Below are 72,089 nucleotides of genomic sequence, written 5' to 3' on the forward strand. Positions count from 1 at the left end.
TGAATATTAGATAATGTATATGCTTGGTTTGCAAAAGATGTGTAATCTTTGTATTCAACAAATAATATTTGAGTGAATAACTATTACACAAAGATTAATATCACAAACACAAATATCTGCTCACAAGTATATAAATCACACAAGATATTTTAGTAAGTTTTGAAAATGTTTTGCAACCCAAAAACCAAATACAAACTTCCTAAGTTATTGCAATGAAAATGCAACACTTAGAAGCTTAGGCTAGTCTTCTTAGGATAGACTTATGAACAAAGCCCCCTAAGAGAACTTAGGTTTAGCTCTCGTTAAAATCATTTCAATCAAACAAACAAGGAGAGCAAACCTTATAGAACAACAACACTTAAATTACACTTACGGAAGATATTTGAGTGGTAAGATCTGGTAAGAATAAGTGTTGGAGACTCAAAAAGGAGTATTATAAATTTTGGAATTTCAGAGTATTTCTCCTAATTAATATGTCTAATCTATTACCAATTTTCCCAAATGAAAGGGTATATATAGGCTCCCCGAGAATTATAACTGTTGGGGACAAGATTTAGATTATTAGAAGAGATTAATGATGATTTTATTATTTTAACTTTGTTTTAAAAAATTAACCACGGTAAAAAAATTCAAGGCAACCCGAGAGACCCGTTCGACCAAAAGACTTTCGGTCGACCGAAGTTCATATGGCTTAGTCGACTGGGCCAGTTTTGAACTTCAGGGTCGGTCAACTGAGAGAGACGATTTTCCTAATTAGCGCGGTTCGGTCGACCAGAGACATTTGAACTTTATGATTCGGTCGACCAGATCGTTGGGACATCTCCCCAGGACCCTCGGTCGACTAGAGTGTTGGAGTACATTTTGGGTTCGATTGACCAGGCAATCAAAAAGTTGACTCCTAGGAAGTTTAGTCGACCTAGTGTATTTAAACTATACTAATTCGGTCGATCGCATTGTGGTCAACTGGTTGACCCAGATCGGGTTCGGTCGACCGGGTTGTGGTTAATTGGTTGACCCAGACCGGGTTCGGTCGACTAGGGGCAGAATGAACTGCATGTGCCGGTTGATCGAAAGTGCACAAAGTGTGCATTTTGGTCCAATTTTAATTCACAAAAACCCTATTCAAGTGCCTAACATGTATGAGTGCAAAGGTGAGTGTCTAGGATCTTTTTTAGGTCCAATTTTAGCTATTATTGAATTCTGAACTTACCTATTAGACCATGCATATGGGGTGTGTGATTATTAGAGGTAAAGTCCCCTAATTTACTATTACCGACCAATTTTGAAAATGAAATATATATTACAACACAATTTGGTCTTCAATCTTCACTTGCTTTGTGTGCCTCTTGATCTTGACAATTTTAGATTCCTGCACAAAGTCTCAAACGCTTATTAGATACAATGAGTATTTGTCATAATCAAAACTGGGCATGACCTATAAAGTCAACATTCTCTCCCTTTTTGATGATGACAAATACGATCAACAAAAATATAGATTTAAGCCTAAAAAGGCTCCCCCTATCAATATGCATCTACTTTATTTTAACTAAGTTATTTTACCCATTATTTTTGCCCTCCTTTTCATCTCCCCCTTTTTTCAACAGCAACAAGGGCCATATGAGTTAACACTTTAGGCAATGGGTAAGTATTATAGTTATACATGAAAAATTTTGGAAAGATTTAGAAAAATTTTGGCAGAGTGCCGTTTGTAAATCGAACTTTCCAAAATGGATCTTGTATAAGAATAACCTGTTTAAGTTTAAATATTTCCTAACAGTTTATCCACAACTACTCAAACAATTCAGTAATGTCCAACAAGAAAATAAAATTTTAATATGATCATGAAGTGAACAAGAAGTTGTGAATCACACGGAGTAGTCATTATTAATTGCCTCAATACGATCATGCTATAGATATATGTAGGACATGTGCACACATGGAATAAGAATTTTACTAAGTCTAATCCAATGAGAAATACCAACAATTTAGTGTAGTTAGACTTGTAAATTTTACTCAAGACTTCTTAAAAATTTGATGATTATATGAAGATAAGGTTTAGTTTTCATTTGGTTTTCGCTCATCCTCTCAAAAAGATTTTAAGGGTAATTTTATCATAATCATTTTTGATATCCCAAAACACGCATGTATTTGCTTTCGGTATAGTATAATGAGAGCATGTCGGCATAATACCAAGTGTTACAAATACACGGTGAAGAATACATATTTGTTTCTCAAGAGCTAATGATTGTAATATTAAGCAACTCCCTTTAAAAAGGTGTAGAGGTTAAAAAAAATTCAATCATTTGGGAAAATGTCTATAGAAAATTCGGCAGCTAGTCGACTATAAACAGAACATTTCCCAAAATTTACCTGCACAAAACGATTCTCAAACAAGCAGTATCTCAAAAGTAAGGCATGCGAGAACCTATAATCTACCAGCAAGCAATTCTCATCAACTGCATTCGCCATGCAGGAGCTTTCTATACTAAGCATGCAATTCAACAGAATAGTCATTTAAGCACAAACATATGCAAATCAAAGTACTATAGATATATATCATAATCAAAAGCACAATCACCATATCATAGTATCTACATGTGTGTGGTGAATGTGATTGTCATGATAAAACAAGACAAAAATAAAAGTTGTTTTATATATATGTACAGACCAAATGATATAAAATAAAATGGATCAAAACTACAAAATATGATCTGCAGGCTGCTCTCTTAAATCTAGAACTCCCTTCCATCATCACCACCATCGCCACCGTCACCAGCATTGAAATCAAAATCCATGGTCATGCGGTCTCTCTCATCCTATATCTCCTAAATACAATTGTTCAGCTCACTGAAGCTGACTGCTATAGACCTCTCTAAATATGTGAATTGACTAGCAGTAGAGATGGAGAATTGCTAGAACTCGTCATGAAGGGCAGTGGATGACGATGCCAAATCTCGCAGGTCTAACTGAACTGATCCTCGAAACTGTCCAAATGAGTCAAAAAAAATTGATGATGGCAGCCATAAGATCCATGTTCGATGGCTGCGCAGGCTATGGTGGTTCCTGTGGGGCCTCTCCCTGTGCGGCAACACCCCTAGAAGGCAACCAGATGTTGGCAACTAGCTCATACCCCATAAGTCTCAGGGTGACGCCAGAGAATATATCAGTAGGTCGTCTTCTCTTCAGTGAAGCCACATTTTTGCGTGTGACTCCAATGGATCCAAACAACTCGTTCAGAATTCCCCCGTACGACATTATAATTCTATGGCTAATCGTTTTGGCCATCATCCATCGGATCATTAAGTTGGGCAGATCTAACTTCTTTCAGGAAAATAAACACCACATAATAAAACAATCTAGGAAAGATATGTGCACAACCTGCTTTGGCAAAACATTATAAGTGATCAAATGGTGCACAACTTTGGCTTCTAATGTAAACTGCCTATACTGTGGGGGATGGTTTTGGCTGGCAGTACCTGGACTAGATAAGGTTAGGTTTTCAAATGTGGCAATCGTAAATTCCTATTCATGAATCCAAGAATTTCTGGGCACTCAAAATCTCCACAATATATATCAAGGACATCTGAAAGATGCTGAGCATCAAAGCGAACATCTATCCTTAGTACTCTAGAGAAGTACCCATTTTCATCATTATCCAAATTTGCATAAAATAGCCTAACGTACGTTGAGTAGTGACCCCCAGACTGATAGGAAATGAAAGTTTTCCAACCTTGATTTTCAAACATATTTATTACATTCCCAAAATACTGATTCATGAACTTCAAATCTAAGAACTTACCCAATATTGCCTCCTTAGGACGAAACTCTCGTATATATCTAACTTTGCATCATTCTAATAAGAAGTATTCATCCTTAGTGTGTGCTAAATCGTGGGCTTCAAGACGATCCATAAGTGCTAGATGATGGGGGTTAGGCACTAGTCTAAGTTTGCTTGGTAATGTTTGGAGGAATGGTGAAAGAGCTCTCAAGATTTTTCGTGCAAATGAGCTTTGAATGTGGGAAAAGTATATATATATATATATATATCGCAGTTCGGTCAACCAAGAGCAGATACGGTTGATCGACGGTTCAAATTCTTCACGAACTGACACTATTCTGGCAACTAGAGAGAATTTGAACTAAGATGGGTGGTCGACCGAGATGGAGCATTGTGCCTATATTCAGTTGACCAAGGGAAAACCGACATGTTTGGTCGACCAGGGTTGAGAGGTTCGTTGAAGTTCGGTCGACCATAAGGTCAAAGTCAAGGGGTATTCGGTCGACCGGGAGATTTTACTCAGTCAATGCTCGGTTGAAAGAGCATAGTGAATTTCTATGATTGGCTTCATTTTGATCCAAAGCTCTCCCTTGGGTTTAGATTTGATATGCTATATGTATTTTCACATTGACATGATTCTTAGGGATTCTTGGTGAAGAAATATTACACAATTGAAGCATGTACCAAGATTCGACATATTGAGCGTAGATTACTTCCCAATTTTGCAATTACTTTGACTGTAATTTTCTTTGAGTCCTAACTATTTTGGCAATGAGCACCAAGGAGTATGTGACTTTTCTTGAACAATGTTCTTTGGTGATTGGAGAGTATCCTTCAAAAATGATGACATAGAGAAGCAAGGATACATTTCAAGGAATGAGTGAAACCTCACCGAATGTGATTATGGTTTGGTAAGGATTTCTTATGGATGAGATAAACCAAGACTAAAGGTTTTACAATTTAAACTCAAAGGGACCAATCCCCTAGTGGATGCCTCTTATTTGGTTATATCTTTGAGAAGTACTCAGTATATATATTAGTCATTTGTGATCAATAGTTCTTTAAGCCTAGGGTGATGACTTGATTTTGATTTAGGCTTTTCATATTCAAAAGTGAGTTTAGGGTATAGTGAAATATGATATAAAATGGAACCCTAGCACTCAATTTTGTGCAATGGACAACAGTTGCTTAACTTTGTGATTTTCATGTTGGCATGGGTTAAGCATTTAGAGATATTTATCTAACAAAGATGCATAGTCCATTTTGGAGTGAAGTTTATTCAATTTCTTAGTATGGAAAAAGTGTATAATGAGTACATATACTAAGAATTTTCATTTTAAGCACATGCCACTTCCTAAGTCTACAGTCATCAGAGCCTCCTAAACCTAAGTCTAGGATCTAAGGAAACATTTAATAAAGTAATATTAATTTAAATCCATTTTTCCTTAGGACCTACGAGATTTGCTTTGCTAATTATCCATTTCATTTTCTTTTCTAAGCCTCCGATACTTCTAAATAAGCAATTAAACCATATGTGCCCTTTTCTTTTAAGTTGTAAGCAAGTTTTTAATTTTCGTGAAAGGCTATGCTTACTAATCTTATGTTCACTCAATGAGGCATAAAAGTTTGTATGAGATTCATTAAGTGATTTTGAACCCTTTTTGAAAATATTTTTCTTTTTACAACCCGAGGATTCATTATCTCCCATTTCTTCCTCTATCATATTATTTTCAATATTTTCTTCATGCTTTTCTTCTCTAAGGTAGCATGATAATCTTTTATTTCCTTTAATTGTTTAGCCAACCTTTTGTTTTGAATTTTCAGAAACATTTTATGATAAGACATTCCAACTAGAGACTTATGAATTTTGAATGAATGCTTTTCTAGTTACCTGTTCAATAACATGCTTTCATCATAGAACTCATAGCATGATTTAGCATAAGATTTATCTCTATAACTATCATATGAATCAATGCATACAATATCATTATCAGAAATAGTCGATGACTCATTATAAGATATATCATAAGTTTCAGTATAAGAATCATCACATGCTTTATTACTTAAATCAGTAAATGAGATAGGGTAATATTCATATACCTCATCATCTACTAATGTAACCTGCTTATTATTAGCCACTACCTGATCATCGTTTGGAGTGGCAACTTCCTTTTCTTGGGTCTCTCCATATCTCTTTTCTAGCTTGTTGACTCTATGAGTCCAATTCGGTTTTGATAATGACAAATCACTTGGTATTTGATCTGTGCATTGAGTTTGTGAATAGGAGCCATATTAAGCATGCACGGAAAGATAATGAGTCATGGAAGCCATAAAGTAAAGCTAACACATCTTGACAAGATCCATGGAACTCAAAGAGTACGAGAATCAAGATGCAAGCTGCAAAGTTCAAGAACATCTTGGGAATGGGTATTTAGAACTTATGTACTTACATTTTCATATAATTTAATTTAAGGCTCAACATAACTTAGAATTTCTTTAGGATTCATGCATTTCATGTATATTATTAGGGTACTTTCATGGACTTAGAAATGTTTTTAAAATCATGAAAAGCATGTTTTATAAAAGACCCAAGAAAAAGAGCAAAGCATATTTTAAATTAGAAAAAGCAAATTGAGAAAAAGGGGACTTCAGTAGCCTAAACTCACCCTCAGTAGCCTGAAGAATTTCTTCAAGAGTCTGAGGAATTTCTTCAGGAGCCTGAAGATTAAGTTCGGTAGCCTGAAGAATTAATGGGAAAACACAGCAAGTTGGCCGAAGAACTTCGATCGCCTGACCCTGGAACCTCAGAAGCTTGAACCACTTCAGGAGCCTGAACTTCCCTTTTTAGGCGCCTGACCTTGCATTCCAACTTGATTTTTCAAAGGCTTAAGGATCTTCGGTTGCCTGAGCTTTCACCCTCAGGCGCCTGAACCTGCAGGAAATTTAAAATTGTGATTTTTATTAAACGAACTCGCGAGCTATTTCCTTGATCCAACGGTTGAGATCAATCCTAAGGGTAAGACACTATATATACTGAATATCTAAACCCTAGAATGAAGCTAAGACACACAACAAAAGAAGAACACACCTTATTGCAAGAATATAGAGAAACTTGAGCTAATTGTCTGCACTTCATTCTACTTTCATCTTCTTTGGGCATGTCTACTCCGAAAATCAAAGGGCATTCATTCATTTAACTGTATTTCAATCTAGTATTGAGGTTTGATCATTCAAGTTATTATTCTCAAGAACTTCTCATCTCATTACGTGTTCTTGATTATCATTAGAAAAGTTTGATCTTGAGTGTGCACATATATATAAGAATTGTTTTTTGAAAAGATCTTTACTTGAAAAGGTTGTTTAGCTTGGTTGATTGGTTTTTGATTCAAGAGTATATAAATATACATATATATTGTTCATAGAGCTTATTATTGAAAAATCTATTTTGATTAAAAGGTTGATCTTGAAAGTGCCTATACATATACATAGTTATTATAAACAAGATCATTACTTGATTAATGTTGTGTGGTTGATTGAAAGGTTTGATTCAAGTGTGTTTTCAGTTAATGGATTCATAATTTAGATTTTTTAAAACACTTGAATATATATATCCTTGGTATTCATAAATATTTATCTTATTGAGGGATACTTTGTTTGGTAAACCTTATACTCAGTATTTTAATCTTTGAATTACATATCATATATCTATTTACATATTACAAAGATCGGGTTGTGATTAAATATTTTGAAAGAAAGCTTTTTGATATATATTGATAAAACATTCAAGATAAGACTTTTAACAAGTTCACAATAGACATATTTGTGCTTCTTTACAAAGTGAACTAGAACCCTAATATACTCCAAAGCATTTTAAATATATCATTACGTGGGAGTTTTGGTTAAATAGAGTTTGTGTGTTGAAGCATATTATACATAAAACGATTGTATCGTTTTCATACATTCATGAGCTTCAAGTTTGTACTCACACGCTTTTGTTAAAAGCATTTTTGAATGTTATTTTTCAGATTCTATTATAGACACAGTTCGGTGTGTGAACCGGTGTGTGAGGAGAGGGCTGTATCTCTTGTAAGCAGTGGAGTAGGAGGGAGCTGTGCCTTTTGTAAGCAACAAATTGTAAGGGAAGCTCCATCCCAATTTAAGGAGTAGGGAATTAGTGAAATCCTTGAGTGGTTGTTCAAGGTGAGGACGTAGGCCAAGTCGGCTAAACCTCGTAAAAATCATGTTTGTCTTCTTTCTTCCCTTTACTCTTTATTTTCAACACTGCATTTAAATTGTGTATATTGCATGTATAGGTTGGATAGCCTTACACATAAGTAATTGAGTAACAAGAATTCATTGGTAAATATATAAGAAGGGTTTAAGCGGTAAATAAGTGTCAAAGAATTTTTTAAATACCCAATTCACTCCCCCCCCCCCCCTCTTTGGATTACACCAGATTCAACATAGCTCAACCCAGATCTCCTGTGCACTACTACAAACCATAATCTCATGAAGAATATCAGTAGCTAAAGCACAGTAGAATAAATTCATGGTATATGAATTAATCATGTTAAAATCATTTTCATTTATTTGTGCACATTTTCCTTTAGCAGTCACAAGTCAGACCCTCTAGTCCATAGATTTTAAAAATATGTTCATCCTAATTTTCTAGGTGGTGTAATTGACACCACAAAATAATGGCGGACTAATATGTGACTGTCCCTCACCGAATGAGAATACACCAAATTGAGCCATTGCAATCTTTTTGCAAAATCATTTAAGTCTAGTGCAACGAGGCTCTGATACCAATTGTTAGAATTGATGTATTCCCAAAGGGGGGGGTGAATTGGAATTTTAAACTTTTCTCCTATGTTAAGTCAGAAGTCAAAATGTTTTGGTAACCTAGGGTCTTTCTATATAATTCCAAATATGCTGATAAATAAAATATGCAAAGTTTAAATCATGCACATAATTCATATCGTAACATACACGTGCGGTAAATATAAAGTGCGGAAATATAAACAGACACATGATATGTTATTGGGGTTCAGCCAACAGTGCCTACGTCCCTGCCTCTAACTCGCAAGGCTGAAGATTCCACTAAAGGCTCACTTAAGGGTGGAGTGGCACTGATTACAACTAGGTCAATTAGCACAAGGCTGACCTCAACCTTTACAACCAGGTCAATTCAAGGGGCTAACCTCAACCAATACGCCTTAACAGAATGACGTACCTAACTTTCCTAACCGGATCCAAGCCAATCCGGAACTATTTCAATGAGCTAGTCTCCCTCTTCAGGTCCGTGTCTGGAATACAACAGTTTTGCTCAATAAATGAAACGGTACTGTGATTATACTTTCAAGTAAAGCAGATATGTACCCAGTTACGCGCAATCACATACACAACAATATGATTTAATATGTAAGCTCAGTGTGGTCTAATATTTCAACTCTCAAAATATTTGCTATCATTGTAATGAATGCATGAGAGTGTCAACAAGAAATCTTTGTTTCTCAAGATATTAAATTAATTGTGTTCACACAAAGATGTCAAGCAAGCCTCAAGGATATCAATCAATTGGATATCTCAATCACTGAATATTAGATAATGTATATGCTTGGTTTGCAAAAGATGTGTAATCTTTGTATTCAGCAAATAATATGTGAGTGAATAACTATTACACAAAGATTAATATCACAAACACAAATATCTTCTCACAAGTATAAAAATCACACAAGATATTTGAGTAAGTTCTGAAAACATTTTGCAACCCAAAAACCAAATACAAACTTCCTAAGTTATTGCAACGAAAATGCAACACTCAGAAGCTTAGGCTAGTCTTCTTAGGATAGACCTATGAACAAAGCCCCCTAAGAGAACTTAGGTTTAGCTCTCGTTAAAATCATTTCAATCAAACAAATAAGGCGAGCAAACCTTATAAAACAACAACACTTAAATTACACTTATAGAAGATATTTGAGTGGTAAAATCTGGTAAGAATAAGTGTTGAAGACTCAAAAAGGAGTATTATAAATTTTGGACTTTCAGAATATTTTTCCTAATGTATATGTCTAATTTGTTACCAATTTTCCCAAATGAAAGGGTATATATAGACTCCCCAAGAATTATAACCGTTGGGGACAAGATTGGGATTATTAGAAAATATGAATGATGCTTTTATTATTTTAACCTTTTTCTAAAAAATTAACCACGGTAAAAACCTTCAGGGCAACCTGAGAGACCTGGTCGACCAGAAGACTTTCGGTCGACCAAAGTTCATATGGCTCGGTCGACCGGGCCAATTTTGAACTTCAAGGTCGGTCGACCAAGAGAGGCGATTTTCCCTACTAGCGCGGTTCGGTCGACCAAGGATATTTCGACTTCATGATTCGGTTGACCAGACCGTTGGGACATCTCTTGAGGACCCTTAGTCGACTAGAGCATTGGAGTACATTTTGGGCTTGGTCGACCAGGCAGTCAAAAAGTTGACTCCTAGGAGGTTCGGTCGACCGGGTGTATTTGAACTATGCTAATATGGTCGACCGAACTGTGGTCAACTAGTTGACCCAGACCGGGTTCGGTCGACCAGGGGTAGAATGAACTGTATGTGCCGGTCGACTGAAAGTGCACAAAGTGTGCATTTCAGTCGAATTTTAATTCACAAACACCCTATTCAAGTGCCTAACATGTATGAGTGCAAAGGTGAGTGTCCTAAGGTCTTTTGTAGGTTTAATTTTAGTTATTATTGAATTCTAAGCTTTCCTATTAGACCATGCACGTGGGGTGTGTGATTATTATAGGTAAAGTCCCCTAATTTACTATTACAGACCAATTTTGCAAATGAAATATATATTACAACACAATTTGGTCTTCAATCTTCACATGCTTTATATGCGTCTTGATCTTGATAATTTTAGATTCCTGCACAAATTCTCAAACACTCATTAGATACAATGAATATTTGTCATAATCAAAATCGGGCGTGACCTATAAGGTCAATAATATTGATCATAACTGTTTCATATTTCAGAGTAAAACATGATATGGTAATATTTTCTTGAATCTTGACATAACATGCATAATTACAACATTTTATGTCATCATATCATAACGTAAAAATCATAACACCGGCGCCGGCATAACATGACGTACTTGTACATGAAAATCTTGCACTTGTAAATGTAATATTCTCAAAACCATATTTTTGTACTGTTTTTATGATTTTCCTGAAAACTGCTATAAAATGCTTGTCTTGGAAAAATCATAATATTTCAATATAACATAATTTTCATGGAAATATTATACTCATGTCACACAAATGTAAGTAGCCTCATAAACTCATAATTTGTTTTGAAATCATATTTTCTTATAAAATGTGTTAAAATCATTTCCATATTCAACATAGTATTCCCAAACATAATTCTATATCATACATATTTTCTTAAAAATAAATGTTATTTAATTCATAATAATTTCATGAAAAAGGCTGACTTAATTTATCCCCTTACCTGACTTACTGAGAAGTCCACAATTTAAACCAAGCCTACACCTATGTGTTCCCCAACTCAATACCCTGAAATTACATTTTCCCCAACAAAACTTCAGTATTATTCTATCTAAAGCATTTTCCTCATTTTAGAAACACCAAATGCCTTATAAAACTTAAAATAATCAACTTACCCAAATTTTGGGATGGTGCCCAAGTTGGCCTAACCAACGAACTACTCTAGTAGACTTGAAGAGAATCTTCCCAAAAGTAGCGTAGCGGCTTCCGATCATCGAATCAGAAATGGATGGAGCCAGAAATCTAAAGAGAAGGTGGGGGAGACATTTTTAGAGAGACAAACCCTTGCATGAAATTTTCCTTCGCTGAAACTCGAGTTTGACATATTTATAAAACATGGATTCGTCAATGAGACACGCCACCTTGTCAACAAGTAAATGAAGGGAGTTCATCGACGAACACTTACTCCTTGTCGACGAATTTTAGGCCTTGAAATTAGCCCTCTCGGTAATGTCTTGTCGATGAGATACTCGTCCACATCAACGAGCCCAAAAATCCTATTCATCGATGAGCACTCTGCACTCGTCGACGAGACCCTACTGAAACCCCTTTTTGAAAAATCATTTTCTCTTTTTTTTTAATTACTTAATTTTTATAATTCTTCGGGTCTCTACATTGGAACACCATGTGATCATACTATTTCTAGAATATATAATTCTGCCAGTCTGCCCATGGAGTAGTTGACTTTGATGGGGATAAAGTGAGCGGTCTTCGTCAATCGATCTACAACCACCCAAATAGCATTCTGTCCCTACCGCGCCAGCGGTAAACTCATCACAAAATCCATAGAAATGTGATCCCACTTCCATTTTGAGATGTAAAGTGGCTGCAACTATCCTGCCAACCTCTGTTGCTAAGCCTTAACGTGCTGGCACGTCAAACATTACTGCAGAAACACAGCAATCTCCTTCTTCATGCCGCTCCACGAGAAAGACTTTCGCAGATCCCTATACATTTTAGTGCTGCTTGGATGAACCGTGTACAAGGATCTGTGAGCCTCCCCAAGGATCATCCTTCTGATATCCACATCTGGAGGCATGCACAGCCTGGTACGGAACCTCATAGCTCCGTCATCAGAAATACTAAACTCCTCTCCCTGTCCGTCCTACACTTTAGCTATCAACTCTGCTAATTCTGCATCATCTTTTTTAATAGCTTTAATCCTTTCCTATAGGGTAGGCTGCATCACCAGGTTGGCAAAAAATGCCTGGTGATCACTCTCTACTAGCTCCACACCAAGTCTCTCTAAGTCCATCTGGATCGGGTGCTGAATTTCTACTGTTGACAATGCTGTCATCATGAAATTTCGGCTCAGCGCATTAGCCACCACATTTGCTTTACCTAGATGGTAAATAACGGTGTAGTCATAATCCTTAATAAGCTCTAACCATCTTCTTTGCCGCATATTCAAATCCTTCTGCATAAAAAAGTACTTTAAACTTTTACGGTCTGAAAATATTTCACATCTCTCTCCGTACAGATAATGCCTCCAAATTTTTAGTGCATGAACCATTGCAGCCAATTCTAGATCATGAGTGGGATAATTCTTTTCATATTCTTTCAATTCTTTATAGGCATATGCTACCACTCTGCCTTACTGCATCAATACACATCCGAGCCCCCTTGAATGTGCATCACAGTAGATCACATAACCATCACCTCTTGATGGAATAGCCAATAATGGTGTTGTGCCAAGCCTCTACTTCAATTCCTGGAAGCTCTACTCACAACCGTCATCCTATTCAAACCTAGCATTCTTTTTGGTTAGTCGTGTCAGAGGTCCTAATAATGCTGAGAATCCCTCTACAAACCGACAGTAATATCCCGCCAGTCCTAAGAAATTCCTGATTTCTTGAACGTTTCTTGGCCTAACTCAATTCACCACTGCCTCTATCTTGCTAGGATCTACTAAAATTTCATTCCTTAATATAACATGCCCCAGAAACTCAACTTTCTCTAACCATAATTCACATTTGCTAAACTAGGCATACAATTTCTTTTCCCTAAGCATCTGAAGTACCAGCCTTAGGTGCATCTCATGCTCCTTAAAACTCCTCGAGTAGACAAGTATATCATCGATAAAAACCACAACGAACTAGTCTAAATACTGGTGAAAAATTTGATTCATCAAATCCATGAACATAGTAAGAGCATTCGTCAGACCAAATGGCATAACTAGAAATTCATAATGCCCATACCTGGTCCTGAAAGTTGCCTTTGAGATGTCTTCAGTTTTAACTTTCACCTGATGATAGCCTCACCTGAGGTCGATCTTGGAATAGACCTGGGTCCCTTGGAGTTGATCAAATAAATCATCTATATGGGGTAGAGGATACCTGTTCTTAATTGTTACTTTATTTATTTCTCTGTAATCTATGCACATCCTTATAGACCCGTCCTTCTTTTTCACAAATAAAACTGGAGCTCTCCAGGGCAATACCCTAGGTCTGATAAACCCTTTATTCAATAAATCCTACAAATGATCCTTTAATTCTTCCAATTTTTCTAGAGTCATTCGGTATGGAGCTTTAGAGATTGGTGTCGTCCTTGGAAGTACATTGATAGCAAAATCTATCTTGTGGTCGGGAGGCAACCTAGGTAATTCTCCTGGAAAAATGTCTGGAAACTCCTTAACCTATAGATAAGCTTTAATTCATTTCCTAACACCTCCTTTACATAGGCCATAAACACCTAACATCCGTCCCAGCATAATCTCCTCGCCTGCATTGCTGACACTAACTGAGGCGGGGAATGCACCTGTGACCCCACAAATTTGAATTCTTACTTTCCCGATGGTCTGAATATCACATCTTTCAAATAACAATCGATACTAGCATGGTTAGTAGCCAGCCAGTACATACCCAGTATTACATCGAATCCATGTATATCTAGCACAATTAGGTCAGCTGGTAATATTCTCCCCTGAATTTCTACTAGATAGCCCCTGAGCACCCTACAACACCTCACCACTAACCCTATCAGTGTTGCTACTGACAATTCAACATCTAATAACTGTGTCTCAACACTAGACAATTTAACATATTCCACAGACACAAAAGAGTGGGTGGCATCCGAATCAAATAAAACAATAGCTTGACATGATAAAGCAGTAAGGGTACCTATCACGACATCACTTGCGGTCTTAGCGTCTCCCGGCGTCAAAGCATAAACCCTCGTTGGGGCTATATCCCTCTGATGGCCTCTACGAGGCACCTAATAACCTCCTCGATGCGGCCTAGGAGCAGGTGCAGTACCAGGCGGTGTAAGGCGATCTCGTACTAAATGTCCTGGTACTCCGCAGTGAGAGCAGACACCTCTTCCTGCTCAACACTCACTCAAGTGTCTCTTTCCACACGTCTGACAAACTGGGTAGATCTGCATACCCTGAATCTTATAACCTCTCATTTCCTGTCTTTGTCCCCTATCATAATTAACTCTCCTCTACTGGCTCCGACTAGAACCTACCTGTAAGCTTGAAGACATGGACCTCTTCTTTTACCCTTACTCCTCCACACTCATCTACTCACTAGCCTCAGCCATAGCTGCCCTGTCTACAAACTCAGCAAAGTCCTACACTTTCAACATTGCTACCTGCTTATAATTTCTCGCCTCAGACCTCTTTCAAACTATCTCACCTTTTTTTTTACCTCATTAGGTATGATGTACGGAGCGAAACAGGACAACTTTATAAACCTCGCCGCATACTACTGGACTATTTACTGTCCCTACTTTAAATTTAGAAACTCCTCCACTTTGGCCTCCCTGATAGTGGCTGAAAAAGTCTTTAAACCAGCACCAAGTCATAGCTATAGGCACCGCCCTCTGTTCCTCCAATAATTTTACCGCAATCCATTATCTTTTAGCCTCTTCTGTCAGTTTATAGGTGGCAAATAAGACCCTCTGCTCCTCCGTGCACTGCAGCACTGTCAAAACTTTCTCTATTTCCTGCATCCAATTTTTGGCAACTGTAGGATCAACTCCTCCTGAAAATGCCGGAGGGTTCATCTTAGTGAATTTCTCTATCGTACACCCATGGCCTGCAAACAAGCCTCCCTGCTCTCTGAAGATTCATGCAATCTTAGCCATGACTTGCAGAGCCACACTGCGTAATACTACATCTAAATCTGCCCTGCTTGCACCCAAGGGCCCTATACCCTCACTACCGCTCACATGAGCACCACCACCACCCGAGTCCATCCTAAAAAGACAATAAACATGACTTAGGGACCCTATCCCCATAGTTTATGTATCTAACCGAAACTCATCATATCCCTTCTATCTTGACATCCTTATCCTAATGTAAGATTCAGTCCTACACTTTAGAAACACAACCCAACAATAGTTTACTATGACTTTCCTAAAATCGTCACTCTAGGAAAGACACAGAAACCACCACGGAAGTCCTGCCTCCAAACTGCAGAACAAAACCTCAAATCCTTTTCCTATACTCAAGTATTGTTTCTACTGCACTTTAGAGTCTACAAAACCTAGCAATCTAGGCTCTGATACCAAACTGTAACGACCTGCCTATTTATCCATATATATACATATATATATATATATATATTTTCCCACATGATAACATTTATAATAATTCTAATAACCTGCTAAACTGCTATAATCATGATCAACTCGGACCCATGCGTGCCAAGGATTAACCTATCATACATCTCTGATACATAAGCAACGGAAAACATAAATTACTTACATGTCATACACAATGAGCACAATACTAGAGTTCTACTGAATTTGTCATAACATATACATACATCCACAAAGGACCAAAAGTATCCTAGGGTCTGAATCCAAAAACTCATATGACCCTAGCTTAACTACTTACCCTACTGATAGGGTAATTCAACCAACCTCTACTGCCGTGGAGCTTTATTCGCCCTTCTACCTAGATTTCTTAAAATATTGTAATGCTGGGGTGAGACACCTCTCAGTAAGGGAGATAAACTAATATCAGTGTGTGCCAACATGAGTATTTTTGTGTTTACATATAAATAGTACATAATCCATATTTGGTATAAACAGTTGTATCATATCTGAATAAAACATGATTTAACATAACATAGTTTAACATACTAAATTTATGTACAAAAAAATCATCTTATATAATCATACCATACTGAAATATTACCTAGGATAGATAGCTAGTTGTTGTCATGTCTTACTCCCCACATGACAGAATTATGCGGCCCATAGGCAGGATCTAGTAATAGCTTGCCGACCATGCTAAGTCATACATAGGTGTGTAAGTACGATGGGCCTGTTCCACCTGTGCCGATCTACCAGGGGAACTACAACACTCCCATAAAGCCACATCGATTGCCATCTCCCACACTCTATTTGAGATGTGTGGTAGTACTAACATAAACATATTCATAAACATATAGCTATGACACATGTTTCGTAAAACTAAACTAAGCTATCCAAGTTCTGATAACATATTATACATTTCATATACTTATATGTAGTTGTTTCATATTTCATAGAAATATCTGACATATTCATATTTCATGATTCCTACATAATCATGACATTTACGCCGGTATAATTCATAATGTAAAAATCACGGCATCTATGTCGGCATAATTCATAACATAAAAATCACGGCATCTACGCCAGCATAATTCATAACATAATAAACATGAAATTCTTGCACTGTTTAACATAATATTCTTAAAACCATAGTTGCTGTACTATTTTGTGGTTTTCCTGAAAATTATTATAACATACTTATCATGGAAAAAAAATCATAGAATTTTAATATAACATAATTTTCATGGAAATATTATACTCATGCCACACAAATGCAAGTAGCCTTCTAAATTCATAATTGATTTGAAATCATATTCTCTTATAAAATATGTTTAAACCATTTCCCTGTTCAACAGCAGTATTCCAAAACATAGTTCGATAACATACATATTTTCCTAAAAATAAATGTTGTTTATTCAATAATAATTTCATGAAAAATACTAACTTAATTTATCCCCTTACCTAACTTACTGAGAGCTCACAATTAAACCCAAATCTACACCCATGGTGTTCCCAACTCAACACCTTGAAATTTACATTTTTCCAAACAAAATTTCAATATTATTCCATCTACCACACTTTTCTCAGTCTAAAAATACCAAATACCTTATAAAACTTAAAATACCCAACTTACTCAGATTTTGGGATGGTGCCCAAGTTGACCTAACCAATGAACTACTCCAGCAAACTTGTAGAGAATCTTCCCAAGAGTGGCGTGGCGACTTCCGATTATCAAAACAATGAAGGATGAAGCCAAAAATCTAGAGAGAATGAGAGGGAGATGATTATAAAGAGAGAGAGAAGGTTGTTACATGAAATTTTTTGCTGAAATCCGAGTTAAGCATATTTATACTCTACTACCTCATCAACGAGCCACGTCACCTCATCGATGAGTCCAAGAAAAGATTCATCAATGAACACTTAACCCTCGTTGATGAATCCAAGAAGAGATTTGGGTGCATAGTGGGTTGTCGTGACAATTTTTTAGTGATAAAAAACTAGCAACATGTTCACTTCTTCCATTTTGTGTACTTGGAAAGCCGTGGGGAGATGCTGTCAAAATTTTGAATGACTACAATGAAGGAATTAAAGCGATTGACTACAATGTAAATGCAACATTCTTGAATGGGATAGGATCCGTACTCTTTAGATTGATGGTGGTTGATTTTAGGATTCACAATGCATGCCTTATAAACATTATGAGAATATAATCAACAGCATTTACTTAAACATGTTATAAAGTAATTAATGAACATGGATAAGAGTTGGATGAAGGCTCAAGGTAGGTTTTTTCCAGAATACGTGAAAGGAGTACATGATTTCATAGAGTTTGTGCATCATCGTGCAAACAAATCCAGCAGAATAAGGCGTCTTTGCAAGAAATTCCAAAACATAACATTTCGACACATTGGTTTGGTTGAAACACATTTATTAGATTGTGGAATGGAGAAAAGCAACATAACATAGGTGTTCCATGGTGAAGATTACCCACTTCAGAGCGATGATGATGAAGATGAAGATAAGGAGGCAAATATAGTAGGTGGTGATACACGTTCAGAAGGGTAAATCAAAATGTTAGGTGACTTGCAAAGGGGGATTGCAATGGACATAGACGATGTCAGTATGTCACATACTAGTGCTGAATCTACTTCAGTATGTACCATACCTTGCAATAATAGTCAATTAAATAAACTCAGTAAACCATTCGCTAATGTCGTGAGGGATGCATGAGCGCCCCTATATCCAAACTGCAAAATGTTCTTAAAATTGAAGTTCTTGATAAAGTTGCTTCATCCAAGGAAAATGCATGGGTTATCTCAGAGCACATTCAATATGCATTTAAGCCTTATTAAGGCGACACTGCTTGATGGTGAAACACTTCCAAAATATTTTTATGAGGTGAAGACATACATGCATGAATTGGTTCTTGGTTACACTCCAATACATGCATGTAGGTATGATTGCGCACTTTTTTATGGTGAACTCGGAAATGCAAACGAGTGTCCAGAATGTGGTGAACTGAGGTATAAAACTAATTAAAAGAAGGGTAAAAAGATTCTCCAAAAAGTTTTATGATACCATTAATATCGCGGCTGCAAAGATTATACATATGCAGAAAGACTGTTGCAGATATGAGATGGCATAAAGAGAAACATCTTCACGAGGAAAACACCCTTAGCCATCCAAAGGACTCGAAAGCTTGGGTCGAGTTTAATAAAATGCATCCATGGTTTGGTAGTTATCCTCATAACATATGACTTGGCCTTACTTCAGATGGTTTCAATCATTTTAGCAACATGAACAACCTGTTTAGCATATGGCCAGTTATGATGATGCCATACAATATGTCATCATAGCAATGTATGAAAAAACCCTTCATTTATATTTCTCTACTTATTCTTGAGCCGAGGGCACCTAGTAATGATATTAATTTTTACCTAAGGTCGTTAATTAATGAGTTGAAAGAACTTTGAGAAAAAAGAGTGGAGACATTTGATGTGAAAACTAGGACAAACATTTCGAATGCATGCTCGATTGGGCTAGAGCACAAAAGGTATCTTAGCATGCCTAATGTGTAATGAGGATGCTAGGTCCTTATCCTTGAAGCATCGACGCAAGTTATGCTTTATGTTTCCTCGTCATTTTTTACGACCTGGACATCCTTGGAGGACTTGTGGTGTCAGAAGCTTTAATGGAAAACCTGAACGAAGGTTGCAGCCAAACCGATTAAATGGGGAAGAGATATTAAACCAGCTCAAGTTGATAAGAGATGTGAAATTTGGGAAAGCATAGAGCAGTAGAAAAAGGAAATGTGCTGAGAATGAGTTAAGTTGGACAAAGAGAAGCATCTTCTTTGAGTTGTCATACTAGAAAGATCTTCCACTATGCCACAACTTGGATGTTATGCACATAGAGAAGAACATTTGTGAGAATGTCATTTGTACATTACTGGATATAAATGAGAAGACAAAGGACAATGCAAATGCTCGCCAGGATATGGAAGATATGATGAATACGGCCTAAGTTGCATCTGATTTGTGATGGGGACAAGCTTGTGATGCCATCGGCATGTTACACATTTTCAAAGGATGAAAAGAATAATTTCTTTGAATGGCTGAAATTAGTGAAGTTCCTTGATGGATATGCATCCAACATATCTCGATGCATAAGCACGAAGGAAGGGTGAATGGCATATGGCTAAAAAAATTCCTCCCGAAGTTTGTATCATATTACAGAAGTCGCAGATGGGAAGAAAAGTGTCAGAAAGGTTTTTTTCCCAAGAAGATGAGTCATCTATTAGTGCAGCAACGCAATCTACTTTCAATGTTGCTGAGGAAAGAGCTGATCCTATACCATTGAATAGGGTTAGTGCCATGACAGAACACGTAAAGACTGCTAACATTGGAATTGAACCTTTTGTACTCCGTCACTTCATCAATAATGATCAAACTGATGGGAAAGATAAAACTATGGTCTAGTACTGTAGTGAGGAGGAATACATACTAGAAAGTGAGGATAATACCAATGTTGAGGATGTATAAAGGGTAAGTATGTTATGTTGTCACCATGTATTTGATATGCTTAAATAACTGAAAATATATTACTATGCAATCTTCTTATATCTAGTTGTGTATTATTTTGTAGACATGGCACCATAAGGTCATTGATTAGTTCAAGCTAGGCTCTCCACTATGGCATCCCACCAAGATGATGCATCATCCTCGAGACCGAAAAAGCACGTCAGTGATGATGCAGTACCTTCTGAGCCCTCAGGAACCCATCCTGACATCCTTCCATCAGCTGGGGATCAGACCTAGGGTGAGTTGCCCACCATTATAAGCATCATTGGTAAGATTATGAGTATTTGTTTAATATTAATATATTGATGGTCTTATATGTGTATCTATAATGAATCCTTTAACTCTTTTTTCAGCATCGACCTCAACGACATAGGCGACGAGGTCAGGCTGTGGTGCAACAAAGAACACGATGCTCCACAAGCACTTAGAGAGGACTGGGCAGCGAATCCGGATCAACATTCTTTCAGGCTACACGACACCATTGGGTAATTGGTGCATAAATTGGACACGGGAGCTTGACATTATATGCCGACAATTTGCTCCAGTCACTTGCTTTTCCTGGCCAAAGGGGACTGAGGATTAGAACTTAGTTCTCTACGAGTGCATCTTGGTGCGTAACCCAAAACCATTTTTTTTATTTTTATTATACTACACTATTAATTGTCTAACAGTCTATATGTATTTCATATGTAAGAAATGTTTGATATTGACATTTTCACCGAAGTGCATGTCAAAAAGGTGGTGAACGTGCAGTTGTGCACTCGATTTAAGAGCTATTGCAACAAATTGCATGGGCATTTTAAGGCGATGAGAGAAAAGGTTGAAGGACACCCATACGATAAAATCTCCCACAAGGATTGGGAGGTGGTGTGTCGCCATTTCTGTGACCCTCACTATCAGGTGATGTGTTCATCATACTATAACTACTTTTTAGTATTGATGTGGATTATTATCTCATTACGTCTTTTCTATAGGCTATCTGCCGACAAAATGCTGAGAATCGCAGCAAATTAGATGCGACACATTGTGGTAGGTTGAAGTTATTTTTGAATCATCAAAAGGTCATTTCTATAAAACTATTTGAGTATTACATTAGAAGTTTTATGTATGTTTACACGGCTTGAGTTGTTAATATAATGTTTTATATGATAATGTAGTGTGATCCCGTCACTGGACAACTGGAGCCAAGGTCATCCCTTTATCAAATAACACATCAAAGGTCATCAGAGAAGTGGTGTGAGGGGGCTCAAAGGAAACATGCAAGTTAGTTATAGTATTGAGTTCATTATTGAATTCAAAATGTCAAAGTTGTATTGTTATTTATTCATTTTCTATATTTTTATGATTGAATATAGGAGAAGATGGTCCAGATGAGGGATGCACTTGTTCTTAAGGGTAGTCAGCCACCCACAGATGATGAGATCTGCAATCATGTGTTTGGGCATCGAGCGGGGGGTTACCTGAACGGTCTTGGGAGTGGATATATAGCCTCAACATCATCTTTAAGTGCAAGTGCAACTTCTTGTGCTGAGATTGACCGAGTGCATCGAGCCACTGAGTCTTGAGGGGAGGAGATGGCTGTCAGGATGAGGACGGTGGAAATAGAGAACCAAGAGTTAAAACAAAAGGTGTCTAGCTGGAGAGCGAAGCTGGAAGCCATAAAGAACTAGAAAGCAGAGATGGAATAGCTACTATGCCAAACTTGTGGAGATGTTGCGGGTGGCTCCTCCTCTCATTATAATGCATATAAATGGTAATGATGCATTACAAACTAGCTTAGCTACCTAATAGGATCTGTTTTTCCATTGGTGGTCAACCGCTATTGCCATAATTGTAACGCCCCAATCTAGGTCTGCCAGGGAGCATTATATCTCTCCTCCTCTTATTATAATGCATACAAATGGTAATGATGCATTACAAACTAGCTTAGCTACCTAATAGGATCTGTTTTTCCACTGGTGGTCAACCGCTATTGCCATAATTGTAACGCCCCAATCTAGGTCTGCCAGGGAGCACTATATCTCTCCTCCTTCGCCTGGACCAGACAATAGGGGGCGGGCCTTATCGAACTAATGACTGGCCCCACAGACCAACACATGTCCTTTTTAGTGTGTTTTGTCCTCACTCACATACTTCCTGAGAAAACTTCCCAAGAGGTCACCCATCCCAAGATTGCTCCAAGTCAAGCATGCTTAACTGTGGAGTTCTTATAGGAAAGCTCCCGAAAAGAAAGGTGCACCTTGTTGATATGGGTTTGATATGGGTAGTAACATCTAGTCTTTAAGCCTTTCATCCATGGGGTATCACATTCTCCCCCACTTATAGAACGCAACGTCCTCGTTGTGAACCCACATTTCCAAACCTAGGCGATGTGAATATCATCGCACTTCCGGCTGGTGTTGGCTCTAATACCATTTGTAACGCCCCAATTTGGGTCTGCCAGGGAGCACGATATCTCTCCTCCTTCACCTGGACCAGACAACAGGGGGGGCCTTATCGGACTAATGACTGGCCCCACAGACCAACACGTGTCCTTTTCAGTGTGTTTTGTCCTCACTCACACACTTCTTGAGAAAATTTCCCAGGAGGTCACCCATCCCAAGATTGCTCCAAATCAAGCACACTTAACTGTAGAGTTCTTATGGGAAAGCTCCCGAAAAGAAAGGTGCACCTTGTTGATATGGGTAGTAACATCTAGTCTTTTAAGCCTTTCATCCATGGGGTATCACAATAACACTTTTTTTTTTGTTTTTTTTATATAAATATATTTTTACTTTAAATTGAAATTCAATCAAGTGGAAAATATGATTGAGCATGTTATCTTGGTAGAAATTATTAAAACTCAAACTCAACTTGATTAACCTTGATTTAACTATAAAATAATAAATATATGTATAATACATTAAGTATGTGCATAAAATATATAGTATAGTTACTAATAAAATTATAGAAACTCATTTAAGGTCAATTAGGCATGTAAGAAGTATTATAAAACTCAAATTGGTTGGACTCATCAAATTGTTTGAGTAGATTTATTTTATGAGTATGTAACTTGAGAGTTACCTTGACTCACTTTCACTTAACCCTAAGTGCATGCATATTGCATGGGAACTAATCAATACACACAGCTGCCGGCACACTACCACAGTCGCCAGCGCTATACTCCTACAGATGCCGGTGCACTATGTAACCCTAGTCGTTCAAGCACACAGCCGCCGCAGCAACCAAAGCCCCTGACGATCTACCCGTTTACTCCCACAAACGTCGGTGCACTCCCGTTTACTCCCACAAATGTCGGTGCACTCCCGTTTACTCCCACAGACATCGGTGCACTACCCGTCCTCGATGTAACCTAGTTGTTCACTGTCATCGGTAACTCGTTATATCCATATCTTTCGAAACTCAATCACCGAAAACCCTCTTGAAATCATTCTTCCACTCGCGAGTCCCTCTCGCTGTTGCTTACTGAGACATATCATTTGACATTGGCGTTGCAACCCATCGTCAATGCTGCTGTGGTCGCTCATCACCAACGCTGCAGTTGACGCTGTCACCCATCGTCGTCGTTACAGTACTTTAAATTTCTTTGATACGTCTACATCAGTAAGAAGCCACAAATATAAAAAATCTCCAATACCTCTATCTTGTATGCCTTGAATTGACCATAATTGTTCTTCTATATAAGTCATAGATCTTTGCAATAATTGATTGACTTTCTTCCTCTTTGGATTTGGTTGACTTAACTAGTTATAACTTATTTGATTTAGTACTTGCCCCTTGTCTAATTATGTTAATGAAAATGGGCTATTTTGGAGTTGGTGTGCCATTTATAATTGAGCTGCATCAACTACAGGTGACCTTCTTTTGTGGATTGAACTAAATTGGTTTTGGATTTTTTCAAAGTTGTAATTCTCTTATCAGATGGTGATTTCATTTTGACTTATTCTGACTACATTCTCATAACTTCGTACTTTATGTTCGAGCTCTAATAATATTTGCGCCATGGATAGCTAAATAAATTTTCTTCCTTTGTGAAATTTTGATTACCCTTTGAAGATTGTATGAATTAAAGCTTATAAAGGGAAATATTAGACCTACGGAGGACAAAGGCCCACAAAGCACCTCACCGCTTCTTCATTTCTTAACTTACAAGGCGAGGAGTCCGAGTAGGACTCATGCACTGTAGTAAAGGTGTGTTAATATGCCCCGGTCTTCCCCTGTCAATCGCAGCGTAAGAAAATACCATTCACAGTGAAGATGCCTCTGAATCGGACGAGCCGTCTCCTCTATGCTTGAGCCCTCTTGTGATTCTAGCGGGTGGGGATGTGTGTTAATTGGTCAACAGGTGGTGGGGATGGCTAGGGTTAGGAACTGGTGGAGTCGTGCAAAGACTGTGGCTGGCATCCATCTCTTCTCTGCCTCTCTCTTTCTCTTCCTATTCCGTATGGCCCTTCGGAACTCCTCCCTCAATTCCTCTTCTCCGTCTTCAGGTACGCTTTTTTTCCCCATATTGTTCACTACGGGTTGTTTGGTTGGTGAGAAATTAGGAGAAAAGAGGAACTAAAATTTGGAATCTCGTTGGAAGTTGTGGGGTTGGATCCATTAGTTCATTTTCTTCTTTTGTTGTGTCAAATGATTGCACTTCGCAGCAGGCAAACGGACGCTAGTTCTATTAAATTCTCGTTTTTATTGGAAACTGGGAATTGAGTTTGGCAGCTGTAGCGTTGCAGATTTTCCTTTCTTGTCGCTTGATTTCTCCATAGCTAGGTGAACTTCAGAGTGTTACTAAATTTGCTAACTTTGGTGGTTTTTAATGGCGGTTTCAGAGGGCTCTTTCGCCATATGAATGACAGTAGCAGACTATGATCTACACTATTTTCCCAGTATTCTAAAACATTGCCCTCAATTTAAGGGGAAAAACTGTGGAATCTTCTATGCTAAGAAAAGTATAGTTGTGCTCTCCTCTTTGAAATATGACAAGACCATGATATGCGAACCCCACCAATGTTATATTTCAAGTATATAACATGATTTTGAATTTGCAACTTGCATGTGGTTTTGTTGTCATTTGGAATATATGACGAACTAGGACAAGCTGACTTGTTCAACCTTTTCCTTTTTGTAATCCTTAACCAAAATTCTGAATCTGGTGAAATGTGCATGTCTTGCTAGAATGTAGCTTCTGAATTTAAAACCATGGTATTTTTGCTCACTGCTGCTTATATGAGACTATTAGAGTAAAAGTAACTTTGGAAAAGACTTGCAATAGATGCTTCAATATCAAATGAGAAGGAAAGGTCAAAGTTGTATGATAAAATGGAAAAAGATTTGGACGAGCACGGAGCAGTCTTCCTTAAACAAGGTGAAACTTCTCAGTCACTGTCCCTTTCTGATATCTTCACCATAACGGATGGATCTGTGAGACCTATTCTTAAGGTATCCTTTGGGTAAACTTAGCCATTATCAATCTTATGATCGTAATTTATGATTTGAGATTTATGGATGTTTTGCCCCTTGCATGCAGACAGCAAATCCTCCTGTACGAGCTAATGTTTTGTATTTGAGCCCTGAATATTCAGTGCATATATTGTAAGCATCTACTTTTCTTATGACTTAGTCATTATGTTTCATCCATGGTAAAAAAGACTAATTCAATGGAAGATGTGGCCTTTAGACAATGAAATAGAAAGCACATATCTTGTAGCTAATCACAATTTATTGGGACTTGGAATATAGTGTGGACTGTGGATTTATATATCGAAATGATATTGTTTCTTAAATTGATTGAAGAGCATAATTTCTTGGAAAAATTAGAAGCGATATGCCCAAATTCTTTGCAGAAAAAACACTGCAAGGTGCTAGAATGCGCAAGCGGTCCTCGTCGTTGAGTAGCATAAGCCACAGGGACAAACCTTGAACTACTATGAGATTGTGCCAGAGTAACTTGAGTACTAAGTCGTTGTTATTCACGAAGTAACTCACCCAAACAAACATTAAGAGAAGGAATAGGAGAGCGATTCAGTAGAGAAGAGCGAACAGATTCATACTCGCGGCGGAGTTTCATAAGAAACTGATCACGATGACTAGTCTTGCGAAGACGTTGAATAATGGCAAGAGAGGCAACAGGAACATTCGCAGTAACCAGATCAGAATATCTGTTTCAAAAAGTCAGCAACCCCAAATAATAGTCTTGGATGGAACGATTGTCATGTTGAAACATGGCAATCGCATGCTCTAACTGAAAACGACGGACATTGTTATCTTGATGATATATTGTTTTTAAATAAGTCCATATGGATTGAGTGGCGCGATAAGGTTGCAAGTTGAGGACAATATGTGGCTCAACCGAGCCAAGAAGCCAAGACGTAATCCTGACATCAAGCATAACGCATGAAGAACAAGCCGCTGAATCCTAGGCACCAAGTACAGCCCATGAAGGGCAAGCCGCTGACTCCTTGGATTTATCAGGATTGTGTGTGTAATCCGTGCTATCAATATGACCCCAAAGATCTTTTCCCTTCAGGAAAAGTTCAAATTGAAAAGCCCACGTAGAATAATTGTTGCCCGTAAACTTGCCATGCTTAAATAAAGGAGAAAATCGAGAAGCCCAAAAAAAAACATACTGAGCCTAAAGAAAAAGGCCACCAGAAAATCTAGAAGCCCAAAAAATAAATCAACGCAGGTACAAAGAAAACCAAGAACAACCTTCCTGCACTAAAAAATAAATCTTGAACCAAAAGACCTGCTGTGCCTAGAATCAAAAGGATAGAGAAGCCCCAGAAACAGCAACAGAGAGAACCAAGACCAACCTTCCTGCACTAAAAAATAAATCTTGAACCAAGAAACCTGCTGTGCCGAGAATCACAAGGACAGAAACCTGCTATGCCGAGACAGAGAAGCACCAGAAACTGCAACAGAAAGCTGTTGCCTGCACTTAAATAAATGGCAAACTAGAAAACTTGCTGTGGCGACAGCCACTCAGCCACAGAAATACCAAAAAAACAGAGAACAAAAAAATTCCAGAAGAGAAAAAAAACCACAATAGCCACAGAAATGAGAGACACCTCTGAAACTGAGAAGAATAAAAAAAAATTCGAAGGGGAAAAAAAAAAAATTTAGCATTCGGCTGGCTCTGATACCATGTCAAAGTATTGTGTGAATGGCCCCATGGTTTGGCCTTAGTTCTATGTATTATATATAGACTTTACAAGAATGCTATACATGGAAAGTAAATAAGTTCTTGCATGATTCTGGACCTATATATGTAAATTATAATCTGTCAAGCCCTATACATGTAAACTATATGTATGCTAACTGTACAAAATAATGAATTGAGAAATAAGGAAATACTTGTGGGCTGAAGTAAGGAAAGAAATCTTTTGCTTTGCTGTTTGCTGCTGTTCCGTTGACAAAAAGATTGTTAGATAACCCACTTTACCTGATAACTTAACCTGTTAGGTTTTGGGCCAACAATGCATATCATGCTTTAGCGAAGATGAATGCTCTAAGGACTTTATTGATGACTTTGACTTTAGAGGATGCGGAAAATGTCAGTTTATAAGAGAGATTATCTTAAGAGCTGGTGTTACAAGAAAGTGATCTCGAAATGGTTGATAGGTTCCTAATCTGAAGCATCTTGGACTTGCGTTTTAAGGAGTGGGAGTGTCTTCCTTGTAATAGTGCTTGTGGATCATCTTGTGCTTGTAGGATACTAGGTGTGCTTCCATTGTTGAGTCTTTGTGAGTTCTTTACTCTTCCTATCTTATTGAAGTTTTGGGGCAAGGGCCAGTAGTGGGTTTGTTTTTGGTTTATGGCACTTCTAATATGGCCTTATATCTTTTTTGTGGGATGAGTTTTTGTATGTATTTTGTTTTTTCGCTCTTAATTGGGTTTTAGAAGGGTATTTAATGTCATTTAATATCTTTTGGAAAATCCAGGGGATTCTTTGTTAATGCTGTCATGATGTCTTTTGACAATTTTATTGGAGAGTGTGAGTTAGAGGGATTTCCGTTTAGTTGCTAGATACTACAAAGTTTACCTAGTCTGTTGGGATAGCAAGTCATCTTGACAGATTCTTATGTTTCAGGGAGTGGCATGACACTTTCCTGAAAATTTCTTAAGAGATTCTAGCTAGACCAGTTTTGGATCATTTTCCTTCTATTTTGGAATCTTCTAAAATTATGGGTCCTACCCTGTCATAGTTTGAGAATATGTTGCAATTGGAGGAATTGTTCCTTCGACGGTTGGGGAGTTTTATGCTTGTGAAGAGATTGAAACATCTTAAGGAGGCCTTGAAGAAATGGAATGGGGATGCTTTTGAAGATGTGAGGATTAGGAAAGCCAACATTTTGAAGGAGTTAGAAACTATTAATCCTTTGGAGGATATGAGCACTCTTTTTCTAGTGATATGGCCTTGAGAAGAGAATCTCTTAAGAATGATCTAGGCGGTTTGTTGTTGAAGGAGGATCTTTGTTAGGTGCACAAGGTTAGATTCAAATGGGCTATCTAGTGGGGTTGGGGGGCTTGTAATACTAGAATTATTATTATTTTTTTTTTCAAAACTTTGCCTTTAATGCACATAGTGCTTAATTCTTTCCACACATAGCTGGTCCCAAGGTCTGGTAGAGGAGAAAGTTTGCATTGGATAGGTGACAGTGATTGTAAAGCTTGTCAGATCTTTATAAAATGAATCTTTACCAATTATTCGATTAGGTGTCCCCTACAAGTGAGGCATTGCACACTAGGGAGGGAATATTTGTGCAAATATTCTGAGTATTCTAGAATAGATGGTTGATGTTAGCAACTGAGGGATGATTGGCCAGATCCTAGAATAAGTGGTTGGGCATGGGAACCTATAAAATTGGGCCTCCACCTCATTCATAGATGTGCATCCAAAGCTCGTATCCTCTCATTACAATGGAATTTCCCTTTTGTTCTTATGTTTGTTTCTTTTTACTTTTTTCCTACTTGTTTGGTGATCTTGGGTGGGGTTTTCTTCATATTGTTGAAAGGAAGTGAGGGACTGCTAGCCTTAGAGTCGCATAGGATTCCCATAAATAAAGGGGATGCCAAATCTAGCCTCCTGATACCTGTTGTTGGATTCCCAAGGATTTTGTACCACCATGCATGCATCATGTGTGCTTTCCTCACCAACGCTTATGGTCTTGAGGATTGCCCACTTCTCCTCGTTCAGCCCTGTCTTCTTCCTTCAATTAATTGTATGCAAAACCACCTCAGCCCCATATTCTAGAGCTTACATTTTATATTGACTGAAGCTGTCAGATCAAAATGATGTTTATGCTTGATTTTCAAAAGTGAAATCTAAAAGTAGCAGGTTGGCTCATTTGGCAATGGACATTTTTTTTTTTTAGTATTTGTGATTTTATGCTTACTATGTAGCTTATTCTAATGATTTCTTCCTTGTAGGAGCCACCATTTATCAGGTTGTTAAAAGTCCAATAAATCAGCAGTGGAGTTTTCGAAGTAAAATAATTAGGTTTTCTTTTGTCTTGGATTCACTAAACTAGACTAATAGATAAGTATATTTTTCATGAACAAATGGTTCACTGTCATTCTCAACCAATCAAGATTAATTTTTTATTTTTTGGTTCCCCATGTGGGTGGGTTGGTTGGGGGGGGGGGGGGGGGTGGTGGTGGATGCATGATATAATGAATAAAGAGCCACAATCCTCTCAAAAATTTTCAAATATGAAAGGTGGCCATGGACTCCTAGTATATAAGCAAATAGTTAATACTTTCAACAGTGACATGCACTTATGCATTTCTTTGAGTTTATGGTACACAATTTACCTGCATGTTGGCAATAATCTACCCTGTTTTTATTTATTTATTTTATATGTGAGGTTCTGCACCATAGATCTGTTGCCTGTAAAATTCTTTTTTTAGTCCTTTTTTTTATTTTTTATTTTTATTTTTTTCAAATGACTTTCTTGATTCATACTATAAAGTTGGATGCTTGAATCATGCATGCATGCTTGGCTTGCTGCAGGGAGGCTGTGAGGGGCATATTTTCTCCTTACTTTGAAAATGGTTAGTTATTATTCGATCTTTTTGTTCAGAGTGATGTTGTACTTTGAAAATTAAATGACTACTTATTGCAGTTTGATTGTTCTTTGAACAATGACTCTTTTGATTGGATTATTATTGTCTCATTTTGCCCACATATTTGATAAATTTCAGTGTTGTGTTTTTCTATCACATTTGTTGGTATGCTTTACATGTGTCTCTGTTAGTGATCTGGTACCAGAACTCCAGTTTGTACCATTTTAGCATGTTCCATGCCTCACATCATATTTCGCCTGTTCCTGCCACGGAAGATGAGGTAATTGCCTTTTAGAGGGTTATTTTGTATCTCTTTGTTTGTTTCCTGTTCGTGCCTCAAAAGATGAAGTAGCTCTGCCTTTTAGATTTCTTAGGGTTCTCTTTGTTTGTTTGTCTTATTTGGACATTGTTTTGATAATTTCCTATCTTTTTGGTCAGATTGAAGCTGAAGCAAGTGCTGTTAAATCTGTTGTTGGTGATATGTGCCCTTTGAAAATTGTTTTAGATAGAGTAGTTCTGACATCAACTGGAGTGCTTCTAGGGTGCTGGCAGGTTATTCTCTTGGTTTCTGTTCCTGCATTTTCTTCCATAAATGCATGCATGCATGCATTACTCAATAATTTTAAAATTCATATATAGCATATTTCTGGATCAGTGCTCCCTTCTGCCATCCCTCCATCTCATGCTTACATTCACATAACACACATCCATTCTTTTATTTGAAATTTTATCCATGTGTTATTAATTAGGGTAAAATTTAGCAACACCCCCTGAGTTTTCTGAAAATGACACTCCACCCCTTGTGTTTTTGAAAACTACCAAAAAAGCCTTGAGATTTAAGCTTAATGACAAGATAAACCTTCCACTAGTTGACCATTAGTCAACCGTTAAGTATATATGAAAAAATGAAAAAAATGATAATTTTGTCATTTTTTATTCACTTGTGATTAGATAGATTAAAAAAATGACACTAACTTAATAAATAAAGTCAACAAAAGTATTCAGTTAAGTACAATATTTTTTGGAAATTGAACTCGTGAATAAATTGGACACCTAGTTCTCGAGTTAACCACTTGATTGGTTCGAGTCAACCAGTTGACATAAGTATGACAATATAATTAAATTATTATTATTTAAAAAATTAAAAATATATGTAAAATAAATAATTTAATAATTCATAAAAATAATTAAATAATTTTATTGTTCCACAAATTGTTATAGAAAATTTTACATGCAAATTAAATGACTAAATATATCTTTAAAATTAAAATATGGTTTAAAAATTGACTTATATCAACTGGTTGGTTGAATTGCCGATCGTTTTCTGAGTCTAGTTGAATCCATATTTAATAAGATAGCAACTTGGTTAAAATTTAAAAAGATAGTTGAAATGTTTAGATCAAAGGTTAACCAATTAATATAAATTTAGGCGTTCATTTATTTAGCACTCATATTTTACACAAAGAACAACTAACATTCAACTTTATAATTTTAATTTATAAAGTTTGAATTTTGAAATTTTAGTTTATGATTTTTTTAGCATTGTGTTTGATAGGTTACTTGAATTTAGAAATATTGAATTATGTTTTATTTGTTTTATGATGTGTTTAGTCATTAAATTTTTATGAAATTACATCTAACAAGCTTACTAGTCATTTTTTATGATTTATTAGTAATTTATTATTATTTTATATATTTTAAAAAATTTTAAAATAATAATAAAATTATTTTGTCATGTCAATTGATTGATTCAAAGCGATTGGCCGACAAACTGTTCAATTCGAGAATCGGTTAGGTTTGCAATTCATTTATTCAGTTTTTAAGACATTATATTGACTACTTTTTTAATTTAATTTATTTAATTCAATATTGTTTAATTTAATTTTTTATATATATTTTTAAAAAATTATAGAATAATAATAAAATTATTTTGTCATGCTTATTTCAATCAATTGATCCAAAGTGATTGGACCGGTAAATCATTCAATTCAAGAATAGGTTAAATTTTTAATTCATTTATTTAGTTTTCAAGACATTACATTGACCAATTTTTTCAATTTAATTTATTTAAGTCAATATCATTAAGAGTAAAAATTCATTTTTTTGATGTATTTAATGGTTGACTAATGGTCAATTAGCGGAAGGTTCATATTGTCAATAAATTTAAATCTCAATGGGCTTTTTGGTAGTTTTCAAAAACACGGGGTGGAATGTCATATTTGAAAAACTCAGGGGGTGTTGGATTTGACCCTATTAGTTAAAATGCCCTAGCTGTTCCTCTTAAGGAGGCTGGGTGAGTAAGGAAACAGCAGAACTTGTCTACTGGATTAGCTTGTCAGCTCTAGAAATTTGTGAATGTACAACAACAACAACAACAAAACCAAGGGTGTGGCTTTCCAAGGTTCTATAATTCATGTAATCTTATCAATTACCATTTAATCATAAGATGTAATGTTTAGTCATCCCCCCAGTGGCAGGAAGCAGATTTGTTTCTTGTCCTTTCTAAAACTTTTGAGAGGGCAGGCATTGGTGAATTGATAAGGTTGATTCGTTGTAATATGGGTGGGTTTGAGTTGCAGAGACTGCCTCTTTGCATGCCCTGGTAAATCTATGCACCAGGCTGCGCTTCTTTGCCTTCTGATGTCATTTGTGTGGATTTGTTCTTTTATTGGATATTTGGGTTTTTAGTTTCTATTATCCCAAGACTATTTACATTATTTCCTTTTGAGGATTAAGTGATAACTAATTAGGGATAGTGTCGTTTCTTGGGCATCATTCAGCGTGTGAATGAATTTTCATGCCACATTTATTTCTTGAGTATTCATGGATGATTATCAGATTGAATAATACTTGTCAAAAAGATTTTCATGGGTTCTCTAGTTTACTTGCTTTAGTTTCTTGTGTAGGTTGTCTCTGGGACAGATCCCGTAACAATTCGTGCTAAATTGAGAAGTGTCCTTCCACGTGCACCAGAAAAGCAACTTGTAAGATCTTTTATCTCTTTTTATTCATTTTTTCTTCCGTGTTAATCTAGCATATGTGAATTCCACATTCCAAACCTATTCTTTAAGCACAAGGGAATATAAAATGGACCTAAAAGGTTTTAATGGAACATGTTTATGGTTATATCCCTTAAGAAGGGGAATTTTTTTAGCGGAAAAATCCCTCATCCACTGCAATTTTTTTTTTTTTGGATAGGTCCTCTATCCACTATTATAACATGCAGGTGGTCTTCATTACCATTTGGATGAATTTTTATCATGAAGCTTTGTAGAATCTTTTCTTCCCTACCTTCTAAACAAACCTTTTGCTTAATTAATTTAGGATTAAAGTGTTCGCATGTATCCTGAGGGAATTCATTGTTATTGCATGTTTGCTGCATTAGTGTGCTAATCTGTTGTCATTACTTTTTATTGCAGTATAATGCTGCTATGCTTCACACATCATTCGCAAGGTTTATTGGTCAGCCCCAAAATTTTCCAATGGTAATAAGTCAGGAAATATATTTCGTCTTGTTACGTTTAATTATCTATAGAGTTTGCAAGTTATAGGAATGTATAATGCTGCTATGCTTCACACATCATTCGCAAGGTTTATTGGTCAGCCCCAAATTTTTCCAATGGTAATAAGTCAGAAATATATTTAAGCTTGTTACGTTTAATTATCTATAGAGTTTGCAAGTTATAGGAATGTATATGTTTTCTGTAACTAAGTAATAATTAGTAACATTGAAGCTAGTTTAAGGAAATTTACAAAGTTCGAAACTAAACAAAACAAGTCCTTACCATGATTTTTAAAAAGTGATAGTGGGTAGTGTAGCATAATGTTAACGGGTGCGGACATGACATGACATGGCAGGAAGTGGGTCTAGTGGCCATGAATTTTTTTCAAGCTCACAAAACGTTGTTAATGTTGGTATATGTGCATGTTTTAAGCCCTGAACCCATCTTTAAAACGATTTTTAATGTACTTTGGATCTTGTAGTTCAACTTACAAACATTGTCTGTTAAGGATGATAAATTTCGCATTGGTTTTAAACTCCTATTGTCATTAATCATACATGTGATAAACAAATTAATGAAACAAAATATGTTAGCTTAAAATATGATATACTTCATTAATCTATAGGCACATAAAACATACAATATACTAAACAAGTTCTATTATTTATTTATTAAGTTAATGAAAACATACTAAACTTAGACCTAGAAGTTATATTATATGACCTAAGCTTTAAAATTGCTATATTATAATCATAAAATTTATTGTTAAAAAATAAAGTATTAACAACTTGAAAATACTACACAACAACAACAAGCCTCAAGTCCCACTAGATGGGGTCAGTTACATGAATTCTTTTTTGCCAATTCACCCGATCGATAACATTTTTCTCTACTAGATTAAGTGCTATTAAATCTTTCCTCACTACCTCATTCTAAGTTATTTTAGGCCTACTACTACCCTTTTTCATGCTAGAAACAATAGCTAATTTATTCCTCCTCACAGGCGCTGTACTAGGCTTATGGTTCAAATGGCCATACCATCTAGGCAGCCTCTTCCTTTATCTTATTTTCAACCAGTACTATGCCTAAATTATTGTGTATATGCTCGTTTCTTACTTTATCTTTTAATGGTATACCACTTATCCACATTAGCATTTGCATTTCAGTGACTTTTACATTTTTTACATGTTTCTTAGTTGCCCAACATTCAGAATCATAAAGAATAGCCGGCCTTATAGTCATCTTACAAAACTTTCCTTTTAATTTGAAGGGTTTTCTAAGACCACAGAACACACTTGAAGCACTCCTCCATTTTACCCAACCTGTTTTAATTGTTTGTGTTACATCATCTTCAATTTCTCCTTCCACTTGCATAAAAGATCCAAGTTATTGAAATCTATTAGTGCTAATAGTTTATTAATTATTAAGTTTAATATTCTCACCACTGCTACTCCTTACGTTATTGAAATTACATTTCATATATTTTGTTTTATTTTTTACTTATCCTAAATCCTTTAGACTCTAATGTGACTCTCCAAATACTACAACTAGAAAATGACTAGAGGTTGAAGTTGAATAGTATAGGAAATAAATATTAAATTGCTAATATTATCAAAATCAATGGATTTTTAACAAAACATTGTTTGTATCCAAGATCTTAAATTTTAATTTCGTGTCAAATTTTGAAGCTCCAGAAGTACGAAAATTTTGATTTTGGTTTGAAAAAATAATGAAAATTAGCAGTAAAGTATGGAACTCTTCTATGAAACTTTAGAAATGATTAATAGATGTAATAGTATAAGTTTTAGAACTAATATATTACAAGTTAAATACATCTAGGTTGTGTATGAGGTGGAAAAATTATAATATAATTTGTATATCAAATATGTTTGTAAGATAATGTGCATTAAACATATTCAATTAATAAAAATAAAATTCCTAAATCATTTGAACAATTATTTATTATATAAACAATGATAATTTAAAAGAATGGTTAGATAAAAAAATGTTGTTGTAAGTTTATTTTTTCATATAATTTCAAAAGCCCTACCTAGTGGGACTTAAGGCTTGGTTCTGTTGTATAATTTCAAAAGCTCTTGTACTGACCTTTTTGTTTCAATAAAAAAATAAATTAAATTAAGAGAGAAATTTCACTTTGCTTCTAAATTTCTCATTTGAATTATGAGGAAATTTTGTTCTATAGTTAAAACTTCAACAAGTTACTCTAAACTTTCAAGATTTTGATAAATTTTGAATGATTTGTTGAAATTTTGATGGAAATTATGTAAAATGGAAATCGATTTCCATTTTGATTTCGAGGGTGATGGAAATCAGAAATTTTGATGGAAATTTTGACAATTTTGTGGAAATTTAAGACCATGTTTGTATCAAATTGTTAATAAATGCATATGTTGCGAATATAATAAAAAAAAACTGTCTGTCATTATCATCCTTTATAATCTTCTCTCCCTTTCTTTAAATCACTAATTGAGGTTGATTTATGAAAGGAAAATTGAGAGACAATGAGAAGAAAAGTATATAAATAATATTTTGTTTTTTGTCATAATGGTTTTATAATAGCCGTAGTCGGCCCATAGTGGTCGTTACATAATGCTAGCAGCCCATAATGGCCAATGTGATTTGCATTCCCATTGATTTAGCAGGGTGTAATGATATTAGGGCCCCAAAAATCCGAATAGTAACAGCACCACATAATGGTTGTGGCTGCTATTTAAAACCATGGTCCTTGTCATCTGCACTCTTCTAGAATAAATAAATGTTTTAAAAGGTGAAAGCATAACGTGAGGCACAAGGCTTTGAAGTGTGAGCCTTTTGAGAATTTAATTTGTTAGATAAAAATATGTAAATAAAATTTAAGTATATATTTTAAAATGAATAAGAACTAAGAAAATTACAAATAAAATCTTGAAAATCATATATAATTTGTTGATTTTTTTTTATTTTAAATAATTAATTTGAATTCATTAAGTAAATCATGCCAAGATATAGTTATAGAATTGCAAAGTTCAAACTATTTTTTCATGATCCAATATGCAACTCAATTATTTTTACAAAGGTTGAAGCTAAAAAGTTCTAGAAATCAACTCATATTAGTGCATTTCTTTATATATATGTGTGTAGTAAAATTTTCTTGCCAAATCTAACTTGAGATTTATGCACCCAAAGCCTCGATTAACAAGGTGCAAAAGGTGTGCCTTTTGTACAAATGTGCGAGACATTGTGTATAATGCTTGGTGTTCGGGTCTTAGAGTTCTGCGACCCTAACACATGGTTTTGGTGTATGCTTTTTTACTTGGAGGTATTGGTTGGTTAACTTGGATGCGACTGTGTGGTTGTTATAGGGATGATTTAGGTATGTCTCTGTGACGTTGTGGTAGGTCTAGATAGTTCTGATGATGGCGTTCTCGAATCTAAGATGTTTGATCATTAGATCCTCGGTAGTTACTCATATGTAATCGAGAATACTTTGGAGATTGACTTTTGAGGGAACACTAGGTGAGCGTCCTACCTCCCTTGGTATCCTAATGGGTACTAAGTGAACAACCCTAAGGAGTGTTCAAGGGCGGGCTTTTGACATCCTCAAGGGATGTCTTGAGTTTTCGTATAGGATTGGGAGCCCCATGGACAATCCATTTGGGAAACAATTGGGCAGTATTATCTAAAACCCCTGAAAGTGTGGGTGTATGTCCTTCTTAGTTGTCGGCTATTCAATTGGGCAGTATTATCTAAAACCCCGGTCATGCTGTGGGGATGAGAGTTACCCTCAGTACTGGTGGAATGTGATTCATTTCTCTTACCGTTTGAGTTGGGGTTTCTTGGTGATGACCTTTGTAGGTTCAAGGGCTGTTGAGCTGTTAGACTTTACCATTGGGTTAGACTCTTGAGGTTTCCTTAGATAAGGATGAATACGACTGGGTTGGACTTGGTGTGGTATTTGCTGCCGCATGGGTGTGACTCCTTGACACTTGAAGAGTATATTAACAAGAGTGATTCCTTTTGGCCAATGAGAACTCCACATTTGTGACAGTAAACCCCAAGGATCTAATGATCAAACATCTTAGATTCAAGAACACCATCATTAGAACTATCTGAACCAACCACATTGCCACAGAGACATACTGAAACCATCTTGTGACAATCATACAATCGCATCCAGGTTAACTGATCATTACTTCCAAGTCAATAATCATACACCAAAACCATGTGCTAGGGTTGTAGAACTCTAAGACCCTAACATTTTCCCCCACTCAGTCTATCAGCATCCTTATTGATGAACATACATGAACCAAGTTTCAGCAATACTTGTTGAACTCCAACATAGGAGGCTTCGGCTAACCACATTGGAGCCAATCTTGTCTCTGATCCCATGGTAGACTTGATCCCAATTTGATCCGAAGTCGCTCGTGGCACACATCCCTAAACACAAGGTCTTCAACTCAACTCAAAGCCAAAATCGAATGTTTCTTTCTCAATACCACACCCAAATCTATGAACCAACCGAGGACTGCTCATGTCCAAGCGCACAACTTAACCAAAAGCTGATTGCCCTAGCATATCAACCTGTTTTGAAGATTAACACACACCTAGAAAACTCTCAACCCTTTGATATAGATCCATATTTACATCTTTGTCTCTCAAGACCAAACTCTTATCAAAGATTCGAAGAGTGTTCGCCCATTTATTCTCGTAGTAAACCACTTCCCAAAAGCTAAGTTTGATCTGAAACCGATTAAGACTAATCTCAGTTCAGCTCATGGAGCAACGAACCCAAAATCTCATTTGATTAAAGTTTCTGTCATAACCCAAGACGATCAATACAATCTCAACGTTCCATTCCAACCTTACCATCCAATAATAGATCCCATCTCGGCTCCAAATTTGGCCATCAAAACATTTGGTAGACAACCAACCAAGTAACCATCAAAATCTTAAAACCAACAAACCGATGCCAAAGTGAGTCTCCACCAAGGAGTCTTAATAGACACAACTCCAAAGATGGATTCACACCTTGGAGTTTCTTTTTGAAATAACCAATATCAAGACCATGGGGTTACCATGTCCTGCAAGCCAACGTACCTTGAATTTGATATACCATTCCAAAGGCGAGCCCCTACCCAAGGAGTCTCACGCACAACTCCAAGGATGAGTCCAAACCAAGGAAATTCCAAAAACACAAGCAATCTCAATATCCTAGGTTCACAACCCAATTCCTCACAAGATAGACAATACAACCCATAATGCCACAATTCCGAAGGTAACCAACTAACACAAATCCGACCGTAGGATCGATATAAAAAATTTCTCGTGTCCTTAAGCCTCAAGCTCAAGTCACAACCCAAGTGCCAATCTTTCTTCTCAAAACCAGTTTTCCATGTCCTCAGACATTCAAATCTCAAAACCCAAATCGAAGCTCAAGGTTCCCCAATCTCTTGTCCTCTGACAAAACCAAACTCGACCACAGTCCGTCGTGGTTATCATTTTGATATCTCTGCCCTCTATCTCAAACTTGAACTTTCATTTGAAAGGCGTCTCTTTAGCTTAGTTGTGCTGCACAAACCTGCACAACAAGAAGAAGAAAGAAAGGCCCTCTTGCCACAATGGCTTATGTGTGCCCACTGGCAACATGATTCAAATGCCCTTTGTCTAAACTCCTCGTAATGCCTTCTAGTAAACTCATCCTAATGCCCTCTAGCATAAGTCATCAATAAGGTGTCAAATGTAAATGGTGCAAACGCAATTCCCTCAATTCCACAATAGCGGTCTCCAACCGCGCTCGTTACCACCGGAACATCACATGAGCATTTGGGCTCCAACAAAGTCCAATAAGAAACATTTGTGGTCCCCTTCAGTTCCATACTCCACTATGTAAACATCACCATAGTGACTAACACAAATCTGCATTCGTGGCTTGAGTACTATTTGTCCAAGGCGTTCATAACTCATTCTTTCTCATAGATCTAAGAATGTCACCTCTCTTTATGTGTACGAACTTCTCAAGTTCCATAAGAGACTTCTTTGGGCAAACACCCGCAATCATCTACTTCTTCTAGATCTAAGAATATCACCTTTTCCTGTCGAACGAAGACACCGAAATTCTTAACGGATAACCATTTGAGCTCCAATGCCAACCGCAATAGGACAACCAAAGTGTGGCAATAATACCTGCCTCTAGGGCACAAGGTATTCACATCTTCGATCTCATCCATCAACCCTCACCCCTTATCAAGTACGGTGCACCGTCAAGTAAATTGATATTCGCTAGATATTCACTGAAGGTCAACTTTCCTTTCATTACTTGCAATGGGTTACTTGACAAGAGGGGAGTGCGAGACAAGAACCTACTCAATGAAACTCGCTCCTTCCCTCATTCAATGTCACAAACTAAATACCCACAATCAAATTGATGCCAACAATTTCAATCTTATTTTCATTCAAGATCAAGAGATCTGCTCTAATGCCAACAATCGCGGATGTGGAGTTTTCAATGGCCAAAAGGAATCACCTTTGCCAATGTACTAAAGTGTCAAGGAGTCACTCCCTTGCAGTGGAAAAAATCACACCATGTCCAACCCAGCCATACTCATCCTTATCCAAGGTAACACTCAAGGGTCCAAACCAGTGGTCCAGTCTCACGACTCAACAACCTTTGAATCAACTAAGGTCGTCATCGAGGAGCTCGAGCTCAAACTCAAACGCTAAGGGAAATAACTCACATATCATTACTACTGGAGGGTAACTATCATCCCCACAACAGAACCAAACTCTTAGATGATACTGCCCAATTGTATAGTGTTGATGGCTAGGAAGGATGTACATCCAAACGTACGTGTTGAAAGATCCATGCGATCTCATTCTCAAATGGATCGTCCATGGGGCTTCCAGTTCTACATGGAAGTGCAGGGCACCTCTTGTGGATGTGAAGAGTCTGCCCTTGAGTGCTCCTTAGGGTTGCTTACTTGGTACCCATTAGGATATCGAGGAGGTAGGATGCTCATTTGGTGTTCCCTATAAGTTAGTCTCCGAAGTATTTTCGGTCACATACGAGTAATCACCAAGGATCTAATGATAAAAAATATTAGATTTGAGAACACCATCATCAAAACTATTCGGACCTACCACAATGTCACTGAGACATTCAGGAACCATCATCTCGATGCTAACTGCATAGTTGCATCCATGTTAACCAACAATACCTCTAAGTCAATAATCATACACCAAAACCATGTGTTAGGTTTGCAGAACTCTTAAGACCCTAGCATTTGGCATTTTTGGGATTTTACTTTAGACTGAGCTCAAGGTGTTTTGGCATGCCCCATCTTGAGGCAAGCCTCAATTTTAAAATGTTGGAGTGAATATATCCTAATGTGCATGCACAAACAAAAGCACAGGTCTAGTGTTACAGTCACTAACTCATGGAAACAAAGGACAATTTTTTTTTTTTTTTTGGCAAGGGCTGAAAGGAGAAGCAGAAATTTAAGGCTGAATTTTGGAAAATAAATAGATCAATTGAAGAAAAAATCAATGCTACACTTTCTTTTTAAAAAGGAAAAAACCTAATTTAGACTCTACTGAATTGTTCTTGGTGGGCCTTGTTATTGTTTGTCCAACCTATTGGACTATTGTATTTGCAGTTATGTTCCTGGAAGAGTAGTTTTTTTTCCCTAATAAATAATTCATTTTAGCTAATCACCTCATGCGCATGGTCAGTGGCTCAATTAATTTTTTTTTCTTGATATATTGAAATTGGTGAATTACTAAATGGCACATGTTTCTCAGGGAAATTTGGTACGCCTTGGTTGTATTTTGATGTAGTTGATGACTGGCTTACAATTTCTGTGGTCCTGTCTCTGCTTTTTCTTGCCCATCCTGCATTCCCCATCCCCCCCCCCCCCCCCCCCCGGGGGGGCCCCGGTGGCCGGAGGAAACAGAAATGGGTAGGTTCCTGTAGGAGAAGGCTAGGGGTTAGGAATGTGCTCGGATCAGGAAAAGAAAAAATAGTTAAGATTTGAGGTCCCAATCATTGATAAGAGGGAACAGGTAAGCCCTCTCCTCACATCCTTTGGATTGTGTAGTACTAAACTATGGAAGGTGCATATCGGTTGCTGTCAAAATCTTACTACCATATGAGCTGTTGGCGGTGGAACTAGGGTTTTAAGAGCTGGCTGGTTTTTATTTGTTTATTTATTTATTTTATTTTTTAGCAGGGGGTGGGAGTGGATTGAGATGTTCTGTTGGCAGACTATAAACTTCTAAATTTTCTTTTCTATATGTCACTCTTTATCTTTGTTAGTGCCATCTATAATAGTATAATGATAATGATTGATAAATCAAAAACTTTCAATGGTATTTTTGGTTATTCTTGTATCTTTCCAAAATCGAATTAGGTAAGTGTTTTATATTTGGGTTTGGGTTGATCAGTTTATTAATGGGTAAATAACTTATAAATTGAAACCCATCCATTTATTAAGTAGGTCATAAGCAAGTACCCGTTAAGCACCCGTTTAAAAATATAATTTATTTATTTTAATTTTTTTTCTCTAACATTTCACCAACTGAAAAAAAAAAAGCATTCGTTTAGTCATTTATTTTATTTATTAATATAATATCTTAACAAAAACTTAAAAATTTAAAAGCAATACATCGCTTAATTTTTTTTTTTAAAATTATGATTTAAAATTTAAAAAGCAAAACTAATTGAAATATAATCTATCACTTGTCTTATGTATCATTTTTCCCTCTTCAAATTTTCAACAAATTTAGTTATATAACTTGTAATTATAAACTATTATTTATCTAAAAGTGCTACAGTAAAAAATAAATATTATAAAACATTATTTTTTTAATATAAATGGGTGACTCGACGGGTTCCAACCCAAACCTGTCTAACTTGTTTATTAAACGTGTTGTGTTCGTGGTGAACCATTTATAAATGGGTCACCTCCTCTCAAACCCAAACCCGGTATAAACGGGTGGGTAACAGATCTCTCGTTAGGTTTTTACCTGATTTGCCACCCCTACCCTTATGCCTGCTATAATTAGTTATCAAGGTCCAATTGTTTTTTCAACTTTAACTGCTCCATAATAGATAACACTATAATGGTTTGTATGAATTAGCAATCATTGCACTTTAGTGTTCTCATGCCAGAGAAATCGTCTGGCGAAAGCTAGTTGGTTTTGAGTTGAGCGTTTGTATTCTCACTTTTCATCATCTGTGATTGTTGTCACATACAGGAGCAGCATAAAACGGTAGATCAAGTTCATTTCCTCCATAAGCTAGTCACTTGCCTAAACAATCAAATCCGTGGCTTTGAGGTAAATTTTATGTTTCGTTGTTTATGCTAGAGGATGTTTTGTTGTTTTATGAAATGGAAGTCACATGTTTTCACCTTATATTTTTTATGATATGTATGTGCCACCTTATATTTTTTGTGATATGTATGTGTGTGTGTGTGTAAGATATTGGGAGGATGTAGAATCATAAAACAATGATTATTTAACTAAGCTGTAATGATTATCTAAGCATGCTTATTTTTTTGAGGGATCTGTTTAATGTTGCGCACATGTAAGGGCATCCCTGAGCCACAAGGCTCCCCACTTTGTGAGGGTAGGGGGAGGGGTATGTTGATGCCTGCTTTTTGAAGAGATCTCATCCAACAGTAGTGTCAAAATGAATTGTATAGAAGGTTGTCTCTGATATTCAGCCTACATTCCTAACACCCAAGAATATCACAAGCAACAACCGCTGTGTGGTGGCCATCAGGTCTTTAAATTTTTCCCCGTACACAATTATGGAAGCAATTTCCAGGAAGAATGACTTTTAATGGCCCCAAGAACGGTATACAGCCGCTTTGATTTTCTTCATACCCGCCCCCCCCAAAAAGCTGATTTTGTGCTGCCGCAAGTTCATCCTTAGCTTCAAAAGCTTTTGTATATGTTTTTCCCACCTGTCTGAATGTGAATGTCACAGCCTTGGCATTTTTTTTTCTGTAACAGGCCATGGTTTCGGAGCTGTGGTATGTAGAGGAATACGATGTGTTGGCTCTTGCATTGAATGGAAGAATGAAGGTCCGCAGGTACCAACTGGGCTGCTCAAAAGCCTGAGGGTCTCAAATTTCATGGAACCAGGCTATTTTGCTTCTCTTCCTCTCAATGGTCATTGGGCTGGCTTGCAACATTGGCCAGTCTCTGACCATAAAGGCAGGCTTGCTACAATGTCCAGTTGAGTTAAAGCTTTTCTCCTTGTACTCACATTTCTTGTTCCATAGTCTTCGGTTTCTGCATATAGAGTAGCACTATAATGAAATTCTGATTTCCCCATGGTTGGGGTTTAATCAAGCGTGTATAATTTCAATTATCACAGTTTTGATAATTTTTTAATGAAGGGGGGAAATGGTTTCTATTCTTCTGCTGATTCCTTTTCTCTACATAGTTTTGTGTCATATATGTTCGTCTATTTGTGTTGCAAGCGTGGATGATGCTACATGTGATTAGTAAGGGGTTTTTTTCAGGATGTAGTAAAATATTTAGAAGGCAGGATGAAAGGCTTGATAGCCTAATGGGCACGAAGAAGATGCTGAAGTACTACATCTAACAAGGCTTACATCTCCTCATCAAGCTGAAAATACAGGAAAAAACACGATGACTTTTAACCTGAACACATTTCTTTAACATCAAATATTACTTGCTTTGCAATATTGTCGCCACTAATAGGTTTTCCTTCAAATACAAGTGGATGTCTAGCTCTCTAGCTGTATCATATAGAAGCTATCCTACAACGTTCATCAAAACGTGTGTTTCCCAAAGAGGATAACCACTTAGGATCGTCTTCCCAGTGAAGAGAGGCTCCTTGAACGTTGAATTCTAAATCTGCAGCCTTATATGCCAATTCAAAGGGCAATTAGAAAATGTGATCTCCAGTCTCTACATGAGTAGTAAGGTTTGTTTTCTTAAAATAACTAGGAGGGTCATCCCGCTATTCAAACCAATCGTGACCACTTCTCTCACTTGGTCAAACTATATTTTGACTGAATCTTGACTCTTGAGCTAGAATTTTTTTCCTCAGAATTCCTTGACAATCCTAAAAGGATTGCTAACAAAATCATTGACGAAGAATTCCATTGAATTCTTAAGCATGACAAAAAGCGACTAAATTTTTTTTAAAATTTATCTTGGTTGATATTGTACAACTACGATTTTTGAAGTTCTTGACAAACATGATTAGACAAAATCAGCCTTATTGAAATGAAAAAATCACATATTGTTTTAAAACAATAAGGAGGTAATCCCAATTCAACAAAGAAATTTTCTCGACCATTGTCTCCATGCGAGTTCAATTATTGGGACTATAAAAGATGGACAAAAACTTTGTATAGATAAATAAGGGAAATTTCCTTTCTTGATTTATATATTTTGATAAAAATATGACACCATTGAAGTCCTCCATTAGTTCTAGGAGTGGTGAGATAAATTTGGTCAATCTAAAGATTTCTTTCCCTCTTAGCTCAAAGAGAGTTACAAATTATGGAATGATAATATTAGTCTCCCAAACCACTATTGGAATATTTGAAATTATTTATATTTTACATTATTTTTTGGCTTGAAGTGGACTATTATGATGGAGCACGCAATTCAGGATGAAGTTATAGAGCAACATAAGGTTTCGTATTTTAGAAAACAAATTAAGATTAAATGGTGGAATGACATGAATTTGAGCAATTTGACAAAATTGGCTACAACCAAATGGTTTGAGAAAAATCTATAGCTGAACAAGCCTCATGACCGATCAGAATTCTTAATAGCAAAGGATTGAATGAAGGGAAGACTTGTCTCGACAAAAATTAAAGAAGAAATGTGTTATATCTTCAATGAATCTATGTCTACCGACTCAAGGGAAGATAATGCTTCCTAGACAAATTATTTGCAGGACAATAAATACGATTGCTTTGGAATAAACTTCTTGCAAGAATAAGGGATGTCGACATAAACTAGATGCCTTGACAAAAGCAATAAAGTAGATGCCCCGAAAAAAGCTATAAAGTTGATGCTCTAACAAAACAATAAAGTGAATAGATTCCCATCAGACAAGGACTGGCTTTCCTTCGGATAAGAAATGAATGGTTTTAAATGATTTGAGTGATGGAAGCCCCATATATAAAAGGATAAAGGAATCTCGTTTGAAGGCATATCAAATTTGGAAGACCTCAACACATACTCTCCATTTCTTAAAACCTTCTTGTATTCATTTTCTACTTCTTGTATGCTCTATCTATTTTTTTTATAAATATTTATCTTGTATGAGAAAAAAAAAAACCTTGTTATATGGTATCAATAAGATTATCATGTATTTGGAGCAGACCAAGAAACTTGTATTGTATCATCGTCTGAATTTGAAGTCATTAAAGTAAGACCATTTTATTTAGCAATTATTCTACATGTTTCCTATTCATATTATATTATTATTTTGTTTGTTTATATTATTATTAGTAGCTTGTTTATTTTTTGTTCTACTTGTATCACCCGGGTTCTAAAATTTTTATTAGAGATAAGTTGCTATTAGAGAGATAAGATCTTCCCTTATGATTATTAGGACTCCATCGAGTTGGCAGTGTTTGGCCATGGTAGGACTGTTGTAAGACCATAAGACCTTGACTGATCTGAGCCTATTAGGGTTATATCTTCTATCACTTTAATGACAAGTGTTTTTGGTAGTTTTGATCGAGAGGATCAAATAGGAGAAACAATATCAAGTCACGAATCATACTGGGAAGAAAAAGAACTTTCAAATTGGGAATTACCAATTTTTGACAAACACACCATATACAAAAAGGAAAAAATTTAGATTTTAAATCCAAAATAGAAAAAAGATGAAAGAACTCAATGTTAAATTTGTATACAAAACATATAACAGGAACTTACTAAAAAGTCTATAAAATTATACTAAAGTTGGGTATCAATTCCTATATGGCGTGTCTAAATAGGAATCGAACCCTTGGAAAAAATAGGATTAAACAATGTTTTGTTGATTTGTTTTAGAGATGCTAGAATTATAGAATATATGTAATCAATTTAAGGCATAGTAGAAACTTCCTTGACTAACGGACCAATATAGTTTAAGTGCTTTCCAAATTCCACAATAGGATTGAATGATGACGATCGTAATGAACAATGTTTAGCCTTAGACATACAAACACATATCTATAAATTTCTTTGTGAATCAAGCCTATACAAATTAGTTTGTAAAATTCATTAGTCTTTTGAGTTTGGGAATTATTTCCTACTTTAATCCACCAAATATACACCCTAGAAAAACAATATGTTATGAAACTTCTCCCTGTGTTAATGTACTGATTCCAAAAACTCTTGGATGGAATGAAATAAGTTTACAAGACCAATGGATCAAAAAAAGAGTCCTTCCTCCACAAGTTCGACCTCCAAATAGATCATTTGGAGGATATATCAAATACAAGTCAAGAGATATAGTGATTAGATTTCAAAGAGAAAGATCAGATGCAGAGTCTGTCTCATTTATTGACAATATTTATATTAGACCTACTATTTCTAAACAAATATCCTTTTCAGCTCCAAAACACATAATCACAAAATTTGAAAAATCCAGACCATTGACATTGAGGGAAGACCCTTTTATGAAAATGAAGGGAATCCAAATCAAAGAACAGGTTGCCCAACCACTTTACGAAGAACCTAAACAAAATCTCTGGCCAACATAATCTCAAATTTACAAATGCTATGTTTTAGACAAAGACTTTGTGATAAACAAAGAAAAACTTAGAAGAAAATTTTTATCAAAGAAAAACAAGACTTTGAGGAAAGAATTTGTCCTAAGGAAAAAACCAAAAAATTTGGGTATAAATGGTATGAAGACATGAAAAAGTTTAAAAAGAATATCCCTTTCTTTGAATGATTTAAATATAGAAGACACATACAAAAAATTACTCTACTCTTGATTATAAAAAAAAGGTCTGCAAAACAGGCAATGATTTTGCTATAGAAAATCATCTTCCAAGTAAAGAAATTTTTTCTCCAACATAAACATAATGAGATCCAAGGCCTCCCCTTCACAATGATTGAGATTCTAGATCCAATACAATGTATAATGTAACAATATGTGCAAATTATAGTTAAGTAAAACAACCATACAAATGAGTACTTATCCACAATAGGAGAGCAATTAGATAAAATCAAAAAAATATGAATTTTGTAGACACCCGATTTTAACTGGGTTCCTTCTTAGCGGGGCCTATGATATTTGTTCCCTCATATTATGAAAAACCTGTGGGGATTGGGGACCCTTTGTAACAACCTTGTAATTATATCCAAAAATAAGGGTAAATTTTATATTTTCATTTTATTTTCTAGTTTCAAGAAATTTAAAGGTCCTTTGGAAAACATTTTTATTTCATTTTTATTCTGGATTCCTATTAATAGCATTCAACTAGGTTCTTTTGCATTCCTTTAATTAAGTCCTTTTGTTTTTACATTCCTTGAATAAGTCCCCTTTTGACCATCCCTTTGCATATTGTTCAACCGAGTCCCCCATGGCAATTATTGAAAAATTAAGTCGTATTTGGAAAAATTATCTTTTTTATTGCACAAATATACTGGAATATAGATATAGGGAAATACATCTTACAGGGAAATACAAATACAAGGGAACACACATACGGGGAAATACAAATATAGGGAATACATTTTGTGAAACCCTACATTAATAGAAATATAGAGAGGCTGAGTAAGCATCTTGCGCACAATAATATCCCAAGCATCTTTGGAAAATACCTGTGATGTGTTCCTAAAATGCACTATTTTAGGCCCCTATTTACCTTTGTTTTGTCTTCATTTATCTTGTAAATACCCTTTTTTTATCATAGTTTAGAGTCATGTAAGGTTTGTTCAAGTTACCTATAGTGTCATGTAGATAGGGTTTAAAGTCTTTTGAGTAGGTCATAGGTTAGTTGGGGGTGCGACTAGCACGCACATGTGCGACCTGATCGAGCCATGAAAGTCTTCTAAACTTCCAAAGTAGCGAGAGGTTTGACCAAGGGCGCAATGAGCACTACCTTGGCGCAACTTAGTTGAATCTCTGAACTTTTCTAAAATTGTTAATTACCAAGGGGTTCGACCATGTGCACGACCAGAATTGAGCTAGGTGCAACCTGGTCGGGACTGTCGTAAGTAGCGTTTAAAACCTTCTTCCTACGAAGCTTGAAACCACTTTCTCTCAATACCTTTGCCCCTCCTTCATTGAACCTCTCTTCGACCTAGTCTCCCAAGCTTCCTCCACTTCTCTAGAGCCTCCGATGCACTCCGGAAACTTGCCTTAGCTCCGGTGAGTCCCACCGTTTGCGATCCTACATTCCAGAGCATTAGGGTTTTTGCCTTTCTATTCGTTCTTCCTCTCTCCATCCATAATTGATTCTCTTCGAATATGTGCCTACATTCGGGATCTTGGATTGATGCAAAGCAAGCCTACTCACTACGATCTGCTGCCAGGTAGTAGAGGGTCCAAGATCCGCCAAAGGGAGAGTCTTCTTCCAGAGGCCAAGTGGCCTTGAGCGAGCACAATCGGATTTCAGAGGGGACAAGGACCCCATGGGTGAACCTTGAAGAGATGAAGTTGCCCTGACACGTCCTCCTACGCCACCCACTATTGAGCCTATAGAGACCCTTTGAATTATATTAATTAAATAATAGGAAGAGGAGAGAGAAGGAAATTGTAATTTGGAACTCAAACAGGTTCTCTCTCTCTCTCTCTCTCTCTCTCTCTCTCTCTCTCTCTCTCTCTCTCTTTTTCTCCTGTTCATCCCCTCTCCCTTCTCTCTAAGATTTTAGGTCCATTCTTTGCCCGATCGACGATCCAAAGCTACCACGCTACTCTTGGGGAAGTTCTCTTCAAGTCTGTTGGAGTGGATCGTTGGTGGGGCTAACTTGGACTCCATCCCAAATTCAGGGTAAGACTTTTTATTTAGTATTTGGCTTTCATATGGTTGTAGAAAATGTAGTACTCGAAGAAATACTGAAGTTTTGTTTAGGGAGATGTTGTTTTTAGGGTGTTGAACGGGGAACACCGTGGGTGTAAGACCAGTCATTGTAGGGGTTTTTCAGTAGTCAGGTAAGGGAGTAAACTAAAACAGTAATTTTTCATGAAAATTATTATTATTTAATAGTAGATTAATTTTCAGAAAGCATGTATTATATATGAGTATATTTATGAAAATGTATATTTGGAAAAATATTGTTGTTACATAGAAATATATATTTTTAGTGTGAAATGTCAGGAAATATGATTTTAGAATAGAATTCATGATTTTATTTAGTTTGTGTGGCATGAATATTATTTTACACATATTGTATTATGTAAAGTCAATTTTACAGAAAAAACATGTTTCATTTATTTTTAGGAATAACATGATAAAACCGGAAATTATGGTTTCAGAATATATGATAAACAACAATACTTATGTTCGGTTCAGTATTTATGATATGTTCGGAACAAGGCCATGATTGATAGCTGGCGCAAAGCCACAGGTATATATGTTATTCGACGCAAGGCTGCAGATATGTATGTATTCAACGCAAGGGTGTTATTATTCATGTTATGACAAAAATCAGAAAATGCTATCAATCTATTAATGTTAAACAATATATTATCGTGTACTATATGTTATTAGAACCCAGATGATATTTTAGATCAGTTATTAGGAGCACGATACCGTAGCTATACAGTTCAGTTCAGTTCAGACTTGTGCTAACTGCTGCTGCCAGTAGAGGGGGTGGGTGATGGATAGTCGATGTGGCTTTCAGTGTAGAGTTGTAGACGTTCACCTGGTAGTCCAGACTAGGGTGTGACGGGCCCATAATACTTACAGACCTTTTTGACTCGGTAGTGGTCGGCCAGCCATTGTCCGGTCTCGGGCTGCACAACCTGTCATGGGGGGTAATACATGATATCAGATAACTATTCATCCTGGGTAAATTTCAAAATTACTAGTTATATAAGATAATTTTATGAACATTGAAATACACTATGATTTAGTATATTTATGAAATGGTATATTTATTTAGCTATGATATTATCAGTGTTTTCAGATTTGTACATGTACTATACATTTATTATAGCATACAAATATTCATGTTACCACACAACTGTATTTTGTTTATTTCCCTTACTGAGAGGTGTCTCACCCCATCTTCAACCATTTCAGGAAACCCAAAAAGACAAGTGGATCAAGCCCCGCGCCATTGAGGCAGTTGTACTACCCCGCTAGGAGGATGAGTCTTTTGAACTAGGGTTAGTGGGTTTTTGATGAAAGATCCTAGATTTTTTTTTGGTGTTTTTGAGGATTGTATATATATATATATATATATATATATATATATATATATATATATAGTATATGGTGGAATGTAAGTAACTCTAGTTTATTGTGTTATATGGTTGGGTGGAGGAAATTTATGTTCACTACTGCTTAGGTTTCCGTTGTGTATGACAGGTGTGTCCTCATTGCCCATGGGTTCGGGTTGACTTTGTTATGTTTTAAGTTAATGATAATTAATATAGTTGATTATGTAGTAAATTAGATAGGTCATTACAATTTGGTATCAGAGCCTAAGTTGTTAGGTTCTGTAGACTTTAGAATGCAGTAGTAACAATACCAGAGTATAGGATAAAAGAATTTGAGGTCTGGTTTTGGAGTTTAGATGCAGAACTTCCGTGATGGTTTGTGTGTCTTTCCTGGGGTGATGATTTTAGGAAAGTCATGGCAAACTATTGATGGGTCGGGTGTCTAGGTTTCAGGATTAAACCTTGAATTAAGATCAGGGATGAATCAGTTAAGGATATGATATATTAGTTAGATGATATGTTATGGTAATAGGGTCCTAAGTTAAGTTTATTTTCTTTTCAAGTAGGACCTTGGTGGTAGTAGCGCCCATGCTAGTGGTAATGAGGGTGCTGGGCCCTCGGGCGCTGCGGGTGGGGATTCAGATGCAGTATTGCGCAACGTGGCTCAGCAAGTCATGGCTGAAATTTCTTCGAACTCCAAAGAGTAGGGTGGTCCATCTGCAGGCCACGACAATTCGACTAAGAAGTTTTTTAAGATGAACCCTACAACTTTATCAGAAGGAATTAATCTTGTAGTCGCAAAAAACTGGATGTAGGAGATTGAAATAGTGTTTACAGTCTACAATGTACTGAGGAGCAAAGGGTGCTGTTCGCTACCTATAAATTGACTGGAGAGTCTGAAAGATGGTGGACGATAGTGAAACTTATGGAACAACAGAGGACAATGCCTCTAGAGATGACATGGGAACGATTTAAGGAGATATTTTTCGACAGATATTTTCCAGCCTCGTCCAGGGAAGCCAAGATAGAGGAGTTCCTGAATCTGAAGTAGGGACAACAGACAGTGCTGCAGTATGCGGTGAGGTTTATTGAGTTATCTCGCTTCACCTTGTACATTATTCTAGACGAGACGAAGAAGGTAAGACAGTTTGAAAGAGGTATGAGGAGAGAATTATATAAGCATGTGTCAATACTAAAATTGAAAGATTTTGCCAAGTTAGTAGACAGGGCAACTATGGTAGAAGCCGAAGAGCGATTGGAGGCTGAGGAGCAGAAACAGAGGAAGAGATCAATGCCTTCTGGTTCCAAGCAGGGGTTTAGTCATGGTTCACGGAAGAGAGGTGGCTACTATAGGGATCGGAGGATGGAGTTAGAAATCGTGGGTTTTAGGGTATGCAATCTTTTCCAGCTTGCTCGACTTGTGGGAAGAGACACCCGAGTGAGTGTCGTGCTAGGCGAGGTATCTGTTACCGGTGTGGGGAGTAAGGGCATATGATGAGAGATTGTCAGGCTCTGATTGGAGTTGCTCTCGTTCCTAGACCTGCTCGAGGAGGTTATCAGGTGCATCGTGGAGGTCAGCAAAGGAATATGGCTCCATCTAGAGTTTTGTCTTTGATACCTAGTGATGCCGAGACAACCGACGACGTGGTGACAAGTATGGTTAGTATGCTTTCATTTAAAGTTATTGTACTGTTTGATTTAGGAGTCACACACTCGTTCGTGTCTATGGGATGTATTAAATTATGTGGGGGCAGAAACACTGTTATCAGACACCGAACTGTTAGTAACTACACCGACTGGGTTAGCAGTGAGGTGTAGTAGGGTGCTCGAGGGCTGTCCAATTAATATCCAAGGGAAAATTTTTTCTGCTGATTTGATAGAGCTGGACATGCATGGAGTTGATGTAATATTTGGCATAGATTGGTTAGCAGCTAACTTTTCCAGTATAGATTGTCGTTCAAGAGAAATGATATTCAGACCTTTAGGAAGATCAGAATTTAGGTTTATAGGGTTGCGAGTGCAATTCCCTTCTCAGTTAGTTTTAGCTATTCAGGCGAGGAGACTGCTTCTGAGTGGTTGTCAGGGATTCGTGGCCTTCATGAAGGAAATGTTAGGAAATGAATTTAAATTCACTAGTATGCCAGTATTAAAGGAATTTACAGATGTTTTCCCAGATGAGCTACCAGGCTTGCCACCTGATCGTGAGATAGATTTTCCTATTGATTTGCTTCCAAGTATAACGACGATCTTTAAAGCACCTTGTTGGCTTTATAAGACTTAACATCTTGTTTTGATGCTAACAAACAAGTGGACCTTAACATGCAATGTTAAGTGATGTATTTTCAGGACTAAACGAAGAATGCAAGGTTAAAGAGTTCATGAGAGCTTGTACCTCAGATAAGGATGATTATATCAAGCTTGAAGCATGGATTTAAAGTTTAAAGTCCGAAGATCAAGAGAGCACTGATATTAAAGAAAAAACTTCAAAGAATGAAAGCCCAAGTGATCAACATGCAAAGCTCAAAGAAAGATGAAACAAGTATAAAGGCCTCAAGGAATTGAAGAATTGAAAAAGTCTAGGAAATTTCATGTAAGTACTTCAAAGAATTTCAATATGGATGCATGAAGCTCTTACATAAATTTATTGGACCTAGATACCTTTGAACATACTTGGAAAATATTTGTTTAAGGTCAAAAATTGTTTCAAAAATGATAGAATTAGTTTTGGAATAAAAAGCACCAAAAAGAGGATTTCTCAAATGCTGTCAATTTTTATACATCTGTATCGATGTACATTTTTCTCCATCAAAACGTCCTTATTGTAAAATGTGTTCAACCTGAAAGTTTTAGGATTTTCTCCTAGATTTCATTTGACACCAAGAACATCAAATTTGGAGTTATACAGAAAAAGTTATGACCAAACGACTGAAGGTTGTTCGAAATTGACAGCATGACAGACGACTGTCAAGAACTGGACAGTCGATTGCCAGTGCACTTTGAGGCGTCTGTGCATGTTTGGACAGATGACTGACCCTACTGCCCCTTTGTTTTAACTAGACAGATGACTACGTAAAATGGATAGTCATCTGTCACGCGACTGTTATGAATTTTTCATAACGGTCAAAGTTTTTAAATGGGGTTATTTGGAGCTCAAAACTTGTGGAAACTTGGGGAATATTTCAAGCCACTTGGGGACCAAGTTACATACCTTTTAAAGTCTATAAATAAGCCTCAAATATCATTGAATCAATACACCAAGAATTCAAATTCTGAAAAAAATTCAAAGTCTCTCTTAAATTGCTCTCAAATTCTCAAGGCTCTCTCTTGCTCTCAAGCTCACATATTGTGCACGAATTCAATTGAGCTTTGCTGATCTTCTTCCATCAAAATTGTGCTACAAATTCTAAATCTTTCAATTGTTGAAAGAATTAATTGGTGATATACTTCATTGAGCTTCAAGTTATATTCCATATTATTGCTTACTTCGAAGTATATTAGTTGTGTTGTAATTGGTGTACTAACTAGCTATTTGAGGAGCAAGTTCTTTGTACACATCTATTTGATTTATTTCTTTTACATTGATGATTCCAAAGATTGTTTGGATCATTGGCTAAGCAAGGGGATATTTCTTAGAGAGACGGGCTCTAGCCTAGTTAAGGAGTGATCGGACGAGGGGATATCGTTTGGAGAAGGTGGGCTCTAGCCGTAACCAAGGAGTGTTGTAAAGGTTTGTTCCACCCGGTAAAGGAATAGGTTTAGTGAATCCTTTGGTTGTTTGCCAAAGGCAAGGATGTAGGCTGGGTATAAGCCGAACCTCGTAAAAATCTCCGTCTCACTTTTTCTTTCCCTACTCTTTATTTTCAGTACATATTTAAATTGTGTGGATGGTTTAAATTGAAAATCAAATATACTACGCATATTTGGAAATCAAGTAAACTTAAAGTTTAATTTTGATTTGGGTTTCAGAAACCAAAAGGGAGTATGTTGATTAAACCATATCTTGCAGAAACCATATGGGAGTATGTTTCTTGGTTAAACACTCAAAGATAAATTAACTGAAAGTTTATTTGAGTTTTGAATATTTGGAAAGAGTGATTGAATGTTGTGTTGAACATCATATTAAGAAAATCCATATATACAGGACTTGATTAAAATTTATATCTAGGGCTAACAACAAAAGCTTTATTATGTTTGTCAAAGGATTGTTGAATATTAAACTACATTCTTCACAAGGTTTTCAAATTCATAATCATAGGGCTTATATAAACAAACAAACTATCTCAAGATCTTATATTACCAAAGTGCTGAATACTTTATTTCTTGGTTTGGTTGTTTGTTGTTTAACTTGTACTTGGCAATTAGATTGATTGTTTGCCTTGAAGATTGTGTTTAATTGATTGGTTGTTTAATTGTTTTATTGATTGGATAAAAGAACTAAGTTCTTGATTGATTAAAGAATTAAATAAACAAGTCAAAGAATTGGTTAAATCACAAAAGAAGTTAAGGACTTTAAAAGAACTAAAAAGAAAGTTTTAAAAAACCAATTCACCCCCCTCTTGGGAGGCTATTCCTAATTTCAATTGGTATCAGAGCGGGGTTATAGCAACTCTTACCTAGAAGCTATAAAAAGATCTAAATGACTAACTTAGGCATAGCTCCCTTTGGAGAGGGACAATCTTCAATTAGGCCACCAATCTTTTGTGGTTTGAACTATACATATTGGAAAAAGAGAATGCAAATATATCTCCAAACTATGAATTGGAAAGCATGGAAGGTTTTCATGGAAGGTGAAAAAATTCCCATTAAGATAGTCGATGGAAAACAAGTCCTTAAGGAGAAAATTGATATGACAGACTTAGACTATACGATGCTGCAAGTAAATTCTAGTGTCATGAATGCTCTATATTGTGCTTTAGATGCCAATGAATTTAATATAATAATGGCTTGCAAATCAACTAAAGAGATATGAAACAAGCTAGAAGTAACATATGAAGGCACTATAGATGTTAGGGATAATAGGATTGATATGCTGACAAGTAAATATGAAGCTTTTAAGATAAACCCAGATGAATCTATAACTAGCATGTTTACTAGGTTCACTCACATAATAAATTCCCTAAATGCACTAGGAAAAACCTACACTACTTATGAAATGATAAGGAAAATTCTTAGAGGGCTACCAACCGTATGGGAACCAAGAGCCACTACCATAACCGAAGGAAGAAATTTGAAAAACACTTCCTTAGATGAACTTATAGGTTCTTTCCTTACATATGAAATGACAGTGAATGAAAAGAATGGAAAAACCAAAGCCCAAGAATCAATAGCCTTTAAAGCCTTAAAAGAAACTCAAGTAGTGAAATGGATGAAGATGAATTAGCCTTCATATCTAAAAAGCTAGCAAGGATACTAAGAAGGAGAAATAAATTCAAGAGAAGAAATCAAAAATCAGAATCAGATGAATTAGAAGAAAAAGTTAGCAAGAAATCAAAGAATAAAACTCCTACGTGTTACAATTGTAACAAAGCTGGACATATAAAACAGGAATATCCACTACAAAAGAAAGAGTCTAAGAAGAAAAAGAAAAAGGCCATGAAACCCCTACTTGGGACATGATGAGTATAAGTAGTTCTGAAATTGAATCAAGTGACTAAAAGGTTGCTTATACTTGCTTTATGGCTTGGGACAATGAGGAATGCTCCTCATCCAAACCCTTAGATAATTCTTGTAGTAATTCATCTAGTGAATCCAATGACGAGGGTATGCCATCTTATGAAGAACTACAAAATGATCTATTCAAAGTACATAAGATGCTTATGAAAGTAAATAAACAAAATGTTCATTGGAAAATAAGAATGAAGGATTAATGAAAGAGTTAGAATCCCTTAGGAATGCTGAAAGGGAAAAGGATTCAAGGATCAAGAAAATTGAAAATAAGTATGATGCTGCAATGAAAGAATTAGAAGCTAAAATTCTTGCAGAAAAAGAAAACGACTTGAAAATTAAAGAATTAGAATGCAAGAATGAAAAAATGATAGAAGACCTTAGATCCCTATCCTCTACGGTATATGAGAAAGATTTATATATTTCTAAATTAGAGGATAAAATAAGAAAATTTTCTCTAGAGTTAGAGAAATCTCAAAAGAAGGTTGATAACAATAAAGAGATAGAGTTAAAAGATCTTAAAAATCAGATTAAAGGTAAAGAAAGAATCATTTATAATTTTACAAAAGGAAAAACAAACTTTAACAAAATGATAGGCTCCCAAAGAATGTCTCTAAACAAAGAAGGCGTTGGATTTAATGGAATTGAAAATAAAAAGAAAAGGAATCTTTACTTGGGTTATTTCTCAAAAGCCTCCAAAGATAATGCTACCACATCTAGTAATGCCTACACTAATACAATATGCTATTAATGTAAGAAAAAAGGGGCATATAAAGTTTGAATGTCCATTCAAGAGAAAGGATGTAAAAACTAAACAAGTATGGAAAGTAAAAGAAACATCCTTTATCAAACCAACCGGACCCAAGAAAGTATGGGTACCTAGATGAAAGACTAGCTCATAAATGAAAAACTCCATTGATTAAGTCATTCCCCTTTAAAAATTAAAAAAGTAACTTAATTTATGATCAACAAATAAGTTTAAGAGCTTATAATAACAAATTCAAAATGACATTGTTGGCAAAATCATAGGATGATTTTTTACCAAGCTTAACGTAAGAAAATATTAAGCAAATATCAAATTGAGCTTATTACATAAGTACTTCAAGTTGATTCAAGTATGATTTTTTTTAAGCTCATTAGGCAAAGAGACTTAGAGACCTTAGTATAAAACTTGGAACAAGTTTTTCGAAGATAAACAAGTTCATATTCCAAGATTAATTGAGTAAAGAAGAGAGAACTCAAAAATATGTTGAAATAAGGAAAATCTTGTTGACAGACGACATGTTTTTGAAGTGTTTTTAACACAAGTCAGAAGACTGACAGACGACTGTCAAGTAATGGACAGACGACTGCCAGTGACCAGTGAGCCGTCTGTGAGTGTTTTGCCAGACGACTGTCAACCTGCTGTGTATATTGAAAAACTGATTTGTTCATGGACAGACGGCTATCATCAGATGGACAGACGACTGTCACCCTCCTGTTCATTTTTAAAAACCTGGTTGTTTAGTGACAGACAACTGCATAAATATTTTTTAAAAGATATTTGAGAATAAAATGCTATATGCTCCATGCTTACATGCTTATATGATTTGCTATATACTACATGCTTACATGCCTATGCTACATGATATACTTGACTTATATTGAAAATTTATGGTTTGCTATGTTGAAAATTTGAGCATGAGATTATTGAGCAACATCATGAATTTTGATATGAGATTAATTCTTGATCATGCATGCTATTGATGAATTACATAGATAGACTTACTGCTTTTTATATTGATATCCATGAGTTATGAGTGATATAATAGTTATATTGATATCCATGAGTTATAAGAGATATAATGATTATATTGGTATCCATGAGCTATGTATAATGTGATAATGACTTTAGTATCTATAAAGTCTTTGGTATCCATGAATATTTTTGGTTTCACATTTTAAAAATTTTAATTGGTATCACAATTCAAAAGATCACTTGGTATCACAATCTAAAAGTTAAATTTGTCTTTTAAGCATGACAAGTATGATTATATCTATGAGCATAGTATGACATTGATGATATTAGCATGATATTGATATTTGGTACATGATGTGAATCAATGTTTTGAAACATGGGATGATGAAAGCAAAATTGATAACAAAACTGAATGTGTTAAATTCAGGGGGAGTGTTATGTCATATTACTTATATCATGATTGTTTCCTTATTAATCAATTCAGAGAATTTTCAATTGGTATCAATTCTCAATTGGTATCATGAATTTTAAATAGATATCATGAATTCAATTTTAAATTGGTATCATAAAATCAACAATAATGTCAAAGGAAGAAAAAACTGTTAGTAAAGATATGACTATTAAAACACACTACACATGCTATATTGAAAAACAAATAGAGTGTGTACATATGTTTGATACGCATATTTGATGATATGCTCAAAATGTGATTTTACTTGAACTTAATTATTTTTTTTCTCTTTTTGATTGATGTCAAAAGGGGGAGAAGTTTTAAAGCAAAAATTGAGCATAGTATTGAAAATTGAAAAAATGAGCATGAACCTAATATATATCAAAATGAGCATGATTGAAAAAGAGTTTTTGAAATTAATATTGATCTTGCAAATATTGTTAAGATGATGCTTATTGAAAGAGGGAGTCTTTTTAAGGCTCACTCCAATTTTTGCTTCTTGTTTGTCATCATCAAAAAGGGGGAGATTGTTGGCCTTATAAGGCTTAACATCTTGTTTTGATGCTAACAAACAAGTGGATCTTAACATGCTATGTTAAGTGATGTAATTTCAGGACTAAATAAAGAATGCAAAGTTAAAGAGTTCATGAGAGCTTGTACCTTAGATAAGGATGATTATATCAAGCTTGAAGCGTGGATTTAAAATTTAAAGCCTGAAGATCATGAGAGCATTGATATTAAAGAAAAAGCTTCAAAGAATAAAAGCTCAAGTGAACAACATGGAAAACTCAAAGAAAGATGAAACAAGTATAAAGGCCTCAAGGAATTGAAGATTTGAAAAAGTCTAGGAAATTTCATGTAAGTACTTCAAAGAATTTCAATATGGATGCATGAGGCTCTTAGATAAATTTATTGGACCTAGATACCTTTGAACATACTTGGAAAATATTTTTTTAAGGTAAAAAATTGTTTCAAAAAGGATAAAATCAGTTTTGGAATAAAAAGCACCAAAAAGAGGATTTCTCAAATGCTGTCAATTTTTATACATCTGCATTGATGTACATTTTTTTCCATAAAAACATCCTTATTTTAAAATGGGCTCAACATGAAAGTTTTATGATTTTCTCTTAGATTTCATTTGATACCAAGAACTTCAAATTTTGAGTAATATAGAAAAAGTTATGACCAAACGACTAAAGGGAGCTCAAAGTTGACAACATGACAGACGATTGTCAAGAGCTGGATAGTCGACTGCTAGTGCACTTTGAGGCATCTGTGTGTGTTTGGATAGAAGAATGACACCCTACTGCCCCTTTTTTTTAACTGGACAGATGACTACCCAAAATGGATAGTCATCTGTCACGCGGCTGTTATGAATTTTTTTGTAATGGTCAAATTTTTTAAATAGGGTTGTTTGGAGCTCAAAACTTGTGGAAACTTGGGGAATATTTCAAGCCACTGGAGGACCAAGTTATATACCTTTTAAAGTCTATAAATAAGCCTCAAATATCATTGAATCATTACACCAAGAATTCAAATTCTGAAAAAAAATTCAAAGTCTCTCTTAAATTGCTCTCAAATTCTCAAGGCTCTCTCTTGCTCTCAAGCTCACATATTGTGCACGAATTCAACTGAGCTTTGTTGATCTTCTTCCATTGAAATTGTGCTACAAATTCTAAATCATTCAATCATTGAAAGAATTAATTGGTGATATACTTCATTGAGCTTCAAGTTATATTCCATATTGTTGTTTACTTTGAAGTATATTAGTTGTGCTATAATTGGTGTACTAACCAGCTCTTTGAGGAGCAAGTTCTTTGTATGCATCTATTTGATTTATTTATTTTAGATTGACGATTCCAAGGATTGTTTGGATCATTGGATAAGGAAGGGGATATTGCTTAGAGAGGTGGGCTCTAGCCTAGTTAAGGAGTGACCCGACGAGGGGATATCGTTTAGAGAAGGTGGGCTCTAGCCTTAACCAAGGAGTGTTATAAAGGTTTGTTCCACCCATTAATGAAACAGGTTTAATGAACCCTTTAGTTGTTTGCCAAAGGCAAGGATGTAGGTTGGGTATAAGCCGAACCTCGTAAAAATCTCCGTCTCACTCTTTCTTTCCCTACTCTTTATTTTTAGTACATATTTAAATTGCGTGGATGGTTTAAATTGAAAATCAAAAATACTATACATATTTGGAAATCAAGTAAACTTAAAGTTTAATTTTGATTTAGGTTGCAGAAACCGAAAGGGAGTACATTGGTTAAACCATGTCTTGCGGAAACCATACGGAAGTACATTTCTTGGTTAAACACTTTAAGATAAATTAGCTGAAAGTTTATTTGAGTTTTGAATATTTGGAAAGAGTGATTGAATGTTGTATTGAACATCATATTAAGAAAATCCATATATATAGGGCTTGATTCAAATTTATATCTAGGGCTGACAACAAAAGCTTTATTGTGTTTGTGAAAGGATTGTTGAATATTAAATTACATTCTTCACAAGGTTTTTAAATTCATAATCACAAGGCTTATATAAACAAACAAACCATCTCAAGATCTTATCTTACCAAAGTGCTGAATACTTTATATCTTGGTTTGGTTGTTTGTTGTTTAACTTGTACTTGACAAATAAATTGATTGTTTGGCTTGAAGATTGTGTTTAATTGATTGGTTGTTTAATTGTGTTATTGATTGGATAAAAGAACTAAGTTCTTGATTGATTAAAGAATTAAATAAACAAATCAAAGAGTTGGTTAAATCACAAAAGAAGTTAAGGACTTTAAAAGAACTAAAGAGAAAATTTTAAAAAACCATTTCAGCCCCCCTTTTGGGAAGCTATTCCTAATTTCACACCTTATCCAATGGCACTAGTAGAGTTGGCAGAATTAAAGAATCAGTTGCAAGATTTGCTTGATAAGAGTTTTATACGGCCTAGTTTATCTCCGTGGAGGGAGCTTTAGTGCTATTTGTGAAGAAAAAAGATGGGTCCATAAGGATGTGTAAAGATTATAGGGAAATTAATAAGGTGACAATCAAGAACAAGTATCCTCTACCTTGTATAGATGATTTATTTGACTAGCTCTAGGGTACACGAGTGTATTGCAAGATTGACCTCAGATCAGGTAAAGGTAAGGGTAGAAGATGTATTGAAGACAACCTTCTGGACCAAGTATGGGCATTATGAGTTTCTTGTTATGCCTTTTGGTATGACGAATGCTCCTGCAATATTCAAGGTGTTGACCTTATCGGTCACTCCCGGTTTTGATTATGAAAAATACTCTTTGTATCTAATGGGTGTTTTAGGTTTTGTGCAGGAACTAAGATTGTTAAGATCAAGATGGACACAAAGCAAGTAAAAGTATGAAGACCGATTATCAATCTTAATTGTAATATAATTCATTTGTGAAAATTGGTCTGTAATAGTAAGTAGGGCTCTAGTTTGTAATAAGCTTACACACATCGCATGTATGATTTAATACATAAGCTCAAACAAACCGTGAGTGAGAAATGACCTTAGAAAGACCATAGGGTTTTCCCTTCGATCGATCGAAGTTCGACCAACACCGGACTTTTTTGGTGGCTTCAAATTAGACCCTAAGTGACCCTAGGACACTCACATTTGCACCTATATTTGTTAGACACTTGAATAGAGTTTGTATGTTTCAAAACTGGATTGAAATGCACACATGGTGCACTTTCGGTTGACCAGCCAAGTCAGTTCATTTTGGCTTGGTCGACCAAACCAGACCTGGGTCAACTATTGACCAAGGTCCTGGTCAATCGAACCTATGCAATTCAAAACCCCCCGGTCGACCGAAACCTCCCTAGGTCAACATTTTGACTATCTGGTCGACCGACCCCATTTTGTACTCCAACTACCTGGTCGACCGAGGGTCCTCGGGAGAAATTCCAGCGGTTTGGTCAACCAAACCAGCCAGTTCAAAATGGCCTGGTCGACCGAACCTAAAAAAATTGAGAATTCGCCCTCTCCTGGTCGACCGAGCCCTCAGTTCAAAATTCCCCTGGTCGATCGAACCATATGAGACTTGGTCAACCGAAACATTTCTGGTCGACCAAACCTCTCGGGTTGTCTTGATTTTTACCGCAGTTAAATATTTTTTAAACAGGGTTAAAATGCTAAAAACATCATTAAACTTTCTTAATAATACCCAATAGGTCCCCAACTGTCATATTTTCTCCCATGCTTATATATATGAGATCATTTGTGAAAATGAAGTATGGATTAGCTACCTTGATTAGAGGAGAATTCTCTGAAAACCAAAAGCCTCTATTACTCATTTTTGAGCCTCATTCACTCATGCTTACCTTCTATATATGTCTACATTATTAATAAGTGGATTGAGTGTTTGTTTGGAAAGGTTTGCTCTCCATTGTTCTATTTGATTGACATGATTTTATTTGAGAGCAAAACCTAAAGATTCTTAGGGGACTTTGGTTGATAAGTCTATCCTAAGAAGACTTTGATAGATCTTCTAAGCTTGCACCTTCATTGCAAGATCTTGAGAAGATTGTATTTGTTTTTGGTTGCAAAGTACTTTCAAAATACCTTCAAATATCTAGTGCGCTTTATCTTGATAAATATTTTAAAGAGATATTTATTTGTGTGAGAATAATCTTTGTTGCAATATTCATTGATTCATATCTCTAGTTGAATACAAAGGTTGAACTCTTTTTGCAATCCAAGCATATATTTCAAGTGATACTTACATGCTTGAGATACCTTGCTGATTGAAATACTTGAGACTCGACATCTTTGTGTAAGCTTATTGGCTGAATATATATTGTGAAATAAAAATTGCTTGTTTGACACTCTCATATTTGCATTACATTGATAGAAAATACCTTTGAGAGTTGAACTATCTAAACCACACTGAGCTTATATTTTGAATCATATTGTGGTGTATGTTATTGCGCGTATTTGGGTACACATCTGCTTTAGACGAAAGCACAATCACTGTACCATTTGATTGTAATACACATCTATTGTATTTCCAGGCACGGGCCTGAAGAGGGAGACTAGCCCTGGAATAGTCCCGGATTGGCTTAGACCCGGTTAGGAAAGCTAGGTGCGTCGTCCTGTTAAGGCATGTAGGTTGAGGTCAGCCCCACTAATTGACCTGGTTAAGGTTGAGGTCAGCCCAGTGTTAATTTGACTTGGGTGTAATCAGTGTTGCTCCACCCTTAAGTGAGCTATTAGTGGAATTCTCTGGCTTGCGAGCCAGAGGCAAGGACGTAGGCACAGTTGGCCAAACCCCGATAACATATCGTGTGTCTATTTACATTTCAACACTTTATATTTACTGCACGTATATGTTATAGTATGAATGATGTGCTTGATTTAAATTTCACGTGTCTTATTTATCAGCACATTTGGAATTGTGTAAAAAGACCCTAGGTTACCAAATCATATTGAGTTCTGACTTAACCTAGGAGAAAAGTTTAAAATTTCCAATTCACCCCCCCTCTTGGGAATACACCTTTTCTAACACAAGGATTTGATGAATAGAATCTTCCACCAATATTTAGACCATTTTGTCGTTATTTTTATTGATGATGTATTGGTCTATTCTAGGAGTTATGAGGAGCATGAGATGCATTTGAGACAGGTCTTACATATGCTCAGGGAAAAGAAGTTGTATGGAAAGTTTAGCAAATATGAAATTTGGCTCGAGAAGGTTATGTTTTTAGGGCATGTCATCTCAAGGGATGGAATTTTTGTGGATCCTAGTAAAATTGATGCGGTAGTGAATTGGGTTAAACCGAGGAACGTCCAGGAGATCAAGAGTTTCTTGAGGCTAGTTGGTTATTACCTTCATTTTGTTGATGGATTCTCAGCATTATCAGGGCCTCTGATGCGACTGACTAGGAAGAACATTATATTTGAATGGGACAACAGCTGTGAGCAGAGCTTCTAGGAATTGAAGTAAAGACTTGTCACAACACCAGTGTTGATCATCTCGTCAAGGGGTGAGGGTTATGTTATCTACAGTGATGCATCCTTGAAGGGATTTGGCTGTGTATTGATGCAGCATGGTAGGGTGGTAGCATATGCTTCCAGGAAGTTAAAAGAGTATGAAAAGAACTACCCTACCCATGATCTTGAATTGGTTGCAGTACTACATGCATTGAAGATTTGGAGGCATTATCTGTATGGCGAGCGATGTGAAATCTTCTCTGACTATAAGAGTTTAAAGTACTTTTTTACTCAGAAGGAGCTGAACATGAGGCAGAGAAGGTGGTTGGATCTTATTAAAGATTTTGACCGCATTATCAATTACCACCCAGGAAAAGAAAACGTGGTAGTTGATGTGCTAAGTAGGAAGTCTGTGGGACCTATGTTGGTAGCTATAGAGATTCAGTATCTGATCATGATGGATCTGGAGAGACTTGACATAGAGTTGGTCGAGGGTGATCTTCAGGCATGTATAGCTAGTTTAGTGGTGTAACCTACTCTGCAGGAAAGGATTAAAGCTGTTCAGAAAGAGGATCCAGATTTAGCAGAGGTAATGGTCAGGGTACAGGGTGGTCAAGGAGAGGAATTTCGTATTACAAATGATGGAGCTTTGCGTTTCCATTTTAGATTATGTATTCCTGCTGATGCTGATATCAGAAAAACTATCCTAGAAGAGGCTCACTGATCTTTATACACAGTTCATTCTAGTAGCACGAAAATGTATAGGGATCTGCAAGAGTCTTATTGGTGGAGTGGTATGAAGAAAGATATTGCCAAGTATGTAGTACAATGTTTGACGTGCCAGCAGGTAAAGGTTAAGCACCAGAGGTCGGCAAGTCAGTTCCAGCCACTTTTTATCCTAGAGTGGAAATGAGATCACATATCTATGGATTTTGTTTCAGGGCCATCAATAGCATTGCATGGCCAGAATGCAATCTGGGTAATTGTAGATCATTTGACCAAGACCACCCATTTCCATCCCATCAAGATTAGCTACTCCATTAACAGACTGACAGATATTTATATTGAAGAGATAATTCAATCTCACGGAGTGCTAGTGTCTATAGTGTCAGATCAAGCCCCACATTTCACGTCATGATTTTGGAGGAACTTGCAGGAGGCTCTAGGGTCTCCACTATCTTTTAGATGACATTCCATCCTTAGTCAGATGGGTAGACTAAGAGGACGATTCAGATATTAGAAGATATGCTTTGAGCGTGCGTGCTAGATTTTAGGGGTAGTTGGACTCTGTTCATGCCGCTGGTGGAATTTGAATATAATAATAGTTATCAGGCCAGCATTGGCATGATACCGTTTGAGGCACTCTACGGTAGGAAATGTCGTTCTCTTTTATATTGGGACGAGATGGGTGAGCGGCAAATTGTGGGACCAGAGTTAGTACAGCAAGCGTATGATATGGTTCGACTCATCAGAGATAGAATCAGTGCAACTCAGAGTCGACAGGAGAGTTACGTCGATAACCGCAATAGGAAATTGGAGTTTGTTGACCTTATAGGTCACACCTTATTTTGATATTGACAAATACTCAGGTATTTGATGGCTTTCAAGTGTATGTGCAAGTTCATTTTAGCTAATCAAGTAATGACACATGAAAAAAAAACATGAAGACCCAAAAGATTATTTCTTGTTGTAATTTATATTATATGGGTTTGTAAAAGTAATATAAGAACGGTCTATAATAATTAATGCATGCCATGCATGTAGGAACTAAAGCTCAAAGACTGTAGAGACCTTAGGGAACACCCTTTGGTCGACCGATGCCAAGTTTTTTTGGTGCACTTAAAAAGGCTTTAGAAAAGACCCAAGGTCCCAACACTTGCACATAAGAAAGTCCCCCAACATCACTTTTCATATCAGAGGAATCAAATCAAGGCTAAAATGAACTGAATGGAAAATGTTGAGAGGGTTCGAGTGACTGAACCTAGGTCGTGTAAAATGGCTCGGGTGACTGAACTAGTCAAAATGTTGACTTTGTGTTTAGGCACCTGAACCTGTGTCAGGGTACTTTTCAACTAGTCAGGTGACCGAACGACACATTCAAATTGGGGTCGGGCGACCGAACTAGTCAGTTCAGTTAACCGAACTATGAGGTGGACAACCGAACTAACGAACAAATGCTACTGACTTTTGTTCGGCCGACTGACTCACTCTTCAGGCACCTGAACCACTAAAAATTGGATTTTTAACTGAGTCTATTCAAGCACCCGAACCTTTGGCCGGGCGACCGAACCTTGCCGATTAAAATAATTTTTACTGAATTTTAAATGGGGTAAACTGGGTTAATTTTCTTAATGAATTTTGAAACAATTTTAATTATACCCATTGTGTCCCTAACGGTCAAAAATCCTTCATTGCCTATAAATACTTGTTCATTTGTCAAAATTAGTAAGGATTAGCAAAATTGATTAGGGCCAAACTCTCTCAAATTCAAAAATCTTTTTTAAGCCTATTATACTCCAAAACACTTATACTCATCATCCTTCTTGATCTTGCAAATATTGTGAGTATATTTTGTGTGCTTGTGCTTTATTCATATATGCAAATACTCTCATTAGATTATATTGATTGTTTGATTTTATTCAGAGTAGAAGCACCTAGTTCTTCCACTGATTTAACTTGATAAATCTTGTGTGGGAAGACTTGGAAGGTTGTTGTTCTTGCATTGTCATTGCAAGTAACCTAAGCATTTATTTTTGTGTGCAAAATATTTTATAAAGTTAGATTTCAAACAACTCTTGTGCTAGATACATTTGAGAAAATATTTTTGAGATTGTTTGAATACTCTGATTGGCATCTTTGAAACCCTAAGCTTACATTGAGATATTGTATATTGTGTTTCAAAGAAAACCTTATTTATACACTCTTGTGCATATTTGAGATTATCCATAATATTGAGTGTTGATTGCACACGTAGAGCACTGAGATTATAGTTCATATATCATTGAGGTGATTAATTATATTGTGCGTATTTGGGTACATATATGCTTTACATAAAAGCATAATCACTGTACCAGTTTTTTTTTGTGAAAAATATTGTTGTATTTCTAGGGGTGGCCTAATGGGGTTTGATCTAGCCCAGAAGGATCAGGTTGGGTTCAGCCCTGTGAATTTGACCTAGGGCCTTCTCCGCCCCGCAAGGAGAGTTTGTAAAGGTTGAAATTAGCCCTGTGCTAATTGACCTGGTTGTATTAGGTGCCGTTCCACCTATTAAGTGAGACATTAGTGGAATCCTCGAACTTACAAGCTAGAGGTGGGGACGTAGGCACAGTTGGCCGAACTCCGATAACATATTGTGTGTCTGTTTATATTTATGCACTTTATATTTACCGCACGTGTATGTTATGGTGTGAATGATGTGTATGATTTAATTTTCACATCATATTTATCTGCGCAGTTGGAAATTTCCATAGACAGACCCTAGGTTGTGTCAATACTGCTTCTAGACAGATTAACCTAGGAGAAAAATTTTAAATACCAATTCACCCTCACTCTTGGGAATACACCAAAGCTAACAGAGTTTGATATCGGCGATCATGTGTTTTTGAAAATAGCTTCATTAAAAGGGGTGATGAGATTTGGAAGAAAAGGTAAACTTAGCCCTACGTTCATTGGCTCGTTTAAGGTTCAGGAGAAAGTGGGGCCGGTTCCCTACAGGTTAGCTTTACTACCTATGTTGTCCAAGATACACAACATATTCTATGTCTCCATGTTGAGGAAATACGTCCCAGACCCTTCTCATGTAATCAATTAAGGTAAATTAGAGTTCAGTGATTCACTAGTTTATAAGGAGGTACTAGTACGAATTCTGGATATTTAGGAGTAGGAATTACATAATAAGAAGATTTATTTAGTGAAAGTCCTATGGAAAAATCACACAGTAGAAGAAGCTTCTTGGGAGCTCGAGGAATAGATAAGGCAGAAATATCCGCATTTATTCAGTGAAGTTCAGTTGTAATCAGGAAAGTGTAAGTAATTATGTAATGTTTCTTTTGCAAGTTAGTCAGTATATGTAAGTAGTTTAGTTAGTAAGTAGTATTTTAGTTTTGGGAGAATTTTATTTCATATATGTAATCTTGCAGAACTCTGAATGTAACCATGGTATTCTTCTGTCACAAGTGAGGGTATGTAATAAAATAAGTAGACTGTTTGTCTTTAAGAGATGGTGAATCATATGGATAGTAAATTTTGAGGACGAAATTTTAATAAGACGGGGAGAATGTAGAGACTCGATGAATTATATTAATTAAATAATAGGAGATGGAGAGAGAAGGAAATTGTAATTTGGAACTCAAACAAGTTCTCCCTCCCTCTCTCTCTCTCTCTCTCTCTCTCTCTCTCTCTCTCTCTCTCTCTCTCTCCTATTCGTCCTCTCTCCCTTCTTTCTAAGATTTTGGGTCCATTCTTCACCGGATCGACGATCCGAAGCCGCCACACTACCCTTGGGGAACTTCTCTTCAAGTTTGCTGGAGTGGATCGTTGGTGGGGCTAACTTGGACTTCATCCCAAATTTAGGGTAAGACTTTTTATTCAGTATTTGGCTTTCCTATAGTTGTAGAAAATGTAGTACTCAAAGAAATACAGAAGTTTTGTTTAGGGAGATGTTGTTTTCAAGGTGTTGAATGGGAACACTACGAGTGTAGGACCAGTCATTGTAGGGGTTTTTCAATAGTCAGGTAAGGAAGTCAGTAATTTTTCACGAAAATTACTATTATTTAATAGTAGATTAATTTTCAGAAAGCATGTATTATATATGAGCATATTTGTGAAAATGTATATTTGGGAAAATACTGCTGTTACACAAGAATATATATTTTTAGTATGAAATGTCAGGAAATGTGATTTTAGAACAGAATTCATGATTTTATTAAGTTTGTGTGGCATGAATATTATTTTACGCATATTGTATTATGTAAATTCAATTTTACAGAAAAAACATGTTTCATTTATTTTCAGGAATAACATGATAAAATCGAAAATTATGGTTTTAGAATATATGATAAACAATTCTTATGCTCAGTTCAGCATTTATGATATGTTTGGCAAAAGGCCATGATTGATAGCCAGCGCAAGGCCGCAGTGATATATGTTATTTAGCGCAAGGACGTAGATATGTATGTATTCGGCGCAAGGCTATTATTATTCATGTTATGACAGAAATCAGAAAATATTATCAATCTATTTATGTTAAATAGTATATTATCGTGTACTATATGTTATCAGAACCCGAATGATAGTTCAGATCAGTTATTAGGAGCACGGTACCGTAGCTATACAGTTAAATTCAGTTTAGACTTGTGCTAACTACCCCTGCCAGTAGAGGGGTTGGGAGATGGATAGTCGATGTGGATTTTAATGTAGAGTTGTAGACGTCCACCTGACAGTCCAGACCAGGGTGTGGCGGGCCCATCATACTTACAGACATTTTTGACTTGGCAGTGGTCGGCCAGCCATTGACGAGTCCCGCTTTCGGGCTGCACTACCCGTCATGGGGGTAATACATGACATCAACTAGCTATTCATCCTAGGTAAATTTCAGAATTACTAGTTATATCAGATGATTTTTTGAACAGTGAAATACAGTATGATTTAGTATATTTATGAAATGGTATATTTATTCAGCTATGATATTATCAGTGTTTTCAGGCTTGTACATGTACTTTATATTTATTATAGCATGCAAATATTCATGTTACTACACAACTATATTTAGTTTACTTCCCTTACTGAGAGGTGTCTCACCCCAGCTTAAACCGTTTTAGGAAACCCAAAAAGACAAGTGAACCAAGCCCGTGCCATTGAGGTCGTTGTACTACCCCGCTAGAAGGGTGAGTCTTTTGAACCAGGGTCAATAGGTTTTTTATGAAAGATCCAAGATTCTTTTTTTTTTTTGGATTTTTTTGAGGATTGTATATATATATACACAATATATGATGGAATGTAAGTAACTCTATTTTATTGTGTTATATGGTTGGGTGGAGGAAATTTATGTTCACTACTGCTTAGGTTTCCGTTGTGTATGACAGGCGTGTCCCCGTTAGCCATGGGTTGGAGTTGACTTTGTTATTTTTTAAGTTAATGATAATTAATCTGGTTGATTATGTTGTAAATTAGGTAGGTCGTTACAAAGCCACTCTCGAATGTTAGCGTAGGGCCTTTGGCAGACATGTCTGCCTAGCCAGTGCCGTCTAGTACAATTAGACCAACCTTGCCACTCCCCCTGGCATCCGCTATTTGATGGTAGCAATGGTGCAAGTAGTGGCCACTGCAATGGCAAACCCTTCATTTGTCCTTGGAGGTTCTCCTGATAATCCTTATCTTGTTTCTGATTTCGACTATGACTAGGATAGGCTAGCTGTGTAGGATCAATTTTGTGGCACTCTCTCTATCTGTATATGTATTGTGCTTATGCACACTTTTTTTTTTTTTTATTTCTTTTCTTTTCTTTTATTTTTATTTCCTTTTGACTTGTATCACCATGTTTTTTTATGGCTGTACTTGTGCTTTGATGTTCTACCTACAATGTATGACCTATGAAATTAATGAAAATATATGGTGCTTTTGCCTACTTGTCTTTTGTGCTTGGGTGTACCATTACAATGTATCTTTCTCTTTATGCATTTTATGTGGTTGTTACTCACGTAGATACACCATTTGATATCAGAGTGTTAGCTTTACCATGATCCCAAAAGGGGGGGGGGGGGGATGAATTGGTATTTTTAAAATTTATGCCCTAGGTGAGTATCCTAACTGCAGTATATTCACAATCCTATGGACAATCTAGTGCAGGTAAAGTGAATCAATTATAATATCTACCAAAAATTAAA

At 36.2% G+C, this 72,089-nt stretch overlaps 1 protein-coding gene across 3 annotated transcripts; it reads left to right on the forward strand.

The window, feature by feature from the left end:
- Positions 1-24,568: 24,568 nt before the first annotated feature.
- LOC131146105 (uncharacterized) lies at positions 24,569-44,455 on the forward strand. 3 transcript variants are annotated; one of them, XM_058095439.1, is made up of 10 exons: positions 24,569-24,957; positions 25,737-25,903; positions 25,992-26,056; positions 30,477-30,517; positions 30,721-30,809; positions 30,968-31,081; positions 33,436-33,513; positions 33,949-34,014; positions 43,285-43,365; positions 44,047-44,455. In XM_058095439.1, exons 1-10 carry the CDS (start codon positions 24,756-24,758, stop codon positions 44,152-44,154), a joined length of 1,011 nt encoding a protein of 336 aa, XP_057951422.1. In that variant the 5' UTR covers positions 24,569-24,755; the 3' UTR covers positions 44,155-44,455. The 3 variants fall into 3 exon arrangements, with proteins under 3 accessions (XP_057951422.1, XP_057951425.1, XP_057951424.1); XM_058095442.1 differs by having other exon boundaries at positions 24,583-24,957; positions 25,704-25,903; XM_058095441.1 differs by having other exon boundaries at positions 24,583-24,957; positions 25,726-25,903.
- The last annotated feature ends 27,634 nt before the right edge of the window (positions 44,456-72,089 follow it).

Source organism: Malania oleifera, chromosome 13, assembly GCF_029873635.1.
Source record: "Malania oleifera isolate guangnan ecotype guangnan chromosome 13, ASM2987363v1, whole genome shotgun sequence".
Classification (NCBI taxonomy): domain Eukaryota; kingdom Viridiplantae; phylum Streptophyta; class Magnoliopsida; order Santalales; family Ximeniaceae; genus Malania; species Malania oleifera.

Bases quoted from the DNA above. Each gene is read 5' to 3' on its own strand.
- LOC131146105 (XM_058095439.1), top strand. From the start codon at position 24,756: ATGCTTGAGCCCTCTTGTGATTCTAGCGGGTGGGGATGTGTGTTAATT. The intron at 30,810-30,967 runs GTAATTGCCTTT...CTTTTTGGTCAG, and splicing joins TTCCTGCCACGGAAGATGAG to ATTGAAGCTGAAGCAAGTGC. The intron at 43,366-44,046 runs GTAAATTTTATG...TTTCTGTAACAG, and splicing joins ATCAAATCCGTGGCTTTGAG to GCCATGGTTTCGGAGCTGTG.